This window comes from Hermetia illucens, chromosome 6, assembly GCF_905115235.1.
Source record: "Hermetia illucens chromosome 6, iHerIll2.2.curated.20191125, whole genome shotgun sequence".
In the NCBI taxonomy this organism is placed as follows: domain Eukaryota; kingdom Metazoa; phylum Arthropoda; class Insecta; order Diptera; family Stratiomyidae; genus Hermetia; species Hermetia illucens.
The window spans coordinates 61,500,875-61,572,963 of NC_051854.1; positions in this window are offsets into that span (position 1 = coordinate 61,500,875).

Sequence of the window (72,089 nt, forward strand, 5' to 3'; positions counted from 1 at the left end):
AGAGCCCTTCGGAAAAGTTGTTTCATATCTGCGCTCCACTAGAAACCCGATAGTCTGGTAACAAAAGCTGCGATATATGATAGAATGCGAACTAAGTACAAATCGCTATAAACTTCTTTATTTTATTAGCCCATACACTTGATGCAGTCTTTGCAATGCCATCTTTGATGGTTTCCGTAATGCCATTAAACAAGTCGAACAATTCGATGACTGGCTGATGAAGCTCACCTTTATATCAGCTATTAACTTTTTCACCGCGTACGTGCCATAGGTTCAATGGCTGTCTGATCTTATGAGAATACAGTCGATTTGCGTTTTCTATTCCCGATATAAAATGTAAGATTACAGTGGAAAAATAAAAACGCAAATCGACTATATTCTCATAACACACCGACCTTTTACCACAGACACTGAATGCAAAGCCGTTTCCATATGAAACAATCATCATCATCCTCAACGGTGCAAAAACCGGTATCCGGTCTAGGCCTGCCTTAATAAGGAACTCCAGACATCCCGGTTTGGCGCCGAGATCCACCAATTCGATATCCCTAATAGCTGTCTGGCATCCTGAACTACGCCATCACTCTATCTCAGGCAGGGTCTGCCTCGTCTTCTTTTCTACCATAGATATTGCCCTTATAGACTTTCCGGGCTGGATCATCCTCATCCATACGAATTAGGTGACCCGCCCACCGTAACCTATTGAGCCCGATGTTATCCACAACCTGACGGTCATGGTATCGCTAATAGATTTCGTCGTTATGTAAGCTACGGAATCATCTATCCTCATGTAGGGGGCCAACAATTCTTTGGAGGATTCTTCTCTCAAACGCGGCCAAGAGTTCGAAATTTTTCTTGCTAAAACCCCACTTTCCGAGGAATACATCATAGTAACCGTTATCGGTTGTGATTTTCGACCCTAAATAGGAGCAATTATCAACGGTCTCAAAGTTGTAGTCTTCTATCTTTATTCTTCCCGTTTGACCAGTGCGGTTCGATGTTGTTGATTGGTTGATTTTTTGAGCTGATGTTGCTACCATTTACTTTATCTTGCCTTTATTCATGTGCAGCCCAAGATCTCGCGCCGCCTGCTCGATCTGGATGAAGGTAGTTTGTACGTTTCGGGTCATTTTTCCCATGACGTCGATATCATCAGCATAGGCCAGTAGTTGGGTGGACTCAAAGAAGATCGTACCTCTTGCATTTATCTCAGCATCACGGATCACTTTTTCAAGGCCCAGCTTGAAGAGGACGCATGATGGCGCATCCCCTTGTCGTAGACCGTTGTTGATGTTGAATGGTCTTGATTCTGTTGCTTTTATCTGGCTTCGCACATTGTTCAGGGCCAGCCTAGTCAGTCTTATCAATTTCGTCGCGATACCGAATTCTCTCATGGCCGTGTACAGTTTTACCCTGGCTATGCTATCATAGGCGGCTTTAAAGTCGATGAATAGATGGTCCAACTGACGTCCATATTTCAACAGTCTTTCCACCACTTGCCGCACAGAGAAAATCTGATCTGTTGTTGATTTGCCTGGAGTGAAACATCTTTGGTATGGGCCAATGATGTCCTGGGCGTATGGGGCTATCCGGCCTCGCAAGATAGCGGAAAATATGTTATAAATGGTACTCAGCAACGTGATTCCTCTATAATTGCTGGACTGTGTGATATCTCCCTGTTTATGTATGAGACAGATAATGTGTCGTTACCAACCATCAGGCATTCTGACTGTCCCACACCTTGAGCACAAGTTGATGAACCACTTGGTGTACTTTGTCGCCTCCATATGTAACCAATTCGGTTGTAATTCCATTGGCTCCTGGTGACTTATGATTTTTATGCAGATGAATTCCACGGACTGTATTTTCTATACTTGGTGGCGGCAGTATTTGTCCTCGTTTTCAGTTGGCGGGACCTCCAATTCGCCCATGTTCTAGTTGTTCAGTAGTTCATCAAAGTACTCAACCCATAGCTCTGTCGGAAATCAGATTTCCCTCTTTGTCTCGGCAGGATAAACATCAAGATGTGTAAGGCTTCATCCTGCTGACTTGTTGGTAAAACTTGCGTGCCTGGTACGGTTGCTCTTTGTACTTTTCGAGTTCACAGAGCTGCTGGTTTTCCCAGGCTTCCTTTTTCTGGCTGTGATGTCGCTTCTCCGTTCGCCAGAGTTCGTGATAAGTATCCGCGCGTGCCCGCGTTCTTTGAGAATGCAACACAACTCGGTATGCAGCATTCTTCCGTTCCGTTGCTAGCTTACATTCATCGACAAACCAGCCGTTCTGACTCTTTTTGCGGCTGAGGCCAAGTATTTTTGTGGTCGTATTTATGATAACGTTCCTCACGTGATTGTGAAGATCATTTGTTGAAACTTCATTTCCAGGATTTCTGTTGACTGCAGTTATTGCGGGATCCATTTCCCTCTTATAGGTTTTGTGGAGTGCTATGTTGTGGATGGCTTCAGTGTTAACTCTAACTTGATTGAGAGGGGATTCTGGGTGATGTTGTCATTCGAGCTCGGAGCAGCATGCAACGAGATAGTGATCCGAGTCTATATTGGTCCCTCCATATGTCCTGACATTCATCAAGGCTGAGAGGTGGCGGCGTTCAATCAGCACGTGGTCAGTCTGGTTGAAAGTGGTCCGGTCTGGAGAGGCCCATGTATATTTATGGATCGCTTTCCGCGCAAACCAGGTACTTTCAACAACCATTTCGTGTGATACTGCTAATTGAATAATCCGCAGTCCGTTATCATCATCATCGTCTGAATACGGGCTCCTTCCCTACTTAGCAGTTAAAATCCCCAAATATAATTTTGGTATGATATGTGGGACAGCCTTCGAGGGTTCGTTCTACTGCCTCGTAGACGGTATCCTTCCCCGACTCTGTAGTCTCCTCTGTAGGGAGCATGAACGTTAATGAGGCTTATATTTCTAAACTTGCCTGACAAGGGCAGAGTGCATAACCGGTCGCTTATGTTTTCCAAATGATAACAGCAGGTTTCATTTTCTGGCTGACTAAGAATTCTACTCCGAGCACATGGTTTACTGGATGGCCACTATAATATATGGTGTAGCGACACTTCTCCAGGAAACCGGTCCCTGTCCAACACATTTCCTGTAACGCTGTTACATCAGGCTTATATTGGGATAGGGTATCGGCTAGCTGCTCATCAGCTTCATCTCTGTACAGGGAGGGCACGCTCCATGAGAAAATGCGCAAATCATTATTCCCTTGTCGTTGCCGGTTTCGTCGTTTTGTTACCCGTACAGTCCGAGGCTTCTGTTGTGGCTTCGTAACAAGTTGTTCCTCGTGTAAGGTTGTCATACCTACCCAACCCCCAACTTGGAGGACCAGTTCGTACAATTTGTCTCGTTTTTAAGCGCGGGAGACTCGCCTTCATCTTTCTCCGTCTGCAGCTTTTCGTTAAGAAAGACATTGTGTTTGGAAGTAGAGCTGTTGGTGTTGGTTCAGCAGGCGTTTCCCAGATATTATGCCCCATCGTGGGTGCCAATGCACATTTCGCCGTGGGACCTATACTACCCTTTGACCATCTTTAACCGTTATGATAAAGTCTTACATAGATTAAAATGGTTAGAACAGTAATGAATAGGAAACGATCGCATTTCAATATCAGCCGGCCGTTGAGGCGGAATGGATTGGCCTGCCGCGCAATAAATGGTGGCGATTCCATGAGAAGAAAGAAGAAATGATCTTATTTACGCGATTACCAACAATTACGGATGTGGAAGAATCGTGGAACCAAGTTCGACACACGGTCCATAAAGCTGCCTATGCAACCTTCGAAGTCGTGATGACAGGTGAGCGATTCATCCACTGATTGTCTTGGCTTTGAAATGAGTATCTCGACGATGAAACACTGGCCAATTAGCAAATTTTCAAGAATGCTAACCTGGAAGCGGTCCATTACGATGAATTGGCCACTCGGGATGGCGAGGGAGATCTATATTGATTTGACAAAAGACAACAGCGCAAACAGGATATTGAACACTTCCGCTGCGTTAATGACAAGAACGATACCTCGCTTACCGTCCGACGAGCCGCGATGGATGGATGGCTAGAATATTTCCAATAGATGAAGAATTGATTCATCCTCCACTTCCGCAAGCATTGTTGATGTTTGGAGTGATTACATCTATCAGCGGAACTGAAGTCAAGAAAGCAATAAAACGAACGTAATTAGGGAAAGTAACTCGCCCCGATGACATCCAATCTGAGCTCAGGAAAACGAAGAGCTGGGAAACAGCATTGTAGCTCAATGAATTCTTCAATCGGGTTATTGAGAAAGATAGGTCACCATCTGGCTGGCAAGGAAGTACTACAGCTGCAATATAGAAAAAGAAAGGTAGTCCAGCAAAAGGTTCATATTACCGTCTGCATCGATTGCTTTCCGATACCATGAAGATTTTTGAACTCATTCTTGACAACCATATTGTCGAAATCGTTCAAATAATCGCGAATCAAACAGGGTTTGTTGAGAACTACAGAATTACTGAGGCAATACATGCTGCGCGGTTACTCGTGGAGAAACACCGTGAGAAGCATCACCCTCTTTACATTGCATTTCTGGATTTGGCGCGTTTGACCGTGTTCCACACGAACTCATCTGGTTTGCTCTGCAGCAACAATTAGTACCAGAAGAACTCGTGCGCTGGGTTCAATTTCTCTACGAATGTGGCGGGTGTATTAAAACGTCAGCGTTTACAAGGGAGCGTCCCCATACCAGTCCTCTTTGTTTTTGTTGCCATTGTCACACGGGGCATCCAAAGTTCAGAGCCCTATACACTGCTTTATGCAGATGATGTTTTCCTAGCGGAGAACTGCGCTAATTGCTTCATGCATCAGCGCAACCTTAGATGGAGTGGCGTTTCACAACTGGTGGTTGAGATTGACGTAACAACGAACGTCTCAAATACATAATTTACCGGAGTGTCGTCTTCCAACACCCCCTTTCTGGTTCTGAGTGTTGGCAGACTATAAAACGCAATGAACGGCGTTTTACGGTAGCGGAGACTAAGGTGTTGCATTGGACTGGTGGCATAACCCGCCTAGATCCGAAATGAGGATATCCCCGTGATCAATATTGGGTTGCACTGATTGCGAGGGAGGCGTCTTCGATGGTACGGTATTGAACCAACTGCTGCTTGATAAGTTGGATGGTGATTTGAGAGTCCCGCGACATTATCCAGATCAGGCATTTGATTGAACAAAATGGCGAAACCGACCACGACGAGACGACCCCGCTTGTGAATGGGACAACGGTTAAAGAAAAAGAAGTCTATCGTTATTATGTATGAACGGGAAAACCTGCATCGAAAGAAAAACGCAAAAGTTTCATCATGAAACGTTCACTTGACTTGACTTGTCTCTACTGCTTCAGTGCTCTTGTGTTCACTTTACGCAACACTGTACGCAAATGCTGTATGATAACCTAGAAGCGACGAGACGAGCACCAACACTCACGATGGCTGGAATTCGAACCCGAGGCAATCAGATCAAGAAGTTGACGTTCAACGAAGCCTGCCATCATGTCATCGAAGTATCTGCATATTGGTTGTAAATTGGCACTCCCTCGTAGAATAGTAAAGTTTGTAAAACTCGTGCTAAAATGTAAATATACCAGAATTCCACCCTTACCCTTATTCATTAAGGAAGGTGAGCTTTTCGAATATTCGTCCAAAGGGAAAGTGCCAAAGTTGAATGGTGAGATATTGCCTGAAACCGAAAAACAATTTTTTTTTACTAATTCACTCCCATGATGAAATTAATTAAACAATCATTGGATAGTTATTCAGTACCATAATGTACAACCGCAGAAGATACAAAATAATGACTGGACGTCAGTGGAATAATACATCTGATACGTCCGCTGGGAAAATTGTGAGGTTTGACCAATGACAGGTTGGCGGCCATGGAAAAATTCCATCTATTGACGTCATTTTACTAAGATTATCCCTACACAGAATCCCAGAAGGTAAATTATTTGTGAGTACTGAAATGGAATACAATAATCAGGCAATTAAACTGGTTTTACCTTAAGTCTGATGACAAAAATCTATTTCACGACTGCACATTGCTACTCGTGCCTTTTGAAACTAGATGGAGAGAGAATGGATTAAACAGGAACATCTCTTCGAAAAATCCGATCATCATGATATTTCCTTCAAGTACCAATGTTCGTCTTTAAATTATAAAAATAAAAGTGGATTGTTACCAAGGCAGCATATGTAAAATCAGTGTTTGAAGGAAAGAAACATAGCAGTGCATGGTGCCTGAAGATATTTTCGGTATACGTTCAAAAGTCCCTTATTTGGCTGAAATGTGCAAGTTACTAAAAAAAGATATGAAGAATCAAGCTCTGACAGAATTTTCATCAGAAATTTTGAAAGAAATTCATGGAAAATGAAACAAGAGTTTGGGGGTATAACATTCTGTTCCACTTCTAAACGATCCCCATGAGAATTGAAAGAACATGTTCAGAATGCCAACTATTCATCAAAACAAGGAGCTTAAGTGAGTTGTAAGGAGAGACGTTTAATCCTAATCAGGCATCCTTTGATGGTTTCATTTTTCATGTTGATGACAGTCATTTGTTGCTGCAAGCTGTTGGGTATTAAATTTTCTGCTTTTACCCTTAATCCCTGGTAACGATTAAAGAAATATCAGTGGTAGTTATTTTTACATGTTAAGGAGGAAAATTCCAATTAAAAAGGTTTTAGGGGAGACTGGGACAAAAAGGTAAAATTTCAGCATTTGTTTTCGAGTATTAAATTGTCTCACAGATGTATATAATTATATTCATTTTTTAGGGTAATCTATTCTCTATGATTTTATTAATATTTTGTGATTACTTCTCGAAACAGTCATGTTATGGCCTTTTTCCGAAGTGTAATGTTTTTACCATTTTGCCCCACCGTTGGGTAAAATGGTAAATGGGTGAAGCAAAATGGTAAATCAAGTTTGTAATTCTCCAAAACAACTTTTCGAGCTCAAATAAGTATGGAAAAGTTAGAAGGTGCGTCAATGATGAAATCCATTACAAAAAACGTCGGTATTTATTTCAATATACTGCTAAAAGAAAACGATTACAGAGTCTGATTCTTGTGTGGTCGACCGCGTTTTTGGGAGTAGTGTTCGAGTTCTGCTTTTTCTTCCGCGCTGCAAGTTGCTCACTGGCCCACTATTCCATTGTCGCCTGATCACTCAAAATGGCCGTCGTGCGTCGTTTTCTCCCACTATTAGATGGTGCATGCGGTACCGCCTTTGGAGAAGGACGAATTGATTCAAGAGCCCTTTCAAAGTCAGTTTCTTTTTCAATGCTTGAATCGATTGAACCTGTGGAAATTCTCCGGCGTTCCTTCCACCTCGTTGTTGAAGCCCTTTTCTTCAAACAGCCATTGCTGGTTCCTCGAAGCCCCCTGTTCGTTCAACAGGATTAGGTCAGTTACTTCAGAAAGCACGAAATCAGTGTCGTCGAAAATATATTCATTCATGAGCCAAATCCCTTTTGATCTGAAGCAATTTCAGGAATGTCGTATATTGACATGGATAGTCCGTAATTAGCATTAATCCGCCCATAAAAAAAAAAAAATTGATAGCCTTCTTGAATGGAAAGAATACTGTTCGATCGAGCGGTTGTAGCCGATGGTTGCAATGAGATTCGGAGAGGAAGAAGAACAATGACATTGCCAATGCAAAATTTCAAATTGTCAGTGGAAACGTACGATTCGTGATTGTCGAGTATAAGAAGAACTGGGTTGTCTGCGGTTGATCCGCGATGTCCTTGAAAATGATTCACAAATTTCAAAAAGTGTTCCGCATTCATTTATCTTTAAATAATGTAAGTACTTGTAACTTCCAGCTATAATAACTTCTGCGCAGTCTCGCCGACCATCGTTCGAAAAATAAGGCTTGAATTGGACCCGTGGAAAAATGAACAAGTTGCGAAACCTGAATCTTCAGGGATGAAGGGTTTTGTTTGTTTCTTCTGTGAGTATATTTGAGTGCAAACTATCCCATCTATACGTAGTCCGTTATGTGTATGCATTTGTCATATCAGACTACTCACTTTAGTATGGTAGTGGTGACAGTACATTTACACGTCGGTATATTTAAAAGTCAATTTTGAGCTGGTATAATTTTATTGTAAAGGTATGATTTTGATCAAACCTGGGGATAACATACTTCATACTAGAATCCATATTACTGCATACAATTCAAGGATAAACTTAAGGGGGTTTTTATTCAATTTTCTCAAAAATATAGTAGAGGAGAAGGTCTAAATTTGGCCCCTGCTGGTATTTTGGCCCCCTACGATTCTACGCGACACAAAACAGCCACAGATAAAAACGCCACTGTGCAACAACCACAATCTTAACAGCTGTTTTTTCATGTATCCATATGTCATTTAAATGACAAATGGTAGAGACAAATTCTAGTTTCTGTTCTTTGTGTTCTTCTAACTTTCTTCCAAGAAGATATTTGTTGTCGGTATTCCTGTAAATGTGGCATGTTTAAATGGTGTTTTGTGCTAAAAAGTTTTTACAGGTTCAGCAGTATTACATATCAAGGTAATGCTGAAGCACGGCTTACATTTCGTTTTATTTTTTGCTTTTTTTTTCGGTGATTGCATAAGTCTAATATGGCCCCCCGTTCGGTTTCGATTATGGCCTCCGGGGGCCATAATCGATGTTTGAAACACAAAAGTATTAAAGATTGCTGTATTGTTTCCTATAGATGCCCCGGAACAGCATTATGTTAACCGTAGCCAAAAAGAGGAAAACATGGGACCCGGAACAAATGAAAAAAACTATAGATGCAGTCAGGAGTAAGACGATGGGTTACAAAAAAGCCGTAAAAATGTTTGGCGTACCGAGGACTACATTAAGAAGGTTGGTGCACGATCTAGGAGAGTCTGAAAAAATTGTTGAAAAACCGCTAGGCAGGAAAACTGTACTTCCACCTAATATAGAAAAGAAACTCGTGGAGTATATTCTTCTAATGGAAGCGAAATACTATGGTCTAACACGAATAGATGTTCGGCGAATGGCCTATCAGTTAGCTTTGAAAAATAACATACCCAACAATTTTACAAAGGAAATAGCAGGGCGTTCGTGGTTAGACCTTTTTCTACGAAGACACAAACACGAACTTTCTTTAAGGAAACCATTAGGAACATCTTTTGCCCGTGTTCAAGGCTTTAACCGTGAGGCAGTAAAGGATTTTTTTGAGATTTTGAAGGCGGAAATGGAAAAAATTCGATACCCTCCAGATCGCATTTTCAACGTTGACGAGACCGGGCTGACAATCGTTCAATCTAAAGTTCTCCAAATAATTGGGAAGAAAGGCAAAAAACAAATAGGTGCTTTAACTGCTGCGGAACGAGGATCATTGATGACCGTGGTTTGCTGTATGAATGTTTCCGGGTTTTTTATACCACCCATGATGATTTTCCCCAGAAAAAATTATTCCGATATACTTATGAAAGGAGCTCCGCATGGTGCTATCGGCAAAGTCCACCCATCCGGCTGGATTCAAACGAATTTATTCACCGATTGGTTTCGTCATTTTCTTTCTAAAACAAATCCAACTAAGGAGTCGCCTGTACTGTTAATACTCGACGGGCATTACAGCCACAATCGTAACATTGAACTTCTGGAGTTAGCTCATGAGAACTATGTAACAATAGTTACTCTTCCACCTCACACCACGCATAAATTGCAGCCCCTGGATAAAACCTTTATGGGGGCACTAAAAACCTATTATAGTGAAGAAATCCGAAATTTCTTGTTGCATTCCGATCGGTTGCTTAAACCCTACGATATCGCCGAATTGTTTGGTCGAGCCTATCTACGAAGCTCAACAGGAGAAATCGCTGCAAATGGATTTCGCGTCACCGGAATCTACCCCTTTAATCCGCAGATTTTTTCTGACGCAGATTTTTTAGCAGAAGCTCAAGTTTATAACGATGAAAACACTTCCGAAAACCGCCCAGGGAGCAACACACAGGAAAATTTGACTGCATCGCAAAGAGATGAGTTGTTGCATCATCAGTTAAACATCATAGTTTCACCAGAAATTATTCAACCAATACCAAAACCTAAAAATAAAACTTCGAATCGAGGGCGAAAACGTACCACACCAAAAGTACTCACTTCTTCTGCATATAGAACACACCTGGCAGGTACATCAAGTGCTTCAGATGGAAATCAGAATCCTGACAATATCCAAAGTCGTAGCCGTGGAGGGAAAACCACTGTCTCAGATGAAAATCATTTAGACACACAATCCGACAGCTTCGACGAAGGACCTTCAAATGATAAAATCCCAAAGAGCTTAGATGCAGAATGCTTATTTTGTGATCCAAGGTATTCAAATGACCAACAAGGGGAGGAGTGGATTCAATGCCAGGGATGCAATTTATGGGCTCATTGCGTTTGTGCGGGAAACGAAGGAGATTATTATATTTGCGATTTTTGCCGATAACTTTATTTTATATGTATTTTATCTTGATTTCGTTTTTATTATGTTCATTATTATTTTTTTATTAATGGATTTACTTAATTTTAAGAAAAGAAGGTAATTTATTGTTTATTTTTTACTTAATTGTTAAGTTTTGGAGAATATTTTTTAAAGAATTTTTGATACTTCCAATATGGCCCCCTGGGTGCCATATTACCCACACTTTACATCAAAACCAAAATTTTGGATACGTCGAAATATACGATTTTGTTAAAAATATATGGAATTTTATCATGTTTTTTCCTTACGAATCAATGACCAGGAGAATATTGAAATGCATAGCACATGAAACTTGACATGCCGATCTTCATTTTTCTTTTCATGCTCGAAAAACAAAAGGGGGGGCCACATTTAGACCTTCTCCTCTAATAATAGAGACAGCTTCATAATTTTTTAGATTTTTCGATTGGGTAGTTTCTGAGAATGGGTCAGTTAAAGAAATCATCAATTTCGAGCTCTCCCACTCCTGCCGTTTCCAACAAATGTCAAAAATAAAACCGGCATCAAAAAGTACTCATCAAGACCTTTCATTTTATAACCAACATGACTATATTGTACACCCCTCTTTTGCATGAATGGGAACCCCCCCCCCCCCCCCCCCCCCTTAATCTCAATGTCGAAAGATGTCACTCACTACATGTCTGGGCGTTCATAATTTCCACCTTCTAACTAAATATCGTGTCAATTGATGTAGTCGTTTCTGAGAAAAGTGCGTGTGACAGACAGACAGACAGATAGACAAGCAGGCAGACATTGAACTGATTTTAAAAAGGTTTTGTTTCGCAAATAAAACCTTAAAATGGGTGGTGCTGTAATTCCCATTGCACTTACCCCATGCTTACACACTCTCCAAAAATAAAACCAAAACAAGTCGGAATACCGGAAGCTCGTACTTCGGTTATAAAGGTTTTGTGTTCATCTTATCTAAGAAATTTCAACGCACATTTTTCTACCCGTATATATAATAGCTACAAAACTACGAGACATAGGTACATATTACAGCCGTAGATGTTACGCTCACCCTAAACAAACAAACTGCCTATTTTCGAATACTGTACACATATAGGCACGTATATAAATTGATCGTACCCATATTTCCGATTTACCTCTTATATCTATCTGAATTAGGCTCTACCCGCAAAGTTCATTAGCACGCATATACTATATACCTACATACACACATGTCTCATTGGAATAATTGATATTCATATACAAATGATTAAAAAACTAAAACAAAATAATTCTTTTCCACCCAATTCATACGAACCTACTTCGTGTGGTATTGACAAATTGATATGTGATGATGACGTCATGCAGGTTGTAGAGTGCACGAAATTCACAAAAAATTGTAAAGTTTTACCCCCTATAACTTTGTTAATAATAGTTGGATTTTCTTTAAACTTGACCAAATTGTGCACTATGTTCTTCATTATACGCATGCCCAATTTTGTACTTCTGGGATGAACATAAGGGTGGTGCCGGGTAAATTTCTAAAATGTGGAAATATGCTATTATTAACTTTATTTGTGCAGATATCAGAACCGGATATATTTTGAGGCCTAGATTTCGTAGAGATGCACTACTGAGATTTTTTTCAGATTTTTCGGTTGAATAGGTTCTGAGAACGAGACCTGTTACACTTTTTGGGGGTCATATTTTGAGCCCTCACTCCCCTATGTTTGACTTAATATCAAATATTGAACCAGTTTCGAAAAGTACTAATGGAGACCTTTCATTTAATATCCCACATGGCCACATTTTATGAAAAAAAATGTTGCACCCTCCTTTCACATGTATGGGGAGCCCCCCCTTAAACTTAAGACAAAATGGTGTCAGTTGCTGCGTGTAAAGGAAACGCCAGATTACATACTCCTACCAATTTTCGTGACAATCGGTTTAGTCGTTTCCGAATAAATCAGCTGTGACAGACAGACAGACAGACAGACAGACAGACAGACGGACAGACAGATATCGAATCGATTCTAATAAGGTTTTGTTTCACACAAAACCTTAAAAATATCCAAAATCTACACATTCCCACTAATCAAAATTTCTTGAAAACCCAAGCCTACAAATAGCTCAAAATACAAAAACACCATATAAGCCCCACGGAATGTAAAATAAACGAAGAAAACTTCACAATCAAATAAAATCTTAATAAAATCGATTCACTGTCTGTCTGTCTGTCACACGCACTTTTCTCCTAAACGGCCAAACCGATCCCAACGAGATCCCCATGCATACAGCGAGTGGCATAAATTTAGGTGGAGTTTAAAGGGGGACTCCCCATATACGCAAAGGAAGGATTCAAACATTTTTTTCATCGAATATAGTCGTGTAGGGTATCGAATGGAAGGTCTCCATTAGTACATTCCGCAACTGATATTAGTTTAGTCGTAAATTGTGAGTGAGAGACAGGACTCATTTTCGGAAACTACCCAACCTAAAAATCCGACATCAGGGTGCTGCACTTAGGTGAAATCTACGCCTCAAAATATGTCCCATTCCGATATCTACTCAAAAAACTTTCTAATAGTATATTACCAAATTTTAGAAATTTACTGAAAAACCCCCCTTAAATTCATCCTAGGACTTCCGCATTTTGTAAAGGCATAGAGGACAATATTTCATATATACGTGCTGAATTTCATGGAAATCTTGCTATTAACGCCAAGGTTATAGCAGTTCAGACTTAGCGATTTCGCATGAATTAACTCCTTCCCAAACCATGCAAATAAAATGCATACGTCATAATTAACGGGAATAATTGACATTCGTGTGAAATATTAAAGTCGCATTTATAAAAAATCTACTTATCTGCAGCCCTTTTTAAGGTTTTGTGTGAAACACTTATGTGAAATCTAATCTTCGTGTGATGTCCCTTTCCGGTATCTGCTAAAATCAATTTACAACTTTTAAAAATTGACTAAAAAAATCGCCTTAAGTTCATCCTACGTATACTAGACGACATAGAGAACAGCCTCGTGCATACACATGCCAAGTTTCATGGAAATCCAACTATTAGTGTCAAAGTTATGGCAGTTCAAACTTATCAATTTCGTGCAAATTAACAACATCCTAAGCCATACAAATAAGATGCTGAAGTCATAAATAACGAGAAGAATTGACATTCGAGTGAAATATTAAAATTGGTTTCAAGAAGAATATAATTCTCCCCAACCCTTTTTAAGGTTTTGTGTGAAACAAAATGATCAAATGATTTATTTAAATGGCTTTCTAAAAAATAGAGGGCAATGGAATTTTTAGCTATGTGACACGGAGCTGTCGTGCATTCGTCGCTCCTCATATCTTCTTCTTTTTCTTTAGCCCCTGTCCCGTTCACAAGCGGGATCGGTTCATCGTGATCGGTTTCGCCATTTTATTTTATCAAATGCCTGCTCAGGATGTAATCGAGAGGCCTTTAAATCCCAATCCAACGTATCAAGCCACCGTTGTTTCGGCCGGCCCTTTGATCGCTTACCATTGACTTCGATGTTCAGACCAATATTGGTAAGTGAATTCTTGTTAGTGTGAATTACGTGACCACAGCATCGAAAACGCCTCACTCGTAGTTTTTCCACGATCGGTGCAACCCCATATCGATCGCCGATATTCTCATTTCAGACGTCAGTCCTGAGGGTTTAACGTACCAGACATGGAGACTTAATCCAACGGTGTTCTTAAGACATGTATTGATTTTCTGACCACAATCAAAGCCCCGCCGAAGCAAACTACGACGGTACCAGTCTATACCAAGTGCTTGGCATTCATACTGGTGGATGCAATACCCACCTAAATCTCTACCGAACTAAGTAGTACGGCACCCGTGTTGAAACGCAACACCACGCCGAGGCCCGAAGGTCTCTGTTCGCTTGAACATAACCACAACCCCCATGAAGCTCCCACCGCAAACAAGCGAGCTGTACTCACATATAACACGATCATCACAAAGAATACCAATTGTGGAATGCCACTTCATCCAGCTGGCGTTAATTAGTAAAGCAATTTCATTACGCAGTTCTCCATTGGCTGATGGCATCGATTCGAGATATTTAGATCGCTGAGTTCTGGCAATGGCTGTAACATGCCTCTCAAGATATTTAAATCGCTCAGTTCTGGCAATGGCAGTAACGTGCCCGATTTTAATATCTCGGGTCAATGCTATCAACCAATGAACAACTACGTTATGCTCCTCACATGGGGAAACACAAAACCTTTTATACCTGAAGCATCAAGTTTCCGGTTTCCCGGCTTGTTATTCTAATTCGAAAATAAACATTTACCAATTTGCCCCACCAACTTTTTACCAATTTGCCCTAAGGCATTTTTTTTTGGCTACGATGGCAAATACATATACAGGGTGCGGCAGCATAACTTCCTTTTTTCAAAACTCAATAAAAACTATTGTATGCATCGGAAAATATTTATTTATTTTTTATAATGTAGGTACATATCTAAAGTTTTTATTTACATTGTTTTGAAGATCAAATCTGTTAGGTGACGTCCCCATTCTCCATATATTGCGTAAACCGATTTCTGGCGTTTGTCATGACTCTTGTTAGCATAGCAGGTGTTATGTTGGCAATTTCTTCTTGGATGTTGGTCTTCAAATCTTGTAGGCTTCTTGGACGGTTCACATAAACACGGGATTTGAAAAAACCCCATAGAAAAAAATCACAAGGGGACAGATCGTGAGAGCGTGCCGGCCATTCCCAATCGCCTCTAATTGAGATAAGGTGCTCTGGAAAGTGTTCCCTCAAAACAGCCATCGATGCTCTTGAAGTGTGTGCTGTTGCATTGTCTTGTTGGAACCAAGTGTCCCCCAAATCCAAATTTTCTAGCCGTGGGAAAAAAAAAATTCTGTAGCATGTTTACATACCGGTCCGAATTCACTGTCACTGTAACCTCATTTTCCTCAAAAAATCAGGGATCAATAATTCCAGCTGAGGAAATTGCACACCACACTATGACTTTGGGTGAATGCAAAGGCTTTTGATGCAATTCTCGAGGGTTGGTGTCAGCCCAGTAGCGCATGTTTTGTTTGTTAACCGACCCACACAAATGAAAATGGGCTTCATCGCTAAAAAAACAATAGCACCCTCGGGAACGACATCAAGAAGAAGCTCACACGCGTTCATCCGAGAATTTAAGTCACGTTCTGAAAGTTCTTGCTCTAGCGTTATCTTATAGGGATGAAAATGAAGATCATCACGAAGAATTCTTCTCACAAAACGATCGAATAGTCCAAGGGCAGATGCGTGTTTGCGCGCAGAACGCCGTGGCGATCGCAACATTGACGCTCTCACTGCTTCAATGTTCTCAGGTGATCTAACGGGCCGAGGGACTCCAGTTCTTCCTTTTGTCGCACTTGCAGTTTGGCTGAATGTAGTGACCCATATAACAATTGATTTGCGGTCTGGGACGGGAGCCAACGGGGCTAAAGCGATTCCGAAATGCACGCTATGTTGCAATAACCGAACATCCGCTTGAAAAGTAAACCTCTTGATCGAGACCACTAGCGCTCCGCTATGACATCAACTAACTGAGTAGCGCGCATTTTAGAAAAGGAAGTTATGCTGCCGCACCCTGTATATAGGAAATTCCATTATATTGCGTTTCATCATCATCATCATCAACGGCGCAACAACAGGTAATCGGACTAGGTCTGCCTTAATAGAGAACTCCAGATACGCCAGTTTTGCGTCGAGGACCACCAATTTGACATCCCTAGAAGGTGTCTCTTCGAAGGATTCCTCTCTCGAACGCGGCCAAGAGTTGGCATTTTTTCTCGCTAAGAACTCAAGCCTCCGAGGAATACATAAGGACTGCCAAGGTCATTGTCTCATTTCGAGCGGAACAGTTTGTGCTGAAATTGGCTCTGTTGGCTGCCAGGAATCGTACGCGGCAACTGTTATCGATCAAGAGATAATGCAGATTATTGATTTCGACAGTTTACTATTTTGCACTAGTCTCCCCTAAAGCTTCTTATTTAGTGATTGCAAATCGCTGCTAGTATATCTATGGAAAATACCCTGTAATAGATATAAAGAAAAAATTAAACTCTATAACTCCTGATCCATTACTACTAAAGTTCATTTAAATACGAAGTTGAATACAAAACTTGCAGCACATAATTCACAACACAATATTAAATTGCAAAGCGCATGCATAGGTCTTTCATGGAATATCAACGAACCTTATTATGACAGAACAGGCTTCAGTTTCTCTTTGATGGAATTAGGATCAGACTCCATTCCACCCCTTTACATTCAAATATTTAATTTACACAAAGCTTTGCATTCATATCCACAGAACCTTTCAATGTCATCGGAGCATGGAAAATGTATAACAAAAATATTAGCACTAGAGAGCACGATGTACACGATAGGCTGAATATGCTCCTGTAGGCTGGTTGAATAGTGGAACCAGTTTTCCCACGGTGCTACTCTTCCTTTCTGTGCTGGTTAAAGTTAGCTGAGCAAACACTTGTTCTAAAGAATTCATTCAGAAAGACTTTTTATACTTAGAAACACATTTCCCAGTGTCCTGCGTTTGAAAAAATTCAACTATGTTCAGATTAGAACATTTAATAGTTAACTAACTTCATTTAAATGAAAGCTTAAAGGTTTAGCCTCGCTAAGTATACATATTCCATTTATGGAGAACTAGCTGAACCCGACAGACGATGTTCTGCCTGGGTATATTAGCAAAAACTGCGGATTTTCTTCAGGTGTTGGAAAAAGTGAACCAATCTAATGATAAACTTTTCTCTGCAGTTTGAATATGGATGTTAAAATACTATATTTTATAATATTCATCGCTTCAAACGATATCATCTGAAAGGATGCGTTGGATTTCCGAATATGCTATAAAAAGTATTGAATTCTTGAATAGCCTCAGCAATATGAGTTAAAAGTAGCTCTGGCGGCTCATTCAGCGGTGGCAAATTGACATTATCACAGCACGTATCAGGCGTTTCTTACTGAAAAATGTGTTATATTTTTTTTGTTCCTGATTCTTTGACCTCTTCACCAAATCGTTACATTCTGTTATGGCTTGCTTATTTGTATTTAATTGCAATGTCGGTTCACCTTATTCCGCGCCTGGGTAAATCATCATTTATTTCACTCATTTCTTATAAATGTTAACAGACAACCTATCGTTCTCTCGGTGTTTTAATTCTTTGACCATCTGCCACTTATTCGGTTCTACAAGCCGCTTTTCACTTGACGCCGGGCCTCCTTGCTACTGGCGTACTCCTGAACTAGGAAGAGTGCCTGCCTTTCCAGTCGCCTCATAAACTTCCATCCTCAAAAAGAAGCCTTACCAAGTAGCATAACTGACGGCGCGGGGATGGCAACTCAAACACCCTGTAGTGTCCCTGTTCCGAAAAAAGCCCAGTCACAATCGCTAGTCCTGAGCAGGTGGATTCAGAGACGAACCGAATACAAGTGCAGTCGACCGTCCTAGCTAAAGCTGAAGAAGGGAAATGCACGACAGTTGTGAAGCGTATGCGGTCGGCAAAGTTACTCCAGAGGAACGTCAGCAAAGGTCTTAAAAAAGGACTGGTGGAACTGGAGGAACTACTGGACTGCATCTCCGACCGGAACTACTGAACTCTACAGACGAACGTGGAGAGCAGAGGAAGATGCTTGGAAAGCAGAAACAGTCGCACTTCTCGTTGAGAACACTGCTAGTGCTGTGCCTAAAAAAGACTTTATCCAAGTAGATTCCAAGAAATAAGCAATAACTACGCCACCAGAGACTTATCTGTCTAAAGACAAGGCGGCTCAATTCCGCAAAATGGAAAGATATTCTAGGCACATTAGAAAACTCATTTTACGTGCCAAGCTATCTCTTGTCGATATTAAAGGATTATCTGAAATACATCTCTCTGCTCTATGAGAGACTTGAGGGCCAGAGAAAGATGGAGATCACGTTGGGAGTAGCACAGGGATCCATCTTAGGGTCTGGAATGCTTCCTACGATAGCCTGCTGAAGCTTAACATATCCGAAGAGTCGCGCCTGGTCGGTTATGCTGACCACGTTGCGGCACTTGTTGCCGGACGCACTGACTGGAAGGAGAACCCCGACCCTGCGTCCCATATCGATTGGCTTGGTTTAATGCAGCTGCAGCTGGAGTCTCGCCCTTGAGCCGGCTAATGGCGAATGTGGGGGGGGGGCCTATATCTACTAGGAGACGTCTTTTTATGGAAGCAACGCAGTCTGTTCTGATCTGTGGTGCGAAGGTATGGGCTGATGCCTTTGATAAGGAGATGCATCGTAAGCGCCTTATTCAAGTGCAGAAATGGGGAGCTTCGCGGCTGGCGTTTGCCTATCGCGCTGTCTCAGAACCGACCGTGATGATGATCGCGGGAAAGATCCCGTTGCCAAAGAGCGCAAAGCTATCTGCAGCCACAAGTGCGAAAATTAAGAGAAGTGGTTTGCCGTGAAAAACGTCAATTCACCCTTACCAAGCGAAACTCTCTTGGCAAAGTGATCCAATAGGCAGATGGACTGCGCGGCTCATCGACAATTTAGATCCACGGCTGAACCGAACGCACGGTGAGATGGATTACTTCTTTATCCAACTTCTAAGTGGGCATGGAGGTTTTCAGTTTTATCTGCACGAGATTGGAAAGGCGCGATCTCCTGATTGTGTGTTCTGCTACTGCTCTGGATTTTCAAATCGATCATCTCGCTTCTGTGATGTTTCAGCAGCTCTTTAAGTAGGAGTTTTGATCCGTCCATATTTTTGGTGTGGACTAAAACCACCTCTAACTACCCCCGTGGTCCGTGAAACCACAATAAGGTATTACATCATATCACATGGTTTCGTTTCGTCTTTTCGCGGCATACATAACCGCGGTTTTCTTGTCTCCTCTACCTTTCGTAATTTGCTCTGGATAAATCCCACTCTGTCTGACATGCTACCATTCTTCTGATCAAATTTGCTGGTACCAACACCTCTCCTAGAGACCCCTCTAAGTTCTTGAACAATGGGAGAATGGCGTAGTGGGGGTCCTCTGGAACAGTTGAAACCTATAGAGGTATAGGCGATATCTTCCATGCCTCGTGAGAAACTGGGTGAGGTTATAATTAATCTCACCATGCTGACTCTCCAACCGCTTCTTTATGGCAAGAATAAGTCTGTTTTCCGAGCGTTCCTAGTGCTCTTGACATCTATTTATAGATCTCTTCCTTTTGTTGTTCTTCGTCTGTCATAAAGAAGGGGGGCGGGATGGACCTGATGTTGTATATGCTCGAAATCTAATCTACCAGGACATCATCATTTGAGACAGTCCTGAATGCAGAGCATACCCTTAAGGCTGTTCTTCCGTAGACTGCACTCAGTTTTTTAGCGTTAAATATGACCTGCGATGCCTGTCCTCAAAGTGGGACTGCAGAGAGCAAAATCGAACGTACTACCCCAGCTATAAGCAACCTAGAAGCATACTGTGGCCTGCCTTCATGCTCAGCATCGACCTGCTGCTGTAGGCTTGGAAGTGATGATATGATTCCTAAAATAGCTATTGACAGTAGTTACGAGATAGGCAAGAATACTCATTTTCGTCTGAGATTCTGTATTAGGTTCCAGTTGGCCGAATTAAATGCATTTCTTCTGGTTCTCAACAGCCGAGAGTAATCTATTATAGATTACTCGCTCTAGCATTTCCCTTATAGTGCCCGAAAGACATATACGCCTGTAAGAGAGCTCACCTGGAGATGTACCAGTCTCGCAGGAAATATCACCTTGATCTGGATTTCACGACAAGCTTAAGAGTCCTATTCCATACCAGGCGGTTTGGTCTACGATTGAGCCAGATCCTCCTTTCTAAAAGGAGTTTATATTACTTACGTTGACCAAAATTATATCCAACTGCACAAAAATTTCTAATAGACTGCCCCCTTGCATTTCCTTCTCCGCTACACCGGCAATCACCCCTGGACTATGCCCCTTGCTTCAAGAACAAGATTTTCAAGCATTTTCTCGAATAAGAACAGTATCAGACTTGGTGGTGCGTAACAGTTGTACACATATACCCCGTTTATTTTCGCTCAGACAAACCCGTTGGCTGCCTGAGTCGCAGTACATTGTATGGCCTGTCGACCGCATGCAAATATCGCCGCTCTACCAGTCGAACTTATAACCCATACACGAGGGAGACGGCTTCCGTGGGGTACGTTAATGATGGGAATTTCTGCCTCGGATTTGTAAGTGGTCTACTCGGGTATATCCTGAGCGACTCTGCGTGGATTGATGTTTATTCGAATAAACTTCATTTTCCCATTGAAGTCAGCGTCTTTCTAAATTCGGGATATTTACTACTTCTGACAGTATGTCGGTTATATCGTGCCTCCTTTCCTTCGCACAATATGCATTTTGGGTCACTATTGCATGTCAATATGGTCTTTCTCCCTACACCTTTTGATCAATGCCGCTGGTGCATGCCTTCCCAAAATGGCCAAACATGACGTACTTGAAGCATCTTTTTAATGAAATGTGTTCTCTCAGAGAGCAAATAACCCATCCGATTCGAATTTTTTGAGGTCATCCTTCCCGTTTGATTCGAATCTTACTGATATTTCCGCCTAGATCTTTTAGGTCGGAATCAGCTTTAACCTCTTTCATTATCTTCACGTAGGACAAATCGCCCTTGATGCAGATCACAATTGCATCCAGCTGAATTCACATTTTTGTTCTCTTCATCCCCTTTCTCTTATCTACCTTGGTTCACCCACCGTTTTTGTTCCTTTTAGTTTTAGCCGAGCTGACTGCCGGAGCTCGCACCTTGCGTGCTTGATTTTTTCCTTTCGTACTTTTAGTTCCGCTTTTCGGTAATATTAATTGCCTTTTTTGTTCTTAGGCACCTGCTGATTTCTCAGAGGATTCACATCTTTTTCCTGCACTTTCTTATTTGGTCGCAGACTGATGGCAATATGATTAGGGGGACGCTTATGACACTGTTGCGGCAGCAGCTTTCGACTTGTCCTTGGGATTTCGTTCTTACTGGGATTTGTTAAAGAGCAATCTTATAGCTCTGATCATATATTTTATTGCTTGGTGCAAATTGTGCACGTCCTTGATAAACTCGGACAGCTCAACTATTTTTGATCTAAGCTGTGTGAAGGATCATTCCTCCGGATCATACATGGCATTCATTGAACTTCCCTCTGCTTTGTCCTTTATGATCTTTGGCACTGGCCGAGATTTCAGAAATGACGAACTCCTCTTGAACGGGCCCTTTTCTTGGTCTTGGTCTTCGTCTTGAACACATACGGTCGGTGTTATTCCGTTTCTATCGCTCAGCAATCTGCTTTTGATTTTACTCCTGGTGTTCCCAGTAAAGCAATACTTCGCTTAAATACTTCCTTCTCCACATTTAAAACATTTAAAGTATTAGATCTCGCGGTCGCCAAGTTGTCAACCATCGAGGCAATGCGGTGGAATGCTATCGACCCACTCCTTCACTGTCAAAAGCCGCCGGTCCTTGGGCTTCGAGCCCTTAAACCGTAAGTTTCCTCCTTCCCACGGTTTTTATTGTGGGCATATCCTTCTCATGGCCACTTTGGTCCAGGCACCAGAGATGAACAAACACTAACCCATGCACAGTCAGAAAGGAAGAGTACTGAATACAATTTACACATCAATAGGTAGCCCCTTTCCACCACAAAAGAGGTCGCGCTTAATGGGAGATCTCGCAATGCCTCACAGGCTGTCTGTCACGCAGGAGTATTAGCCAACAACAGAACCGGCTTACAAAAACTGTTACCTTCCGAACACCTCCCTATAGAGTCAAATCTCTTACAGTACAAGGCAATGATCTACCCAGTCCTCGTAGACTTGAGTTCTTTGGAAGAAAAATCGCGAACTCTTAGCCACGTCCGAGAGAAAAATTCTTTGAAGACTTTTTGATTCTCGACAAGTGGATGGATAAGCTCGTTTCCTATATAACGACGAATGGGCGGCGTCTGATTGTGGATGTAATCCGGCTCAATAGGTTGCGATAGTCGAATCACTTCATTCGTATGGGTAAGGATGATCAAGCCCGAAAAACCTATAAGTGCAATATCTACAATAGAAGAAGAAGAAGACGAGGTAAATCCTACGTCAGATGAGGTGATGGCGTAGGTCAAAACCCCAGACATGGAAACAACGAATTAGTGGATTTCGGCAGAATAACAAGATGGGAAGTTCCTCATTAAGGCAGGTCTAGGCCGGATACCGGCTCTTTGTTCTTGTGACGGACGCTGTCACACGGGATATCCAACGTCCAGCACTCTATACAATGCTTTATGCAGATGATGTTTTGGTGATGATGGTCTCAGGTTGAATCTTAATAAAAATGAATTTCTGACGATCGAGTCTCATGAAACAGGCACAATCACTGTCAATAGCAGTGATCCGCACAGAACGAAGCGGTTTAGATATCTCGGCATCTGCGGTAATTGAGACGAAGATGTTGCGTTAGACTTGTGGCGTGACACATTTTGATCACATCCGAAATGAAGATATCTGTGATCGACATGGGGTTCTACCGATTGTGGAAAAATTGCGAGAGAAGCGTTTTCAATGGTATGATCATTAAGGAGAATTCACTTACGAAGGGGGTCTGAACATCGAAGTCGACGGTAAACGACAAAAAGGCCGGTTGAAAAAATTGGTGGCTTGAGACGCAGGATGGGGATTTGAAAGCCTCACGATTACATGCAGATCATGATGAAAAACCCACCCCGGTAGTAATCGGGACAAAGGCTAAAGCAAAAAAACAATGAGAACCGAGATGGCCGGATATTCTCCAAGGAAATCCCTACGGTATTTTGGCCCAAAACAGTAAAATATGAAGAACGTAGGGGTCAGATACTATTAGACGTGCTGAAGAGAATGGCGACAACTCCATTGAGGATAATGCCACGCAATGGAACCCACTATCTGTGGTTGGTTGACAAGTGGGTAATCCCAAATATACAGGGCGCAGATGGTGGTGAGATGGGCGAGTTTGAGGTGGAGTATAGTAACTAGCACCGATGGGTCATAGCGGTGCCGAACGTGATTCTGTGAAGCGAAGAACTTCAACCAGCCAGTGTTGGGCATATTTGTATTACTAAATACGAACGCGAATAAATTCGTATGTTGATTTTCTATGAATACGAACACGTACTCGAAAAAGTTAATATATGGGCATTTACACAAGTGAATTCGAACACGAATCTATTCTCACGTAGGAAAGTGAATACAAACCATTTACCTGACAAAAGCACAGAAGAAGAAGAATATGTTATGTCTCGTTGTGCCTCCACAAGTTAAACTCGAGTTTAATTTATGGAGGCTGTATTTGTTGAGGCACGTCACTGTTCCTGCTGCATTCTCGCTCCACTTAAGCATCTACCTAAAGCTCTGGAAACCAAAAAAGACTCGTTTAGCGTGCACGATGAAAGGTATTTTAGCGAAACGACAGAGCGCTTTCGGTTGTCGCCACGACCGTATTCTTGCTTACAGATGTTCTTTTTGCAAATCCACACTTCTAGCACAGCCATCTGTGGGGTGCTTGTATTGGAGAACCCCTTCTGTTCCATAAAGTTCTACAGGCTTCCTTTTGAGAAAGTCGACGTATATTGAGAGGCGATATAGCTCATACCACCCCGCCGTGTACGCTGCGATTAACCTGTTTTACCATTTCATTGAAGGATATTGCTTCACGGTCTACAAGCCCGGCTTTATCCCTACCACACGTCTGAGATTCGTCTGCGAAGGTATGAGTAAGGACATCATGCGATGGCTGTAGTAGCACCAGATGGCCGACAACGATCACAGTACCCAACCAGCAATCTTGATGGGCTGAGACTCTATCCAGAACTCGGAAGTGAGGGCAATTTCACTGATTTCACCAAACTCCTGAGTGTTAATCGGGTGCAATCGAATGCCATGGTGAAGAGGTTCCATCGCACGTTAAAATTGGCTCTTATTTAGAATGTAGACGTATCATGGCCAACACTTTTGGCAATAGGGCTCATCAGCTTTCGAACCACCTACCAAGTCAAAATGATCTTCGGTGCTACGCTGAGAGAAGCGAGCAAATTCTTTGCGACTTGCAGTCATCCCTCGTCAACCCATCATTTTTTGGCGGCCTGAGACATCCCGTTTTATCCATGAACGCTGTTGCTTCGCGATTGAGCAATATCACATTTCCTTCACTGTTCCAATTCACAGTTCCGCAAAAAAGCGATATCGTTCAGATACGGTAGCGTTTATTAGTATAAGTAAAGATATTTCAAAGTGATTCCAAAAGTTCACATACAGCCATTATATTGCATAATGATTTCTTGACAACTAATATATCTCCAATGTTAGTTAGTTAGTTTAGTTTATTGGGGGGAGCCCCAGCTCCGAGCACTCAAGCCATTGTTAGGCCCATTGTACTATCCTCGTAAATAGCCTATTCAATAGCTTCCCGCCTACGGTGTTCGTAGGCTTTAGCGAATCTGAGAACATTCTCCAGAGGCAGAGAGTGTGCAGATTCTTCATTGAAGAAAACCTTGCCAAAGTGTCTTCGTCTGAGATCTGAGGATGCCGGGCAGCTGCATAAAAAGTGCAGAGAGCCATTTCCACCTCACATTGGCTGCACATAGCCGAAACCACTACCCCAATATTTTTCAAATGGTAGTTTAAGGAGCAGTGTTCCGTTAAAAGCCCTACTAGGGTTTTCATGTCCCACTTCTTAAGGGACATCAAAAATGCCGGTCTAGTGGCCCTAGGCTCTTTCACAAGGACTTTCGCCTGCCGGCGATCCAAATTTCTCCACTGGGTTGTGTGAATCCTTGCAATTTCATCCTTCAGAGTAGACTTGACAGTAGATGGTCCGATTCCAAGAGCACTATTGTGGATCCAGACTCTTGGTGAGCCAGCGATGTTAGAGTGCCACGGCCACAACATTAGGAATATTTCTAACTGGCTTGATATGTCATTGCCATTTAATGCTCATAATGCCGCCCGACTGTCGGAACAGATTCAAATGGTGCGACCCCTCCACTTTTGTCGCAGATATTCTTCTGCTGCCAATGAAATAGCATATATCTCTGCTTGGAATATGATCGTCATTTTTCCAAGGGTCGGGCCAGTTCTATAATCAGATTCAACGGGAACACCCCTGCGTCCGATCAACCCTCCATGACTGACCCGTCGGTGAAGATTATTAAATCTGTAAATTGAAAAGATTCATGGCCATTTGTCGATAATTCTTCTCTTTCTTTTCAAACAACTGTAATTCTTATGAAAATAGATTTTATTAATCGAAATTAGCACCCAGAGATTCGACGCACTTTTCCCAGCGAGATACAAGAGCATTTTTGCCAGTTCGTAGAAGTCCAACTTTCTGTGAAGAAATTTCTCGAAGGCAATTTTGATAGCTGCTTCATTGCTAAATTGTTTTTCCGCCAAAAAGTGAAAGTGAATGTTTAAAAAAGTAGTAGTCGGTTGGAGAGAGAGGTCGGGTCTATATGGTGGATGAGGCTGGGTCTCATACTGTAATTCTTTTATTTTGTAGGCTGTATTCTGGATACACTAGGTCGTTTTGAAGCAGTATCACTTTGTTTCTGTTGAGTAATCTAGGCTGTTACATGTGACTATTCTGAGCAGAAAGGGATCCTTTTTGTTACGGGAGAGCAGAGAGCTTCAAATTTCCATTTGAATCGGCATGTTTTGCTTTGAAAGTTCATGCGGAATCTTTATTAAACCTTTCCAAGCTGTTCCAAATGCCGGGCAACTGTCGAATAGTGCATGCACAATTTCTCTGCAATGTCTCTGACAGATGCATGTGTGTTAGATGCCACCACAAAGCGCAACTGTCGATCGATGGTCCTGGATGTCCTTGTGGCTCAATTTGACGTCTCACGTCGCCCGGCCAACATTTTTTGAACCACCGCTGTATGGTTTGTTCGTTTACTGTATCAGATCCAGCTGTCCGGCATATGTTTCTGGTTGACTTCGCTGCGTTGTGGCCAAGTTTAAAATCATAAAGAAAAAGGAGGCGTTTTTCACTTGCTTCCATGTTTTTTTTCTTTTTTATTCCTCTACAAGCACAATGACTTTTAAAACTGAAATGACACTTTTACCAAATGTATATAGTGTTTCCTGTTCACTTCTTCCTGTTCACTTCTTGGGGAATCCACACAGTTGGATTGTGCTTCAATTTCACTATCATCACGCTTAATGCTGTGCAAGTGATAAGCTCACAGCAACGAGACAAACACAAGGCTAAAACAGACATCAAAGGTGACTGGGATTCGAACCCAGAGTAGCGAAATTCGGAGGCTGACGCTTTACCCCCTCAATCATTGCGCCGTACATAGGACTATTTATTTATTTACCTTATTATTCAATACCACAAGCCCACCTGGCGGCAGTTTGACACATCAAAATCGCAGCTAACTTTCCGCTGGTAACTGGAATGATGCTCTTGTGTCGGTACGCTTGACTTGAAACTTACATTGCGGCTGCCAATCTTGTATCAGATCAGCTGTAGTTTGTTTATAACCTTGACTTGCGTGCGCGACCTCCCAGTCCTGTGAATTATACTCTTTGGGGTGGCGCATCACCCCTGTTACTATTGACGTTTGCCTGATTTCTTTTGTTTACAATGTGTTCTATCAACGTGGACGACCCGGAATTCCCAGATTATGTGAGAAGTTGTTTTGATGATGATGAAAATGAATGAAATTCGTCAAGTTATGAAGAGGATATAGTGATGACAGATAGTGAAACTTCAGACGAAGTCTTCTGATGATGAGGATGAAATGGAGTATGCTTTGAATATTGTAAAAGTTAAAGTCTTTGATTACGACAGTGTATGTCTTTCCAAAGACCAATCTGGAAACCATATAATCGATCGGCATCAGGGCTACCGGATGTTTTTCAAGGAATTTCCAGATAGACGCATGACCATGTGATTGGCCCAATCGCCCCAATTGTATCGAGCCTATATGCGTCGTTGGTTGCTTTCCGTTTCACCTCCAAGTGAATGGGGGGTAAATTTAGGATAGCTTCAAGTGCCGCAGTCGGCGTAGTACTCATTCCTCCAGTAATACTTAGGCAACCAAGTCTCTGAATCTGCGTTAGCAACTTCCTGCTGCTCGCAAAGTTCAGTCTTGGCCAAGCAGGCATACATCAAAATGGGTTTTATTATGGATGTATACATCCATCCGTTTATCCGTTTTGGTGAAAGTCCCCAGGTCTTACCTATCGCGTTCCTACACCACCAGAGCAATCTGCAGGATTTCTGATATTGTTCTTGGATATGATGCTTTCACATTAGCTTGGAGTCGAAATGTACTCGTAAGTACTTGACTGTTTGTGCCAGCTGGATTTCCGCCCCTGCTAAAGTGGGTAACGTATAGCTGCCCCACTTGACGTTCCAAGTGAACGTAACTAATCCAGTCTTCCTAGCGTTCACCGTGAGTCCATTGCGGAGGCAACAGCTGTCGATTTCATGCAGAGTTGCATTCATCGATCACATACTGCGTCCGCAAACTTGCCGGTAATCATTACGGTCATCCGCAAATGCTTGCGCGAAGTTTTCTTTGTCCTCCAGGAGCCATAGCAAGGTATCCATTACCAAAAGCCATAACAGCGGAGAGAGAACCCCTCCCTGTGGGCAGCCCCTGAGACATGCTGCTTCAATAGACTTCTGGCCGATCGATGTGTGGATTTTTCTCCACTCTAGCATGTGAAGGATCCAACTGATTAGCAGCGGTTCGATTCCATGCTGTCTTGCCGATATATATATATTCCAAATGTGTAGACTCAGGGCATCCATTCCCTTTATTACTAGCGCAGGGATGATGCCATGCAGACCTGCAGACTTGTGTAGTATCTCCAGTGATACTACTTTACATGCCAGATTTCAGTCTCTCGGTTGAGGGATGTATGCACCTGTTGGCCCCGAGATTAGATTTTGGAAGCTGCCTGGAAAGTGCACTTCAAACAAATGGTTTGCCGTTTCTTCATCGCTTTCTGTGTACTTCCCATTCTGTAAACGTAAATAACCCAGTTTCTGGCTACGTTCTTTGACCAGAATCCGCTTCAGCTTTGAGGTTGCCTCAAGAGAGTTAGTCCCCATGATAACCGTTTAGTCGATCTTATGCTCTTCTTTAGAGCTTTCTGTGGCTCTTTATAGCGATTCCAGCTAGTGACCGATTCACCCTTCAGAGCACGATTGAGGAGCCTTGTCGTTCTCCTCTGTTTTGCCAAATCCGAGTTCCACCATGGTGTTTTAACCTTCTTTGGCATCTTGAGTGGACAGCTCTCTTCGAAAGCTTCTCTCATGCTGGTTGTGATCATCTGGGTTGTCTTCTCAATTCCAGCAATGGATTTGATGCGCTTCCCAGGGATCGTGACTCGAGAGCTCAATTCTATTTTATACATCACCCAGTCTGTCTTCCGCGGATTCCGAAATGGAGTACGTGGAGGTGGATACATACCCATTACGAAATCAATGCGTCTGTCATCCGAGAATGTGATATCGTTTGATACTCTCCACTCTCCGATCAGAGCCACGATGTCAGGAGATGCCACCGTAATATCGATGACTTCTCATCTGACCAAGGTGAAGAAAGTGGGTTCATTACCCAAATTAAGGATCTGCAAATCGGTTCCTACTAGATCTCCAGTAGTCTCGATCCTCTTGCATTGATGTTCGAATTTTCCCAGCATATGTGGTGAGCGTTGACAACACATCCTGCTATTACCCCCATGCCTCTACTTTTGGCATATTGGATAGCTCTGATGAATGTTCCGCTGGGAACGTCTTCTGCGTCATAGGGAAAATATGAAGAGCACCATAGTATCTCTTTATCTCCCTGTTGACTTTATATGGTTAGCTTGGCCGATGTGGTGTCGCCTCGAAAGTCTTTTGAGACTACCATGCAGGAGCAGAGTCGATCTGACTTCGCTGACTACCCCACTAACAACCCACGGTTCTTGTATGAGGTATATAAATGTCTTGCAGCTATTGATCAGACGACTGATAAGTGCAGTCGCCGCTTTACAATGCTGCAAATTTATTTGGGAAATGTGGCACCTACCATCTACCATTAAATGTACGTTTCAGATGAAGATGCCGAGGGCTACACGTCCCCTTCAATGGTCTTAGAAGCCGACACTTGTAACTTGACTGTCCCTAGCCCATAGTAGAGCCGCAGCCCAATTTTTCCCGACCCTTCTTAACATCGGGTTCGGGAACGCCGATACTGAGGAAAGCTCCCGGCCTATCCGCTCTCTCTCCTGTTTTGCTGCCTAACAGCAACCAGGTGGAAGTCTTGAAGCTGGTCTGCACATCAAGTTGTTCCAGAACCTCAGCACCATTCCGCTCTTCTTCTGGAAGCCAGAGGAAGCACTTTTTGATCGATGGAAGCTCAGAGACCCTTTTCAAGGTTAATCGCCCACCCTCGAATACGTCGTTAAGGGAGGAACAGTACTGCCTGAGCCACTCGTTCGTGTCTTCGTCGGCAAAGTTCAGCCATAACATTTTATGGTATACACCTACCGACTCAAAGCAAAGCTTAATGCTTTGCGCGGATGCAGCCTTTACAGTTAGGAGGAGTTTCCTCCTAAGCTCTTCGCGCTGCTCAGTATCGTAACCGGATGGATTAGAGTCATCATGCAGGACCCATCCATTGGCTTCGATAGCCTTGGCTGTAAATGAAGGCCTACCCGTTGCCGAGCCCTGTTTGCTGCCTTTTGTGTCGAAGAGTTAGGATCGTCCGGGGACCGTTGCCGCTTCGGTTTCCCCTTAACCGCAGGTGCTCCGAACGCTCCTTTCCCCTCAACCTTGGCACAGCTCTTGGGTTGCGCGTTGCCCGAAGGCGGTTTGCCCGGAGGCGGTTTGCCCGAAGGCAGTTTACTCACCGTGGACAGGTGCTTACCCATGGGCAAGACTTTGGCTTTAACAGGTGGCGCCGATTGGAGCCTTGGGTCAGGAGTGCTGACAGAAGGGGCCTGCTGAGTAAGTGGAGAATCTGAGTCTAGACGCAGGTTCTCCATCCATTAGCTTAGGGTTGCCCCTTCACTCGAGGTTGGATCGTCACGATCGAGGTATAATTGTGTTTGCTTAACAGGTTTATGTTTTAGTTTTTTTTTTTTGTTTTTTCATAATTGGCTGCCATGGCCTCAGTTTTATCGGGGAAAGTAAGTCGATCTCGGCAGAGCCCCTTTTTGCCGAGACAAGGCTAGTTGAAACTGGTGGTCGCCTGGCACTCAGAGTTCACCTCCCGTTTCCTCGAGGATCTTCCTTACTGAGCTCCCTCATCACGACAAGGTAGGTAATCGTCGAGGGAGTCCAATGTTGGTTAATCATAGATCAGACAGATACAACTAGAAATCCATCAGCCCCAGTTCACACTTCATAAAATCAATTGAATCGCCATAAAATGTCACTTATATAAAATTTCCATAGCGAACTCATCCAGAAGACATCGAATTCAGAAAATTTGCAAACTTAATTTTTGCCTTAAACCCTAAATACTATATTCGACATTTAAATTATACCAGATTATTTACTATCTGTATTACCAAACAACAGACTAACTTGCCAGTTGTGAAGATATGCATGAAAGACAATTAGCTCGACATCAATCCGTTTCATCCCTCCAAATATGTGTTCATGTATTCGTTCGTAATAACCGTACCAAATTATTCGAATGTCGAACTTCGGTAACCACTTACTGCAGGCATTGGACCAATGTAATTGGGGGTTTCTATCGACAGCCATTCGAGTCAGATACTTCTATCAGCCAAGCGCTCTAATTGTTGGTGGATTCCCTGAATCTTCCCAAAGAGTGTCTACATACGTAGAGCAATAATTGCAAACGTTTATACCGCAATGAATGGAACGTAAAGGAGATGTATCTCCGCACCATGCAAGATAATAGTCCTGGAAAAAGATGGGGCGATGGCCAACGAGAATCCTCTTAATATTCTAGACGACAAATCGAACATAAACAGGTATCGGATACGTGATATCAGGTGGTAACAGCCTTATTACGACATCATGGGATCGAATATGTGTTTCTATGGGCAACTGATAGTATGGTGCAGATGTGAATTCTATCGAGGATATTCCCTCGACAGATTTTATCTGTTATCTGGAGGTAAGTTTAGGTTTAATTACCTGGAAATGTGATCTTATAGCAACAGATGTGCCTGATAAAATATTATTTGGGATATTTAGTCTTCAAAAATGAAAGCACGAGGGCTTTCCTATTAAAAGTTAGAGCGAGATGGGGTCGTGCGTAGACATACAGTTTATAGAAACCCATTGTCAAAGATTAATCTTCTCAATTTTTTAATTCGCTTATCTTAAACCGTTTCAATGAAACATACCCGGCTTCATTGTAAACCCATCGTTCCGTGAAAATATATTGCCAGGACTTTATTATGAGCAGTTGGTAGCTCAGAATTTTATTGCAGCCCGTTAATAGCACATCACCCGACCGCCATTCATTTTGATTTTATCAAGTAGCGACGTTCGTATTCATTTTTTCACATCAATGACATCGTGCGAATTACAATACCCCTACACTCATATCTGAATGGTAGGGTTGGAGCATATTTCATGCTTTGTGCGGAAATACGTCCCGACAACGTTGTTCATGGATTTTTTGTTAACCTCCCCCGTCATTCCCGGAGTTCTACCGGCAGAAATAAAACAATCTGCAGACAAGTCATTTGCCAGGTGTAAAACCACCTAAGGCAATAAATTTTCAGCTTGGCGAAACTAAATTTCATGCAGCATATGGAATTATGGCACTGAGGCAACCTACATGGATTCATACGACTGACTAGGAGGGTTGGGGGCTGAATGTGTTTGCAAAACTGTTATGTGTACACATATATAAGGGTTGGAATGAAATCCACGATTTTATTGTGAAAAATGCTTGCGACATCAGTTATATCAGGTTCCTTTCATTATTTGAGGACGTCATGAAATATACAAGAGTTTAATATATCTTCGGATATGATTTCCTTCTTCAGTTGAGACTATTGCAATACGTATGTCGTGAACAAACCCACTTAACGGTGCGTACCGCAAAGGTGGATTTAACATCCTAAAAAAATCAGGGAAGTTGAAGAGGAAAAATTTTGTTCAGGAGTGGAACTTTTAAATTGGTTGACTCATTATTTATTTATTTAATCTACAATACTGGGAGAATACCCCAATTACTAAACAAGAATAAATTGCAACCCGTCAATAATTCTATTTTTGTGAATGGCTAGGAATGGAGCACAGAAGCACAGAAGATTGTTCGGAACATCCCCAATTCCCAGTAGCACATTTATTATAGCTATTCAATATGTGAAGGGAGGAGTCCACTCAACTGCGAATGAATGCCTGAGTCAAATTAGGGTAATACTCACAGACGAATGCAATGCTGACCACATTGCCTCATACAGGGTACTGTAATCCTGTACTGCACCATTACGGTCTCGAATGAAGTGCTCTAGCACATTTCAAGGCCCTGATCCAATTGGATTATCGCGCCAATGATTATTAGTAGTAGAGTAAAGGAAGCTCTAACATCAATACGAGAAGATCGAGGCTATCAGAATATCTGTTAGAAACCGATCTACAGATCCCGAACTTCTTGGCTAATATACCCGCTTTCAGCAATGCGGTCTGGCGAAAAGTCGTCGACATGGCAGGTTTTATCGGAGAGGGGTGAATATCAAATTATATTACGCTCTCGGATCATAGACACATTGATTTTTAAGTGGGCATGGATTCACCCTCACCGGTTCCATTTGGCAATCCGCGGAAGACAGATTGGACGGCTTACATAACAAAGCTGAGCGCCCGAGCTACGATGCCTGGGAGGCACACTGGAATTGAGAAAACAACACAGACGATTGCAAGTCGTATGAGAAAAACTCAAAAAGAGCTATCCACTTAATACGCCCAATAAGGATAAAACACCAACAGCGGCAAGAGTACTCCTCAACCGAGCTTTGAAGTCTAATTCAGTTCTAATTCAATCGATACAAAGAAGATCATAAAGCCGTTGGGAAAAGCATAAGGTTGGCTTATCCTTGTCAAAGAACATATCCAGTAACTAAGTAGCCTATAGTACATTTAAAGAGCAGGCAGTCCACAAAACGCGATAAAGAAATAGAATTCCATTTGTTCGAAATGCATTTTCCAGGCAGCATCTAAAAAGTCAGCTCAGCGCCGACAACACAACCCTCAATGGTAGGAGGGAGATAGTATCAGCCAGTAAGCTGCATTTAACTCGTTTTATAGATACGTTATGGATACCTGTGTTTGTCTTCTACTGTGAGCTTATCACTTACACAGAATTACATATGATAATACTGAAACTGAAACACATATCATTGAAGTTGGAGTGAATAGAAAACACTACTAACTCTACTCTAGTAATAAGGCAATGGATGCGCTGCGTCGAAATATTCGGAATATATATATACCCTGAATGTCCATTCGTTTATATTCCCATTACCAGGAGCGATATGCAGGAGTTATTTTATTTATTTACTTATTTAATTTACGGACAACACATAGAGAATATTCCAATTAATGATTGTCCTCAGGAGGAGGAGAAACCAAAAAACACATCCTACGTTTAAAACTACTTAAAGTAGGGAAGTTAAAAGGACCAAGCTGTTTCGTATTATAATTTCGGCAAAGTCTGGGAATCGGGGAATGATAGTAGACTTCGAGCTCTGCGAAGGGCACGTTGAAAATGTCTGCACTAAGTGTGTTATAAGACGCAGGACGGCAGGTGATCTCGTCAGCGGCGGAGACCCGAGGAAAGTTTAAAGAATGTGCATAGATCCAGATAGGATCTACGCTGTTGTAGGAAGGGAAGGTTCAGAAAGCGGAGGCGGGAGGAGTAATCCACACGAGGGAAGCTTTTCTTAAAGAAGAGTGAACGGGTGAATGTACGTTGCACATTCCTTCGCAAACCAGGAAACCACTTACATGGACGCACAAAATTTCTCACCGATCGGTCTTATTTCCATTCTATGATATTATACTAAAAAAGATAAATCCACGGGGGAATGCCATTAATGGACATCGAAGGTGCCTTCAATTATGCCTCATTCGTGGCACTGTATGGTGCAGCAAGACGCAATGGCATCCAATCGGTGTTAATCAATAGAGGAATGAAGACCGCTACGGTTCCGTACCAGGGCAGCAGCAGCACGTTAGACTCCACTTCATCTCTGCCCTGGGAGCAGGGTGACCGAAAAGGCTCGCAGTTGCTATACGCTCCCTTTTATAATTCGCAAAGCACAACAAGGGTGCGAATTATGTTCAACGTAAATTCGCCCGCAGTTCGGACAAAAGCTTGGCTGGAGCTAGACGATTTTTGTTTAGAGATCTAGGAGTCTTAAGTCCGCATCCACTTGATGTCGAACGGGACCAAATGGAGAGCAACCTGCTCCTCCTCTTTTTGGATTTAACACCCAAAGTTCAAAAATTAAAAGAGGGACGAAGACGCCTACGAACTGTGGGTCAATTTATGTTGGGTATAATTCGCACCCTTGTTGGGTTTTGCGAATTATAATACGCCATCTGCAACCCGCTTCGGTCATGCTGCTCCCAGGGCAGAGGTAAGGCAGCGTCTGTAGAATTGCCTTTCTTCTGGTACGAAACCGTAATTGCCTTCCTCCCCCTTTTAATTTTTGAGTTTGGGAGTTAAATCCAAAAAGAGGAGTCCATGGACCATAAAGGATGGGAATAAATTACTTCTCATTTGGTCCGGTCCGACATCAAGTGGAAGTAGACTTACCACAAAAAAATCGCTGTTAATCAGTTGGAAATGCTGGAATGGAGAAAAACCACATATTGGTCAGACGGAAGTCTATTGAGCCAGGATGTCTAAGGGGCTGCTTACAGGGAAGGATTCTCATTCCTCAGTTATGTTACATGGGCACGTGCGGGCCTAGTAATTATCAATTTGCAAATTTGCTGACACAGTATGTGACCGACTTAACGCAACTCTGCTGGTACCTCTATAAAGAAATCACAGTGAACGGTAATAAGACTAGACTAGTTATGTTCATTAGATACTTTATGTGGGGCACTTACATACTATGCATCTTATCGGCGGTGGCATTCCAGCTGGTACTGATAGTCAAGTATTTAGAAGTACGTCTGGACTCCAAGCTAACGTGAAAACATCATATCCAGACAAATTATCAGAAATCCTACAGGGCTGCTAGAAGCAAGACATAGGGAACTTTACTACAATGAATTTATCGGATATATTATATATACATTTATCCCATTTACATCTAGCCCATTTTGATGGATCGGGACTGAACTTTGCAATTAAAAGGAAGCTGCTGGCGTAGATTCAAAGGTTTGGTTGCTTAAGTATGAGTACTAACCGGCCACGCTATTGGAAGCTTTACTGAATCTTCCCGTCATTTCTTTTTTTTATTGAAGTGCAAAGCACCTAACGTCGCATTTAAGGCACCATACCATTAGGGTGTGTGAAGGCGATTAATCATACGGCCACGTATTTATCTTAAAATCCCTTGGCAATCATCAACTCAGATGCCGACAAATCATAAGGCTTCTAGATTTGTGCTTCAGCAGACCCTCGGAATCACTAAGAGGGAAGAGTCTTTTGGCATTAAAGACCTAATAATCTTCACCGTTGGTTCAGTCACAGAAGACGGGTTGGGTTTAAGGGTGTTCTGGGAAAATCCGACCATCGAACTAGCCCGATATAATGACGGCCATATTGTAGTCGGAGGTATATGCATCTTATTGGCGGCAGAAGATTGTTTGCAACAAAAATCTATTGGGCATATGGGACTATCCGGCCTAGCAAGATAGCGGAGAATATCTTAGAGATGGTACTCAGCAACGTTATACCTCTATAATTACTGCACTACTTAATATCTCCCTTTTTATGATGGGTCAGATAATGCCTCGTTGCCAATATTCAGGCATTGATTCTCTGTCCCACATTAGGAGCTTAAGTGGGTGTAGTTCGTCATCTCCATATTTAACCAGTTCGGTTGGCCATCGACATCTAGCGAATTATGATTGTTAAGCCGGTGGATTGCGTCTTTACCTCTCCGATATTCTGGTTGTTGAGCAATCCATCGCTCCAGTATACCCACTTTGTTGGAAATCAGATTTCCCTCTTTGTCTCGGCAGGTGGAGCATCGAAGTGTATAACGCTTCATCCTTCTGATTTGTTGGTGAAACTTCCGCGCCTGATGTTGATGTTCCTCGCTCTTCAAGCAGTTGTTAAAATCGTTTGTTGCTACTTCATCTCCAAGACCTCTTCAGCTGCGGTTATTGCAGCATCCATTTCCCCCTTCCCCACGCATGTTTGTGGACCGCTTTTCGTGCCAACCAGCTTACTTTCAACAACCGTTTCGGGCATCTCTGATTGTTGTCATTGGTAGCTTTGTTTAAACTATCGCAATCAATGTATGGCCTGTATACAAGCTCCGACACCACTTGGTTCTTAAAATCTCGCACTCTTTTTTCCCTTCAGCCTTTTCCGGTTCACAAGTAAGGTCGGCTCGTCGTGATCGGTTTCGCCATTTGGTTCTATTAAGTGAATCTGGATGCAAACTCGAGGTTTTTAAATCCCAATCCAGCGTACCAAGCCTGCCTTTCGGTCGTTTACCATCGACTTCGATGTTCAGACCAATCGTGCAGCGTGTATTGTGTTAGTAGTTCTGCAGTTTTTCACAAATCCGGCTTGATTCACGGTCATTTCATTAATATTGCGAATACGGTTGAAATCTGCTCGAAGTATTCTCGCCATCTATCCGTAGCGGCTCGACTGTTGGTATGCAAAGTACCTTCTTGTTATTAACGCAACAGAAGAGTTCGATATCCGTGCGTTCGTTACGGCTTTTAGCAAGTCGATACAGATCTCTCTCGCCATCCCAAGTGTCCAGTTTGTCGTAAAGATTTTTGTTATGGGACGTTCGGGTAATAGCGATCGCTTTGTTTGCTTCCTGGTTCTTATAAATTTGCCAATTGGCAAGCGTTTTATAGTTGAGAAATTAGTGGTAGAGGCGTTTCTTTTCACGGACCTTCTTCGTCATTCCAAAGCCAAGTATCTAGGTATGTTACCCGGTCTGGTGACCCCAAGAGTTGCTGAGGCCGCTTTGTGGATCGTGTCTTTCATTTGGTTCCACGATTCTTCCACATTCCTAATGGTTGGTAATCGCGTAAGTGAGATCGTTTCTTCTTCCTTTTCACCAAATCGCCACCATTTAATGGGTGGCGGGCCACGCTGTTTTATCGGTGGTATAATTCGCAGAACGGCAATCAATGGCCGATGGTCTCATAGGCAACGGCTTTGCAATTAGTGACATTGCAATTAGTTGTCTGGAAAATCAATTATACGCAAGGCTACCCTCATTGCGCGCTCCGAACACCTTTCCCCCAGGGCACCTGTTTCTGTCTGCCTCTTCACCCACATGGCCACTAAGGTCGCCTGCAATGATGGTATAGTCGCCAGCAGGTACATGACAAATCTTTTCATCGAGAAGTTGCCAGAAGGCATCTTTCTCGGCATCAGGTCGACATGTCTGTGGTGCGTACGCGATGAAGAAATGAATAGTGCGATCAGCTGATATAATGGTGAACTTCATGAGATAATCGTCAAATCGTTCGAATTCTTAGTGGCATCACGGGAACACTCTAAGGTGGCAATGCCAAGACCACATTGATTGTAGGGGCTACCAAAATAGGGGATTTTTTTAGCCAGTGTTACCACATTCGCTTTCAGTGTCGCAACTTCTGCACCACATTTATTAATTGGGTTCATCTTTACTCAGAATTTGCGGGGTATACTTCAACCTTCGTTTCAACGAGTAGATGGGGTCAATCACAATCAGGCATTATGCGGTATTGTACTATTGTACACTGATCTGCCGAAAGTAAACCTGAATCCGATGTCGAATTTATGTTCATTGACCTTGCTCGGACATGAATTGAATTGGGAAACGCCGTTTTGGAAAACTTAATGAAAACGGTTAGCGGTTTCCGGGATTTATTCATCATCACCGCGGTACATTTCTTGAGCTCAGAGTCTAATATAAGGCCCGTTGAATATCAGTTGACCGGCAACATATGTATATCTAATCAAATCGTCCACATCATGACCAGTAGTAGATCTAGGAGTTGCATTTTGGATATGCGAAACAAAAGGAGGACTGATATTGACCTCAAGCGTGATCATCAGTTCTTGGTTGCTTGCCTTTGTTTGCATAATGCATCTTCACATCTCTTGGAATTGTTCTTTGCAGATCCTGAATTTTCTAAAAGGCTACTACTAGCACTCACTACGAATCCCGAAGGAACGGGAGAATTGGAGGATTCCCAAAATCCTGAAGAAAGATCTCCCGTCATGAGCTGGAAAATTGGAGTGGCATTTACGTGGTACCGGCAATTGCAAAGGTAAAAGCCGAAGTTATCCTGAAATGCAAAAAAGAACACCTCCAAAGCTTGATCGGCAGAGAGTAGGCTACAGCGACTTACCAAAAGACGACACCAATGAGCCACGGGATATGGAACAGTCTTATTGTATTAATCACAAGAACAGTACTTCGCTCCCCGATCGACGTGCTGCGCATGGAAAGTCTGTTTCGACGAGGACCTGACTCTCCTCAATATTTGTATGGCTCTCGTCATTGGCATACTCTGGCCCGATATAATTGCGAATAAAGAACTTTCCTACGGTACTGGACAGCTATCTGTGGACATGTTGAACATCAGAAGACAGCAGAAGAAGTAGTGGGTTTATAAAGCAATCGATCTGGTCTTCCAGGTTCCGGGCTCAGAACGATGGGCATACAACCTGTCAACCACCAAGAAACCAAACAACATCTACAGAGACAGAATGAGCAGCCTCAGGTAGAATCAGTTCTACGGAACGATCGAGCAAACGAATGAAAGACTACGCTCTTGCATCCTAGATTGTTAGATCACTGAACAAATCTCGTGCTGCCAAAGATCCACTCCAAGTGCAAATCTAGGGTTCTAACAGTCCAGGAAACGAATTGAAATGTTTGAACTTTCAAAAGCGGGAACCTATCAAGGAGACGTGACTTTGAAGCCGCTTTTGCCATGGATGGGGACTTTATAGCAAATGGTATTGACTTTAAATCCACATACGAAAGATTGCGTGCCTTTCGCATCAAAGCCAAGTTTTTTAAAATATGGCTTATTAGCATACATGCCCCAACTGAAGAAAGCATGGAAAAATCATGTAATTCACGGCTTGTGGCCAATCACACGTAACCATGAGTTGTATCAAATATGGAAGTTGCAGTGAGCTTGTCACGTTCAACGTATGAACGACACACGGGCACTAAAAAGAGTATTCGAAGGGAGAACAAAAGGACACTGGAGGAAAAAGGGGTGTAGAGCCTCAGAGACACGAACCGTTCGACGGTTCGAAGCCCATGAAGCTAAAAAAGTGGAAAGTATGTATGTTCACAATTGGTTCGAAAAGCGTTTCTTTAATTCAAAACACTGGAACAAGGAACACTGGGAGACAGCAGTATAAATGTAAGATGTAGTTGAAATTGGTGGACGCAACGCTGAAACCTTGTAATCCGCGGTGTTGAGCGTCAGGTACTCTTAACGACGGTTTGGATTCATCATTCGTCCTTCTAGCAGTGCCTGTTAGCTGCGGGAGAAAGCTTCTGGTAGTTGACGTAACCTTTTGTGTTGTTGATACACGAGGAAATACGCTTTTTTCAGATTGATTGTTTGTTAATAGCAGCAGCAGAAAGCCAGTGTTGTAACTGCCATATTACTTCGTCCCTTTCTTGAAGTAACTAATTTTAACCAATTTCTTTGTACTCCTGGAAAGTTTTTAGGTTATGCTGTATAGAAACTACACGCTTCATTAGCGAAGGCTACAGATCATGGTTAGATTGAATACTTCATCAGTTTTACTTTTCCGTGAAGCTATGAAAAAAAAATTTTCGCAAAGTGAAACATTAAGGTTTATGGATGCCTTTTCAGCGTGTTCAGTGATGTATTTACAAAATATTGATTTATTCAAGGCCGTGCTAAAAATCCTGTCTTCGTTTACTAAATAGGAAATATCACGTGCCACATCTACACTTGTACTTCACGGGAAAACTAACTTTATGAACTTTGTTTAATAGCAATTTTTTGAGTCAATGTTACTGCATAGTTTAGTCCCGAACTCCGGCAACATCACTAATAAAGCGGCAAAAACCAATTCATTATTCCTCGTTCGAACTCCATAGTTCGTAGTTTACAAACTATTTCAATATTCAAGATTCCACCCCCATTCGCCCATCTCTCTCCCGTAGCCTACTTGACGCTAATACATACTTTCTCTCTAATGGAAATCATTTACTTTTGACACACCCTCGTAACCCGTGAGGAGAACGTTTTTTTCCTTTTTGCACATTTTCACCTGGCATCCTTGCCAGTAATTGAAAGAGCACACCTTTGTTTGAGAAATTTGTGGTAATTTGTAATGCTCGCGAGCTGAGTTTGTACTCTATTTGGTTGAGTTTTAGGGCCACGAGAAGTAGCGGCTATGCATCGTTACATTTCTACCCCCAAAACTTTAAATTTCTCCGTGTAAGACAAATCAGTTCCGGTATTTGCGTTAGCGGTGCTTAGAAGCAATACCGGTGAAAGGATGTCAACTGAAGCCGAAGGTGGTAATGAAAACGGAAGGATATGAGAAAGATATCCGTGAAAATTTAAGGTGTGACACCATTGTGAGTCATGATTAATATTTTTCTTGGAAATTGGACGGAAGCTCACTCTGAATATTATTGGGAAATTGTCACGCACGACTGCTTTGAAACATTTCTTTGGGATCGTAAAACGAAAGGCGACGGATAATCCCTGAAGACTGATTTTGGTTGGACGACATAGCTTCAACATTATCTTCTCATTCTGGTCATTGGTTTCAACTCATCTCTTTGAAAAAGATACCGCTTCAGGAGTAAACGTCTCATGCAATTCAAAGTAGCATTCAGGACTAATTGCGAAATGATTAAGGATCAGCAAAGTATTTTCGGCGGGTTATGAAATAAATATTAAAACGCTAATTCCGGAAAGAGGAGTCACTCAGAAATCTATCAGTGCACACCAGCCACTGGAAATTGGAACAACAAAGGATTATTGCGATACCTTATGAGGTAACCATAGTAATCTTACTGGATAGCTATAACAGTGCAGTGCACACGTATGGCAAAGCTGGTAGATAGTAGATTGTCGACGAAAATTTCAACTATAAGTCTGTACGCTACAAAATGTTGACGTAAGCTCAACCTTTGTATCGACTTTGATAACACCACACTAAACAAATCTAAAACTGGAACGTGAAATGTATGATATTAAGGTTTTGTGTAAAACAAAACCTTATTCAAATCGGTTTACTGTCTGTCAGTCTTTTCTTTTTGTTTTGTTTTGGCCTGGGGAAATCCATCATGGATACGCATCTGGAATATAGTACACGCATGCCGGACTCTTACCGACTAAAACCTCCCATATTTTCTCCACACTCTCCCCGCGGGAACACCGTTCTGGTGTTACTTTGCTGGGCTGTAAGGTACTTAGCTGTCAACTCTAAACGAGCTGTTACCGCTTCGCGTGGCGTTAATTGCTGTTAATTAGCTGCTGGTGGGTTCGTTTCACCATTGCAACTACCGCGTCCCATGCTGGATTTGATTGCACCATGTACCTTATCAGATTTTCCACCGTTAAACGGGTATTTAGTTCTGTTTCAAGTTTTCCCTTTAAGCTTTTAAATCTTGGGCAGGCGAAGAAGGCGTGCTCTGCATTTTCGCCTGCACCTTCATGCGTAGGACAATCGGGCGATTCATCTAGACCAAACTTCTAGAGATAATTCCTGTATCCATCGTGTCCGGTTAACAACTGAGTCAGATCTAACTCGTCTCACCGTGGTTACGCATAGTCAACATACTTATGGCTGGGATAAGCCTATGTGTCCACCGGCCATTCTCCGTCTGGTCCTATGCTGTTTGCCATGCAGCCAATGACTGCATACGCTCACCTTGCGCTTCCTGATCCTCATACAGACAACTTGCCTCATCTGTCAGAATATCCACCGTCAGATACCAATCGACTCCATACCGAAGCCAACGTCCGGGAAAGATGGAAAATAAGTAAGCTCTAATTAATACGAACGCATACAGTGGGAATACGAAGCAGAGGAATGTCTCAATTAATTATCGTTCATCGTGCTCAGAGGAAAAATGATAGAGTTGCCTGAATTCATAAAAAAAAACTAATCCAATATGGACCAAGCCATCCGTAACACGGTTCCGTACAATGTACGACTACGTACAAGGACAAAGATACAGAAAATGCCTCCAAGAAAGCAAACATCGCTCAAGCAAAGCCAGTGACAGTCCTCAAAACCCAAAAGGCGTTGCACTCGAAAAAAAGTGTAGAAGGAGACCGAACGATTCTGTTGGGTCCTAGCAGGACGCTAAAAAACTTTTCACTGGAAAAAGGAAAGTTCAACTAAAGAACTAAAATTGTGGAAATAGCTTCGTCGGCTTCAATGAATTCAAGGGAGGAAAAGCCTGGAAATGGAACTGATGAAGCGTGGATCTAGGTTGGCGATAAGAAAAACGCTTCAGATTGCGGAACGAGTTGATAATCTTCTTTAAAAAAGATGACATGACATAAGCCAACATCTTCAGGAATATCAAATTCGATCCAAAACTGATGACCTCGGAGAAAGAGTCAAACATTCCCAAATAGGGAATTTGCTGAAGCTGAAGAAATCTCCGGGCAAGGCGACTGAAAATTTCCCCGGCATGGTAAAAAGGATCCTTAGGAAAGGAGGCGCAGGAGCAGGACATTGTTATATAATGAAAATACATTTATTTAGTTAAAATCAAGGAGGATATCAGCGAGGTAGTAGCGAAGCAGTCCAGATAATTCAGATAAGTCCGCAATGGGGGGACTCTGGAAGGTGTATGCATGCACTAAAATAACAACTATCAGCTTACTAGTGGAAAGACCGTTCAAACTGCTGGCAATTGGTAAAGTGAAAGAAGGCTGGGTCATTGGCGATTCACAGAGTAGGTATCCCTTAAGCACTGTTTTGGATATCTGGAACTGGACGATATGCGCCTACAACTGTGACAAATCAAAGAGGAACAGAAACAATGGAGGAGAACACGAGGTTATATATTCAAGAAATTGAATTCTGATATTGAATATGCCTTTAGCAAGGAACAAGGGCGTCTACTGTACTACCGTCCTAGGCATCAGCAGATGCGCAGTATTTCGGAGAGGCTTGGACCCAATGAAGAAGTACGGGTGATACAAATCAAATTGAGGTAAGCTTAAGTGCAAACAAGCGAGAATACGTTCAAGAACTTTGACCAAAGATATGGAGAGAAGGGCGAATGCTACAACTGACCTGCTCGCATATTCTTTTCGATATAGTGGTGGAACCCCTCTCCCCTTTATAAAGGAAAACGCAAAAAGTATAAAAAGCATTGGACGTCTTCATGGATCTATGCAGTAATTTACAGAGATTCGCCGGGGACTCGGTGATAATAAAGCTCCCAGTTTGGATGCTGCTTCCAATAGAGCCTTTAAACTCCTTGTTAAGACGAGACCCGAATAATTTATCAGCACGTTTGAGGCATGCATGGAGGGAAAACTTTTTCCCTCCTCTAGGAAGAAGAGGAAAAGGCAAGTTTTGCTCCCGACCTTTCAAATAAGTAACCGGAGCATGCACCAGCATATTGCCCGTTTTACCTTAAAGACACGGTAAGAAAGACGCTCGAAAATATCATAATAGACTTCTCTCAATCATAGAATATAAGTACTGCCGTTCATCAAGCAACTCAACGATCGGCACTGTAGAGGTTTTGAAGTTGGCTCGGCACGCGATGTATTTCGGTGTCAGAAATGCGTTCAATTCAGCCAATTAGAAATTGATACAAAGCTCATTGGCTAACTTAGATATTTGAAAGTTACCTTTCACAGTACATTCCCACAGTAGGAGTACTACAGAGCCCATTATAGTTATTCTGTGGAACGTGATGTAGAAAGGGTCCTTGTCCTTTGCGTGCCGAAGCGAGATACGATAATTGCTTTTCGCAAGTGATCTAGGCAAGCTTGTCGTCGCGAAATAACCCGAGAATTTGTTTAAAATAATTCGACGGTTTTTGCTTTTTCCATAGTATTTTTATTTTATTTGCATATGCATATATATTTCGGGAACCATTTTGTAGTGTCCATGGATTTGAAATATGTTCAGTGTTTTATTCGTCTTTTCCAAGGACAACATTATAAATGACATCCTACAATCTATAATAATATCGTGAGCATGTCAAAGGGGCGGGAACCCCAAAGCCACTTCTCATTGTACATCTGATGCAGGAGAAATATTGATTGAGGATGCGATTCAGTGTTAATCCTCCCTCTCGATGGCAGCACGCAGGTCCAGTTTTGATTTCCCGATTTACCTTGTGTGTTTATCTTTCATTAGGCTCGTGCGATGTGCCATGTCTGCATGATTTTCAGCTTCCGATGAGGACCAAGGCATCGGTAAAAGAGAACGTGAAGTTTTGTGAAATTACACGTGAGGGACTGAAGTATCGAAGGGAACTGAATGATTTTCTCTGCTGGTCTATAGGAAAACTGTTGGAATATCGCTATGATAATATAGCTATTCATGACCATAAGAGCATTCGTTTTACTGAGTAAGGTTGACTCGATTGACACTGACCAAAGTGCAAGGCCACATAAAGGCTATAGGATCACTCGCGAAACCTTTCACCTTCAAGTCCACCCAACTACTGGTCTATGCTGAAGATATTGAGATAATAGAAAGAACAACTAGACAAACTGCCTTAATCCAGATCAAGTAGGGGGCGATTGGCACGAGATCTTTGGGAAACACGTTGACTAAGGCAAGACGAAATTAATAGCGACATCGTCAGCACTGAAAACGGAAAAAAATACAACATCGAATAGCACTGGCGAATCGCTAATAATTTCCCCCTATCTATTTCCAAAAATCACAACCGATAACGGCGCTTACAAAAGCAATTGTACTCGAAACTCCTCACTATAGGGTCAAGCTCTTACTGCCAGTCCTTATGTATTTCTCAGAGAATCGAGTTCTTAACAAAGGAAATTGTGAATTTTCAGAGAATTCAAGAAAGGAATCTTTCAATAGGTCGCGGTGGGCGGGTCACTGTATGGATGAAGATTATCCGGCCTGGAAAGTCGATAGGGGCAATATTGATGCTAGAAAAAGAAGATGTCACAAACCTTGCTTCAGAAGGAGGCGTTGGCGTAGCCTAGGACCAGACAGCTTTTAGGGATATCGCATTGGTGAACCCCGGTGCTAAACCGGGATGTTCGGAGTTCCTTACTAAGGTAGGCCTATAACTACCGGTCGTTGCTCTCTGGATGATTATAACGCGGATGAATGCGGAGGGTGCAAAAAAAAATCCCCATTTGATCGCGAGTAATGGTTTCTTGCTCCAGTTAAGTTAAGTAGTTCAAGTAGACATTTCCCTTGCTCTTAAATAATTTTCCTGACTTGACTAATAAACACTACACCCAAGTCTAATTGACGTGACATATACTGTTTCCAGGTTCCCAATCGAGTTTTCATAACGATTGCGAACAAAATCTCTCTCTTCTGTACCTGAAAAATGGATACTAGAAGTATTGGGATTAGTATGTAAATAATTTTTCAAAATATCTTTCAACTACAATCTAATATAAAATATTACCTGTAACAGAATAATCGGCGATTTGGCTTTTTATTTTCTATTAACCATGCTAAAATGATGTACGTACATATATAGGGTGCAAAGAGCCATCGATGCTCTTGAAGTGTGTGCTGTTGCACCGTCTGGTTGGAACCACAGCAGATCTACTATAGGCAGTACCCTTACAAAAATGACCCCACTTGCAAATGTCCTTGCAGAAGCTTATCTGTACACATCAGAGACACTAAACAAGGAAAAGGCATAATCTTCGTCAAATCGTATTGGTAAAAGAGAGATCGGTGAGCTTTTGCTATTCTGGTACTACGGCGTGCTCACCCATATAGCAAAAAGTTGTTTCACGTATTCACTTATACATAAGCAGAAACTTGCCAATCTCACCAATACATTGGCAAGTCCGGGCGGTATGTCAAACACAGCTGATCGGGTTTTCGGTACATCTCGCTCATGCTCAAGGGCAAAACAATTTGAAATCGTGTGTACTCGCACTGATTTCCCCCCTTGGGGGGCAAGGGGGAGTGAGGTAGCTGTCTAGTATCTAACTGTGGTTGGAACCAAGTGTCCCCCAAATCCAAATTTTCTAGCCGTGGGTCACTGTAACCTCACTTTCCTCAAAAAACCAGGGACCAATAATTCCAGCTGAGGAAATTGCACACCACACTGTGACTTTGGGTGAATGCAAAGGCTTTTGATGCAATTCTCGAGGGTTGGTGTCAGCCCAGTAGCGCATGTTTTGTTTGTTAACCGACCCACACAAATGAAAATGGGCTTCATCTCTAAAAAAACAATAGCACCCTCGGGAACGACATCAAGAAGAAACTCACACGCGTTCATCCGAGAATTGAAGTCACGTTCTTCTCACAGAACGATCGGATAGTCCAAGGGCAGATGCGTGTTTGCGCGCAGAACGCCGTGGCGATCGCAACATTGACGCTCTCACTTCTTCAATGTTCTCAGGTGATCTAACGGGCCGAGGGACTCCAGTTCTTCCTTTTGTCGCACTTGCAGTTTGTCTGAATGTAGTGACCCATGAAACAATTGATTTGCGGTCTGGGGCGGGAGCCAACGGGGCTAAATTAAAGCGATTCCGAAATGCACGCTGTGTTGCAATAACCGAACATCCGCTTGAAAAGTAAACCTCAACGGCAAAGGCATGCTCCTCACTATTCCAACGCATGATGGCGACTGAACCGTGTGGGGCCAAACTTTACAGTATCCCCTCTTGAACGAGACCACTAGCGCTCCGTTATGACATCAACTGAGTGGCGCGCATTTTAAAAAAGGAAGTTATGCTGCCGCACCCTGTATTTAAATTATGAATCGCTGCAAAGATTTTATCAGTATGAAGATTAGCTGCAATTAGTTTTACAGAAATTTACCTTGTGCTCTATAAAATATACATTAGCTAAGAATATCAATTTCATGTCATATAAGCCATAAAAATGGAAGAAACTTTTGGGAATGGGCCATATCTTACGTGTAAGCCTGTCTTTTGCAAATGTTTTCCTACAGGGAGTTTTCCAGTGTCTTAGAACCACTAAGACAATGTAATTCAAATAATGATATAAATTTCACTTAATGGGAGAAGGATGCGAGATGTGATCTCTCGTCAACAAACATGATATGTTTATCTTGTCAGTCGGGAAAGTCGCCGTTTCGCTTTTTGGTAATTTTCCGACCTTAATTAAAAACGTTGTAGACTGACATGGCGTATCTTATCGCAGCACAGTAAACCTATTTAGACTTGCCTGCGATATGAGAATTTCAGTCATTCTTGTTCCAGAAAGGGCGCTCAAATGGGATTTCACATTCAGTTCAAGAAATGTGTATGCTCGTATATGCATGGTGAATCTTCAAGGATTTAAAGTGTTCCTTTTAGTGAAGTTTTGTTGTCAAAATAACTAATGAAAGCGTTTTAATTTTTTTTGTCCCGATGGCTAAGTGGTTAAAGCGCTAGGACATTGTCTAATAGTATCAATATATATTATTAGCACAAAATGTTCGCCTACAGCGCACTCTAGATGCATTCCAAATGCTGTAAATTTTACTGAAGCATGTAATTTTCCGATAAAAAGTTGATTTTAGATGATTTTGTATAAGCTTTATTTAGTAAAGAAAGTAAAAAAAAATAACTAGAAGAAATGAAAGAAAATATCCTGAACTGGTACCCAATCTAAGTGCTGGCCACTCCTAGTAACGCTTAACTTGGAAGATTATACGAGGACCACTTTTTCAGCTACCCTTTATGAAAACTGCTAATGCCAAATTGGACCAATATGGAAACATTTGCATCACAGTGCTATTCTTTACAACTTTTCGTTTGCTCGCTCTAAAAACAAGACTGCACATTTTGTGTGCTAATCGATTTCGAAAGTTGAACCAGATTCGAAAAGCATTTAGGCACATGTTACTCGTTTTAAAGTAAACTACGTGTGATAAATGGAAGAACCGGGAGACATTTGGTCAATTTTGGTAATATGATGAAAGAAAACCCGAGGATTAGTGCTAAGAAGGTCGATAGAATGGCATAGCCCACTTTTATTGAACGATGACACATGTTCGCCATGGGAAATAGGGAAAGATAACATTATTTTGGTCCAAATATATCGATTTAGAATAACAAATAAAAGGCCTTGGTTAGTCCTTTAGAAGGCAACTGCTTAAGGGGACTCTTGTAACAAATCAAGGAAGACATGGATTCGTTGGCGAGATACAGGGAGGTGGAATGGGATTACAATGGCCAGCATTAAGACAGCCCAGGTAAACCTCCACCATACAAAAGCTCCATGACTAACTACAAGTACGATGCCCAAAGACAGCGTTAGAACCGTGCTGGTCGAAGAACCGTTAGTGTATCCGGGACACATTCGTGATTCGGAGAGAGAATTATGTATGTAAATCTTTTGGGAAAACCAGGAACCTATATCATTATTTAACCCATCGTAAAATATATATATATGCTTGACCTCTTGGCTGTACAAAATTTATTGAATTTCGGGAAGCAGACGTGACAGCGGGTTATTTTTCAGGGTATAACACCCCCATTATACTATATATATATTCTTGGAATGATGAAGTTCGGCGAGAAAAAGACGCTATCACTTACCCTCGACTGTGATGTTGAGGCAAATAATGAAATCTGGGTAAGCAGCTACACCAATCGAAGTAGTGAGTACCTCCTTGAATTTATCCTTAGCAATAGACTAGAAATATATAATACAAGGGACACGCCGACTGCCGTAACCAACCCCGAGTAATAAGTACTAGACATAAGTTTGCGGAATTTGCTTATAAATGGGCTGGTCAAGAATTGGAGGGTGTCGGTGACTCGACAATGAGGGCAACCTTGAAGTAGAAAGGATAATAAGGAATCCCAGAAGAACAGATGGGGACTCGTATATAAGTTACCTGGGAAATAACATGGTGAACAGAAACATAGCTAGAATGAGAACAAAGTCCCGCAAATTTTTCAACTAACCGAAAAAAAAGCCATGGACCAGCCGAAGTATAAAAATTCACTGGCGACGTATAATAACTCGATCAGTGAAGAAAAGCGAAGCGGGTTCGGGAAGTTCAGTGGAAGATGGGGCATTTACCTAGAATGACGAGGACAGGGCATATCTACTTATGAAAACTTATTTCTCGGGGTCCGATCAATAAGATAAGTTCTATTCTTTTCTTCCTAAACAGATCATTTATGTCTGACATCGCTTCTACAGAAAATAGAGGAGAAGGTATTTGCCAACTACATTAGAAGTAACATTCTAAGCGGTAACCCTTTACATCAATATGTCAATATGATGCCGATTACGACGGACTGCCCTGCATCAAGTGAATGTATTACACGATGCGGTAGAACCTAAAGAAATAGCATTCTCTGCATTTTTGGACATCAAAGCAGGGTTTGATAACATATCGCATACAGAGATACGCAGAGTCGCAAACACCCTGGCTTGATAGACGAGAAGAAGAGCCGACAGGCAACCCAAGTGTGGGGCTCTATCACCGCTAACGAGGCGTATACTAGTTCATGAACTTCTAGTAGAACCAACAAATATTGGAAAATTTGTCCATCGTTACGCTGACGATATGACCATTGGTTATAAAATATTAAGAGTTACTGGTATCGGGTACAGAAGGGTGAAGTTGCACATCAATCCAACTAAAACCCCCTTTGTACCAGCCCAGCACCTAGAAAGCGCAAGCTTAATCACCTGACAACCACTAAATTAGATCGCATTGAGGTTAAAACTAATGACTAACTACGAATTATTGATATCAAAGGATAGCATAACAGTGAGGTTTCATTTCGACAAGAAATTTAAAACACGATGGAGCAACAGGGCAAACTGAGAGAGCTTGGCAATGACATATGGCTTAAATCACGTTATTATGCTGAATGAAGAGGAACGGCTAAGGGAGATTTAGTGGGTGAACTTTCCAGGAGTGAAACAATTTAGACTGATGGTGGAGGTAGAAGGGTTACGAACCCTAGCACTCAAAGGATTCTCCAAACCGCATCAAGCTTTAGGATCATAACATGGGTATTCGCTAGTCATCGCAGGCTAAATTATCACCTAGGAAAGACGTTTTTACATTCCTAGCCCAAGCACTAAATTTCAAAAAGTTATCTTCTGAAGGAGCTTTGGTGATAGTGGCCTGGCTTGTGGGTCAACTGGAAAATCCGTCTAGAACCCGCCGAAACAGCAAGCACGTTTTGGAATGGTGTATTTCTGCATGGTCTGAACCAAAATATATGAGAGTCCCAGCAAATTAAGGGAAGCCATAAGGGATTTAGGTACAATACCTGCAGCTGGCAATATTACGGGAAATGCAACCTACCTCTTGAAATGCCAACCTTCTTTGATTTCCCAAGCAAATGGGCAATAGTTTACCTTCTTCTCTAAGTATTTCTCCTGAATGTTATTATTAAGGAGGACAGCAACTGCTATACTATGGGCGGAGCAACCCGTCAGTTGAAATTTTCCGATTCCATTAATGCAGTAAGCGGGGGAGAGATTCATATCGATAAGCCGGATATGTTCCCATGATCAGCCCAAACTTGTATACACGGTCATCATAATGCAACAAGAAATTGATCACAATGCAACCAGCAATCGGGTTGTCCATACACTTTCACAGGAAGGGACCTGAGGTCTATGGTAGATCTGACATACATGAGTCAGAAGAGATAGGTTGTTGTGTTAGTTCGAGGGGGACACGTTCTCTGCAGCAGTTGAGCCTGATATAATTATTACGGCCATAGAAAAAGGCATCACGCCAAGAAGGTGACTGTTCCCCACCAGGAAGGCCAACTACTGGTGGAATGACAAAATAGCAAGTTTGCGGGCCACATGTTTCGGAGCAAGAAAGCTTTTCCACAGGCTCTACGGAAAACCCAGTAGCGACGGTCGTGAGGAGTGCACACAGAGAACTGTGAGGTCGCTTAAAGGAGGCGATATGCAAAAATTTGTGAGAGTAAAAGGAACAACTTCAAACAGTTGTACGAAAATGTTGATATAAACCTTTCGGTTGGGGCCTACAGCGTAGAAATGAAAAGGCTGCGAAGATAGCCCCATGTGACCTGGCCGCACCTGCTGAAATAAATTGTTAACACTCTGTTTCCTCGCCACCAACACAGCGGAAGAAATCGGTGGTCCACGTCAACGAAAAATGTGGTAGGATCGATAATGACGTAGAAGCGGCAATGGCCTGTTAGAGCGCCAGTATGAATTTCGACGTGCCCACTTTACGATGTATGCAATAAACATGATGGTAAGCCCGGTAACAGATACACTGAATGCTAGTGGTTGCTGTCGATTTCAAAAACGCATTCTCTTGTTGTGGAATATTACACATAATGGAGTACTTATGCTTCCCATTCCTAAGAGGCTACGATAGGAAGCTTTGTCGATGACCTGGCTATAATTGTTGCAGCTAAATACCTAGAGGATTTGAAGGCTTACGCGATGGAGGCGGTGAGAACGGTAAAGAGGTGACAAGAAAAGGATGAATTGACCCTAGCGGATGAGAAAACGGGAGCGATCTTAATAACGAATCACAGAAAACGTCAAAGTCAGTGTGTATATGGTCGTCTCTAAGGCGGCAGCTAGAGTATGAATTTCAAAAGGTAGCTAGCTCTACCACGGGACTTGAATGGATGTTGCCGAAATACTGTAGAAGACCACGTTCAGCCAGAGTGGTGCGATCAATACTGTTCTACACGTCTACTTTACCTGTGTGTGGGAAGGCCCTTGCAAACTTTCAAAGACGGAAGCTGCCAAGTTCTGTTTACTAGCTGATAGCTTTGAAGGTTTGCAGTACTTTTAAAACTACATCAGATGAGACACTACTTGCAGTGGTGGCATGATCCCAGTGGACATTCCGGTGAAAGAAATGAGTTTGTCGTACCATGCAAAATGTATGGACAGGCACAAAGAACGCAGAAATGCTGCAAGGTTAGAGTCGCATGAACTGTGGTGACGTAGATGTGACGAGTCTTCGAAGGACCGGTGGCACAGGCTCATTCCCAATAATTAAGATATGGGTTGGACGGAAGCACGGAGAAACTAACTATCACGTTACCCACTTCCTCTCGAGACACGGTGGTTGCTATATGCAGTATCTACACCGCTTTGAGGTGGATGATGTCCCGAATTATCCAGCATGCAGTGGCACACTGGAGGATGTGGAGCATATGATGTTTCACTGTCAAAGGTCTGCGATGGAAAGAAAGAACCGGAACCAAGCGCTGGCAAGGAACATGAGCCCGGAGAGTATAGTTGGCAACATGCTGAAGTCAAAGAAAACTCTCTTAAGGTATTCGCCTCAATGGTCAACATAAATGAGTTGGTGAAGGAAGGAATTAAGAGAAAATTGACGATAATCTTGAGTGCCTAAAGCAAGCCCGCCCCACGAGGTAATACCTAAATGTTGGTCCCCGGGACTGAGGCTGGAGTTTAAGGGGGTGTGAATTTCCCGCTGGACTGAGCTGGTTTTCAGTGGGTTGCTCTAGCGGGCCGTGTGGAATTCACACCGGATACGAACAAAAAAAAGGGACTTGTAGAAGTCTGTCTCAGGCATAGCTTCGGTGTGGAGATCTTCATTATTGCGATGTCCGGCATGCAATTCGTCATGACCTTTGATAACTTGCAGTCGGGACTTGTGTAGACCAAACCATGCTCTCTAGTACCATTCAGTAACCATGAAGGAGGCTCAATTCCATGCAAAACTAAAGACCAGTCAATTCGACTCTTTGGAAAATGCCTGTTCATATGCTGAAGTGTCGGTATCTTCAATGGAACGTACTGATGATTTCGTATCCTAACCTTCCATGACTGTCACCAAAAATTAGTTTTGGATCAGTGCCAAGCAAACACTTATACTAGTAAACAGGTAATTGGGACGGGGTAGTGAATCTCCACAGTGAGGAAGGGTGGGAACTCCTCCGGCCAACAATTAACCTGCTTTATGTACCAGAAATTTTGCACTAGATCGAGACATAAGCATCTCCAGTTCTTCGATGTATTTGTGGCTTGTCAGAATTCCTCTTGGGAGCATGCAAAGCATTCTGTAAGAGTAACCCCTAAAGTCCACGCCAATATTCTTGTACTTTGGGAAAACTACACTGGGATTCGTGGAGTGATCGAAAAAAACATATTCAGGTCCCTCGCGTATGTTGCATTCTGAACATGTTTCGAGTGACTTTCGTCCTATTGGGAAAATCGCCTGCATACCACAGAAGACAGCCTAGCAATGTCCTGTCTATTAAAGAGTAGCAGTAAAGCGCTGATTCAAATAAAAATCCGAAATTGTTTCCTTTTGGTTCACTAAAATTTTCAATTCTTTGTAGATTTTGTCGACTCCTATGCTCCCAAAGCAAGAGGAAGCGGTTTCGGACTTTTGACCAGTGAAGTTTCTTGCTTTGTAAACAAGATAAATGCCTGGAGTTCTTACGATACCTTTTGACGCTGGTTGTCATTTAATAAAACACAGTATGGCTTAGTGAACTAATCTTAAGGCTGCTGCACGTTTTTAAGGTTTTGTGTAAAACAAAACCTTTTTTAAATAGATTCACTGTCTGCCTGTCTATCTGCCTGTAACACGCACTTTTCTCCAAAACGGCTACACCAATCCGAGCGAAATTTGGTGGATAGATGGGAACTATGAAATCCTACGCACACAGTGAGTGACGTAAATTTTGGTGAAGTTTAAAGGGGGGCTCCATACATGGAAAGGGGGGATTTAAAAAAAATTCTCCGGATATAATCGTGTAAGGTATCAAATGAAAGGTCTTGATTGGCACTTTCCGAAACTGACATTAGTTTTGGCGTGAATTGCAAAGTGGCCAAGTAAGGAGTGAACATGTACAAAAGTAAAGTGAGACAGGACTCATTTTCGGAAACAACTCAGCCCAAAAATCCGAAAAAAATCAGGATGGTGCGATTAGATGAAATCTAGGCCTCAAAATTACCATATCTGCTCAAATGAACTTACTAATAGTATATTGCTAACTTTTAGAAATTTACTGAAAAAACCCTCTTAAGTTGATCCTAGGACGACCAAATTTCGAACATCAGTTGAGGAATGCCACTTCATCCCGGTCACATTAACGCGTGAATCAATTCCATTACGCAGTTCTCTATTGGCAAATAGCATTGATCCGAGATATTTAATTCGCTCAGTTCCACTGAGGAATTAAAGTAAAGTATCTCGAGTCAACGCTATCAGCCAATGGAGAACTGCGGTACGTTCCTTACAAAAGGAAACCAGCTTCCGGTTTCCCGACTTGTTTCGTCTTTTTCTGGTTTGACTGAAGCTAGAGCTTATCGACTGGGGCTCAGAAACTTCGATAACGATAGTGGTTTCGACCACGCGCTCTCGGTCACTTTTAATTCTTGTGTGAGCTTCCCGAACAATTTGTTCTACATTATTTCCTGACTTGCCGACAAACGATTATCCTTAACAATTACTTTCGAATTGTGTCCTGTGCCAACCTTGCTGCCCAACCAACCACTTCGGCTTGTTTTACTCTCATGTTTCTCACATTTGCTTTGCGCTGGGTTACCACAGTAATGCGGATAATCTTCATTGCATGCACTGTTGAATTAACTTGATGAATGCATCAGTTAAATAAATCGACAACTTTTTGGAGGAGAATTTGGATATATTGCAGGTCACGATTACCCATGGCCTAATTGTAGCTTGCTTAAAATCTTACACTGTGGACATAATCGATAACTAATACATATTATGTACACACAATTATATATTGTTTCGTACCGCTGTTGATTCTACCAATCTGAATAGTTAACAAAATCGGAACATCTCCGAATAAATCACTTGAGACATTTCCCTTTTCGAAAAGGATAAAATTCTAAACATTTCCACTTTACTGTGCCGGCAAACAATTGCGTTTCAATGCCCAAGAAAACCAATAGTTTGCAGAAAAAAATCAATTCCAGTGGCACAACCCTTTTACGATCGTAAAGATTTCCATTGAACCCCGTACGTTTTCCAAGATATACGCAATAAAACTTTTCAATATACATAGTGGCTCTCATTCGACAGAATACGATGCTAAACTTCTGTCTCTATGTCATTTTCAATAATAAAGCAACGCGTCAATGATATAAAAAATAGAAAATCGAAAAATTGGAAACAAGAGAAAATTCAATAAATTCTTCGTATTTCCTACGATATATTTGCCCGGGATGAAAGCAAGGAGCATTTCCCATTGTATTCTCTCAAGCCTGAGTAATATTGTAGGACACACGACGACTAAGCACTATGGCCGAAAAAAAATTTCACAATTTTCTCACATCCTCCCCAGAGACTATTTAGGAAAATTGACGGGGTCTTGGCATGGATATCGAAAATGAGGAGGACGTCCTTGAAAAGAGACAGATAATCATTGAACGTAGACAGAATACTTATCCGCCCCAGGATTCTGCCATAGGCTTCTGACCATCTTTAGTCATACACCCCATCTGCATGGGACAGCATTTTGGCTCACGACAATTTCTGGTAACTTTCTGTTCGTAGACCCAACAGCCAAGTTCACTCCGGGATACAAGGATATAGTAGAAGCACTTATGAGAGAAGTGAAATAAAATAAATTACAGACTTCGTGCCCGAGTTATTTAGATTGAGATACAACACTTTCTTATGGTAATTTTATTATAATCTGGAGCAAATTTTGTCTGAAATGAGATAAACACTTTTTCATTCAGTTCAGTTGTGATATCTGCAGTTACGAATGAATCTTTAACTTTTCGCAATTTTCTGAAGGGATAGAATGTGACATATTGTAGGAGCTTTGCTCAATCGTAGTGCAAATAATCCACAGTAAATATTCTAGGAAAAGTATCAATGAACACAGAACCAACGACGATGTGGGAAGCTGTCAGAAAGCAAATCAAGGTCCTTGTTATGTGTAGGTTTGCTTCCTACACAACTCAGTCTTCTTTTTCTTCAGCCTTGGTCCCATTCACAAGCGGGGTCGGCTCGTCGTGATCGGCTTCGCCATTTGGCTCTATCGAATGCCTGATCTGGGTGCAATCTCGAGGCTTTCAAATCCCCATCCAGCGTATCAAGCCACCGTTCCTTAGGTCTGCCTTTTGGTCGTTTACCATCGACTTCGATTTTCAGACCAATCTTTGCAAGTGAATTCTCGTTTGCACGAATTGCGTGACCATACCATCGAAGACGCCTCTCTCGCAACTTTTCCACGATCGGTGCAACCCCATAACGATCGCGGATATCCTCATTTCGGATGTGATCTAAACGTGTGACGCCACTAGTCCAACGTAGCATCTTCGTCTCCATTACCGCGAGACGCCGTTCATTGTCTTTTATGGTCGGCCAACACTCAGAACCATAGAGAGCGACTGGACGGACGACATTGCGGTAAATTTTAGATTTGAGACGTTCGTTGATACGTCGATCACAAAGGACAATAGTTGTGGAACGCCACTTCATCCAGGTTGCGTTAATGCGTGAAGCAATTTCATAACGCAGCTCTCCATTGGCTGATAGCGTTGACCCGAGGTATTTAAATCGGTCAGTTCTGGGCAGATCACTGCCGCTGACAGTGATTGTGCCTGTTTCATGGGGATCGGTCGTCAAAAATTCAGTTTTGTTTAAATTCAATCTGAGACCGTGTTGCATGAGGCGATCATTCCATTTTTGAACAAGTTGTTCGAGATCATTTTTGCTATCAGATGCTAGGAAAACATCATCTGCATAAAGCAGTGTGTAGGGCGCTGGACGTTGGATATCCCGTGTGACGGTGTCCATAACAAGGACAAAGAGGAGTGATGAGAGGGCACTTCCTTGATGAACTCCAACAGAGACACGAAGCGGTTTTGATACACCCGCCATACTTGGAACTTTACTTTTCGGATTGTGGTAGAGCAATTGAACCCAGCGCACGAGTTCTTCTGGCACCAAGTGTTGTCGTAAAGCATACCAGATGAGTTCGTGTGGTACACGGTCAAATGCTTTCTCTAGATCCAGAAAGGCAATGTAAAGAGGGCGATGCTTCTCACGGTGTTTCTCCATGAGTAACCGCGCAGCGTGTATTCCGTCAGCAGTTCCACAGTTCTTGACAAATCCGGCTTGATTCACGGTTATTTCAACGATTTCGCGGATACGGTTGTGAAGAATGCGTTCAAAAATCTTCATGGTATGAGAAAGTAACCGGATCGGACGGTAATTTGAACATTCTGCTGGGCTACCTTTCTTTTTCCATATTGGAACAGTGGTACTTTCTTGCCAGTCAGATGGTGTTCTTCCTTCCTGAATAACCCGGTTAAAGAATTCACTGAGCCACAGTGTTGGGTCCCAGCTGTTCGCTTTCCAGAGCTCAGATGCGATGTCGTCAGGTCCTGTTGCTTTCCCCGATTTCATTTGTTTTATTGCCTCCTCGACTTCAGTTGCGCTGACTGGTGGAACTGCTCCAAATGTCGGCAATGATTGTGGAAGTGGAGGATGAGCAAATTCTTCAGTTGAAATCTGCTCGAAGTATTCTCGCCATCTATCCGTTGCGGCTCGACGGTTGGTAAGCAAAGTACCGTTCTTGTCATTAACACAACAGAAGTGTTCGATATCCTGTCTGCGTTCATCACGGCTTTTAGCAAGTCGATACAGATCTCTCTCGCCATCCCGAGTGTCCAGTTTATCGTAAAGATTTTTGAAATGATTCGCTCGGGTGACAGCGACCGCTTTCTTTGCTTCCCGGTTGGCATTCTTATAAAGTTGCCAATTAGCAGGCGTTTTATCGTCGAGAAATTTGTGGTAGAGGCGTTTCTTTTCACGGACCTTCATTTCAACATCATCATTCCAAAGCCAAGTATCTCGGTTGATGTACCGCTTACCCGGCTTGGTGACCCCGAGGGTTGCAGAGGCCGCTTTGTGGATCGTGTCTTTCATTTGGTTCCATGATTCTTCCACATTCGTAATGGTTGGCAATCGTATGAGTGAGACCGTTTCTTCATTTTTCTCACCAAATCGCCACCATTTAATGCGCGGCGGACCAGTGCGTTCCTCACGCCGTTTTATCGGTGGCTTAATTCGCAGGACAGCAATCAATGGCCGATGCTGAGGTGCGATGGTCTCATAGGGAACGACTTTGCAATCAGTGACAGTGGTAAAATGTTGACGTCTTATGAGAATATAGTCGATTTGCGTTTTATTGTTCCCACTATAAAATGTGGGAAGATGAGACAATCGTTTGATGAACCATGTATTCATAAGTACAAGGTCATGGGGGTCCGCAAAATCGATTATACGCTCGCCACCTTCATTGCGCGCTCCGAACTCCTTTCGCCCATGGCACCTGTTACCGTCTGCCTTTTCACCCACATGGCCATTAAGGTCGCCGGCAATGATGATGTAATCGTCAGCAGGCACGTGACAAGTCTTTTCATCGAGAAGTTGCCAGAAGGCATCTTTGTCGGCATCAGGTCGACCTGTTTGGGGTGCATACGCGGTGAAGAAGTGAATAGTGAGATCAGCTGATATAATGGTGAGCTTCATCAGCCGATCATCAAATCGTTCGACTTCTTTAATGGCATCACAGAAACCCTCTGAGATGGCAATGCCAACACCATATTGAGTGTGTGGGTTACCAAAATAGAGAAGTTTGTAGCCATTTTTACCGCGTTCGCGTTCAATGTCGCAGCTTTTGGAACCAGACCATCGGGTTTCTTGCAGAGCGCAGATGCCAATGCACCTTCTCCGAAGGGCTCTTGCGAGTTCTTCGGTCTTTCCAGTTAGGGTACCAACATTTAGCGTGCAGACACGTATTTGTTTTGTTCATTGTGTGCGGACTAACTTGCTTACGTCCTGACGCCGTCCATGCGTCAAGAACCCTTGCCCATTTCTCGACAGGACCGGGGCCCGTCCTGCCGCGTCGACTGAGGTGGACGCCCTAGCATTTCTCCGAGGCCTGTGACTTAATCCGATCATCATGTTTGTAACGACATTCTATGCATTTTCTTGGTCGACCTGTCGCGGGACCTGTCACCAAGAGAGATCAGGTAGGATTTAGCATAGTAGAATAACTCCAACTATACTCTATTTATCTCTTTCCCTGATCTCAGCATTTACTAATATTTGGTTTGCCATTTAATACAGCTGAAATACGACGAATTATTTTTAGAACGCTCCATTTAGCTTGTAAGAAGAAGGAAAGTAAAAAAGTGAAGCCACCCATCCAGAGATCTATATATTAAGGAACAAAACATTTTAAAGAATTGTCACAATTGCGTATATTGTAAGAATTGAGGAAGGGAAATATTCCCACTTTCAATCAATCATAGTTGTTGAGAACTTTCGCTTGTGCGAAATTTCAGTCTAGCTTTGTGGTTTGTTTTACAGGAGTATCTATTAACTATGCCATATTGTATTTTATATGCTTTGAAAGTAGATTTCTAAAGGAATCTATTTTGAAAATGGCCAAAATTTAATATCAGAATAACATCCCCAATCGAGAAATTTCAACATTTATAATGAAAGACCTGCATTATGTCCTCTGGACCTGGAGATTTATATGGGGAGAAGCTATTTATAGCCCAGCCGATCTTATCCTAGGTAATTACCGATTTGATAGTCTCGCATGGCTGGAGTGCCTGTAAACCCTCCATGCAAGCGTCTGACTCACAGTCCTCCTCGCTGGGGGGAAAGTGCGTCCGAACGAGCAACTCTAAAGTTTCACCAGGAAATTCCGTCCAGAAGCCCGACATTTTAAGAAAGGATGGGCTCCTATTTTCCTTACGCAAAATCTTACTGAGTCTTGCGAATTCGCTGGTGTTTTCAATGCTCCGACAATAGTCCAATCAAGATCGCCTCTTGTCGGTGTTGATTGCCAACTTGTACTTCTTCAGGCAGTCCTTGCATGGCTACCAATTTTTATGCCTTTAAGAGATCTCTCTGGTCAGCTTCATGAGGCTGGACAGATCCACCACGGTAGCATTATCTTCTGACTTTCTTTAGTAGGGCACGAGACTTTGAAGGCACTTGATTCCAGTTCGTCTGTTGTGCCAATCTTGTCAATTTTCGTATGAGAGAGTTTTTTCTTGACAATATAAGGAAACTTCCTCCAGTCGATCCTCCTCGGGTGCCTGGAAGGTTTGGAGACTCCAGCGACGAAATCTAAACTAGAAAGTATCCAACCATGATCGGAGAAATATATCTGGTCAGACACTCTCCACTTTTCTACCCTAAGAACCCCATTGCCGGTTAGTTGGATGGCATGAAGGACTGCGTCCCAACCGTCATAGTTGTCCAAGCTAGGAACATGGAAGGTTGGCGTACTGCCCCTGCTACACACCGATAGATTTTTATTAATAATAAATACAAAGAAATCTTCGCCTCTCTCGTTGATTTGCGAACTTCCTCAAAGTGTTTGCTTTGCTTTGCCATCGCATCCTATCAACAGGTTGACTTTCTTTGTTGCGATGGTGGTCGTCATATGTTGCAGTTCTTCCGGAGGCCATGTAAGCTGAGGAAATATACACACTCTCTGCCCCTGGCTGCTCCAGTTTGACCACGACTAGGTCGCTAGAACAGGACAAAGGAAACGTACAGACTTTTCCTCCTGAGCATACATGCTCAAGATCTGTCTTCATCAGCGTCTGTGGAATAAATTATAATATTTGCTTTGAAGTCCTTGTCGATGTCGATGTCTTCCTCTAGGCGGACCTTAAGCAGATTAGCTGAGACGCACTTCGAGTGCTGCAGATTTATTTGCGTTATCCTCAGCATGCTCTGCTTGCGTGGGGGAATTCGTCAGTCCCCGTCATACTGTCGATCCTCATGTCCATCAACAGCTCATTAGCAGTCTCCACTGCCGTCTGGTTTTGCTGAGCGGAGCACTTTAACCTTCACGTTCCTGACTCTGAACCGTGCTTTATAACCTACCTTTTCTAGTGCCTTCAGTCACTCTCCGTTTATATGGAGGTTGGCTGTTTGCCTATGGTTCCTCCTCCTTCATAATTATCCAGTCACCCATGGGATTCCTGGGCCTTTGAAGAAGCAGGGATTGGACGAGATTGAATTTATCCATGTGGTCCTTCGGCTACCAGATGCGAGCGACCGGTCTTCTGGGAATCACGTCATAGGGGATGATTTTTCCCAAGCTTCACTGATCTTAAAGACGTATGAACCGAAAAAGTCTCTGGAGAATTGGTCCTCGCAAGTTATAACGTACAACCCACGTACCACCTGGGAGGAATCAAAACGGGGGATATATACCTTGTGTTCATCTTTGATGTCCAGGAACAGCTCAATGACCACCTCCAGCTTCAACGCTGGTCCATACTTCCGGCGCTTGTCTGCCGCTAGCGGAATTTTTATCCGCCAGAACCACATGTAAGTGTAGCGCGTCACTCCGGAAGGTTCCTGCAATTGGTTTCAGCGCAGCGGTACTTACGGCAGGCGTCGATTGTAGTGCTCTCGACAGCTACTGTAATTGTGCGCCTGGCATCACCACCTCTTCTTCTCCCGTCAATTTTTTACTTTGTTTTTCTTTAATTGATTCCATGTCTTGGTCCGACGAGTAGTCCCTGGGGAACGTTCCCCCTGACTAGCCCATCCACCATGGTAATTTGAAACTGATTATTTGAAACTGAAGGGCCCAAGGTATTCAAAGTTCGCATACTAATGACCAAGCTTCCCATTAGCCGCGCAGCCTTTGGCGTATGCTGTTCTGCCTTGGCTTGGGATCCTTTGAACAAATTCTCCAGTTAAGAGAGGATGATCCCCACGCTGTTGCTCCGGCTCATCCCCCACCAGATCCGCTTGCCTCTAACACATGACCAGCAGGCAAAGAAATCCTCGTCAACTAAATAGGTCTCCTCGCAGCCCGGCCATACACACTCTTGGCCCGTCCGAGGACGGTTTCCAGCGGCCATTACGAGTACTTCATGTGAGGATTTGCCGAACTATGCAACTTTCACCTGGAGGATAATCAGACCAGGCCGCCACAAACTACCGCACACAGAACTGAATTTAGTACCTCAAGAAAGACAAGAAATTATAATTTATTTTATTGGGCTATGCTGGAATTGCCAATAACATAAATATGCCCATATTGTAATGTAACACAGCATTAGGTTACATTATATGAAATACTATTAGCAATAAATGGCAAAAAATTGAAAGGAAAAAGCGGCTCTCGATACAGAGCGGGCGTTAAACGCTGTGCGGAGTAGTTAATATTACGAGCGGGAACCAAACGTTTATCTAGCACTTTAAACCATCGTTTAGCTTCAAAAGTAAACAATTTCCAATTTCCTTATAATAAATAAACCTTCAGTAGTAACCGGATATCTGCAGACAGTTGCTGCCTTCTTTCTTCTTTCTATAAGGCAGTTGGAATTTGTTTATCGTACTTTACACGTACACTTACAGTCAGAGCAAACAACCCAAGTGGAACACGCAACCGCAAAATAAGGGAAGTTCGTTGAAAATCTTATTACTATTTATAAAATTATATCAGATCAAAGTTATTTCTTCTGTTTGAAATTATTGCAATTCTAGATACCACAGAATGCCAATATCACATCCATTTATGTATATTAAATACATTCCTCCACTGTTCTTCACCTCCTCCACTGTTCCGTGCCACGTAGCCCAATATTCATTCATAAAACAGCGCGCTTATTTCCTTGCCCTGGAAGCCGTCCCGTGATCCTTTCACACGAAATAACGCTAGAAGGAAGAGAAATCTCTATGAATAGTTTAGTTATGGGTTTCTGTGATGAATCAAATAGTGCATTTCGGCGCTGAGGTTGAGAGAGCTGTAACAGGTGATAATTGTTGCTTTGTAGGTGGTTGTCTTCCAGAAGATTATAGTTTAGGAGCCTTTATGCTGAAAGGTATTGTCGTCCAAGTTTTTGAGGAGTGTCCTTTCCAATCTACCTATCCTTTTGTATAAGCATTCCAAAAATTCAGCGTAATTGACTTGGCGGATAACATCTATTTGCTCTCTCACTGGAACATGCACCTTGACCACTCTGGGTTTAGACAGAGAGGCAAGCAGAGTTAGGCTGAAGATAAACACCAACATAACCAAAGTTCTTAGTCTCACGGGTCATCGCACTCTCCCCATTCACATCAATGGCAGAGCATCGAAGACATGGATCAATTTATATATCTAAAAAAAAATGTGGCCCCAAACTGGATGTTACCGGACACATTAGCAGCGCTAGATCCACTTTCACTGCCTTGCCTAAAATCTAGAAATGTATTTTTCTCTACACTCAAATCAAGTTGAGACTGCTCTTTGCTAGTGCCGTTACTGAAAAGGTCCTGGCTTCGTCAACACCTATTTGCGGCATATAATCAGAGTACGTTGGCCTGATACTATTCCAAATGAAGAACTTGTTCAGCTCACAGGCCTGCAACGTGTGCGCGATGTGATTGGAATTGGATACGTAACACATTAAGAAAGGGCGACAATTGCATTATGGACTACCCCATGAAGTAGGATCTACTTTCCGCAGGTGGTCCACGACTGAATGCCCTCAAAAACAAAATGCGGAAAGTCATGGAGGAGTTGAAGTGCATTTCAGTAATCACAAACGATGATGCATACTTGTACTTCCCGTGGCAACCATATATATATTCCGAAAATTATTCTTCTTCGAGATGAAGGCGTCGTTGATTTCTAATGTTCTATGATGGGGAATAACTAATCATTATTGGAGCGTATGCAAGCTACTCTGGCCGTGTCAAGTGTCAAAATTTTAGGGTTGGAGTGGTTAAGTCCTTGTACGTTGAAGTTAAGAGGGATAAAAGAGTACTTATTAATGCACCAATTTCGCTGCAGATTAAAAACCCAAACTCGTTCTACCATGAAAGGGAGTTTGCTAGGTAAAGGCACTCATATATTGTTTCCCTAGTGGTTCTGGAAATTTGACCATTCCCACGTAGAAATCAACTAGCCGGATCTTAGGAACGCTCTCACGATCGTAATGCACTGGAGGGTTTGACAGGCTTAAACACTTTCTGTTGTTAAAACTGCTGGCAATTAGGGGCTATCGAGAGTACCTGAAGGGTAGACATATTTTTTTGTTATGGATGTGATTTTTCCAATATTTTCAATATTCAATATTTTCAAACCCCAATAAAGACAGTGCTCCAATCTAAATCGAGAGCTGGATATTTCTGAGCTATTTGGTAATCATATCCACAACATTGCTAGTGTGTTGATATTTTGTCCAAAACCAATGTCGGAAACGTTATTTGTAAAATTGAAATGTGCTCTAAACCCTTAGAGGATCGTGGTGGGTGACATGGTATACATTTTCATAATATTGTTTTTAGCCATAATTGGTACATTCTTTAAACTATGCTCCAATAAATAATTACACAATCTTCATTTAAAATATGAGTTTGCAGATTTATAACCAAGTAACCCTCGTCTAACGAAATATCCCGAATTCGTTTATGTATCGCAGAATTTCCGTAAGTGGATGTGATGCTACCTGGTGCAATTGCAACACATCGGCACTAAAGATCTGATATTTGATGCGCCCTTTGACGGGACATTCCCATAGAAAATGCTCCGTGGATTCCGCTTCTTCAATACAGAAGGGACATAAACCATCCTGAATGATTCTTATTCTGAACATACGCGCAGCTAGTGTATTATGGCCTATTAGAATGCTTATAATATTCATGGAAGTCGTCCTGCTTTTTGGCAGAATAAACTTTGCGGTATGCATGTTAGGTTCTGACAGCAAAAGTTTGATGTGTCTAGCAGCATTTAGGCTCTGCCGCCTGTCATTATGGGAAGTTTGTTCCCAGTTTATGAAGGCAGCCTTAGCCAATACTACTGATACTCCAATTGTTGGTTTCGGCCCGGCCATGGGGGAGATTGAATTTGCTAAAGCATCCGAAATTTTATTCCCCTCTATACCACAGTGATCAGGTACCCAAAGTAGTTCCATCGTATTAAATCTAGAGATAAAATTTAAACGGTTTCTGCATTCCTGAACGATTTGCGAGGTGATCAAAATACTAATCTACTAAATCGGCCTCAATGGAGCCTGGCTATCACTGCAAATTACCATGTTCCTACCCTTTAACTAATCGTCAATTACCCAGGTATCTGCCCTTACGATCGCATATACTTTAAATACTGTCCCCAAGGAAAAGTTCACTTACCGTTTCAATTCGAGTGGTAGACTCCGGCTCCAAAACCCTGTTCTGGTGCATAAGATGTCAATATATTCCTCCACGCATTCCTCTGGGGCTTCTCACCAGTTCTTTTTACATTCTAGGGCAAATTCATATCTTCTACCAAACAGATGTATGGAGACCCGAAAATCAGACTAGATTCAGTTCTGCTAATGCTCTGTGCCCTCCACGTCCGCTGTTTCCTCATAAATCTAAGCGAATTAGTCTTTGAGCTTGTAGTGGAACGAGCAACTTGTGTGTCAGATAAATGCAAGTGTTAATCGTCGGTCACGACATCGAGAAACAATTTTTGACATCCAAAATTGTTTTTCGGTGTCAGTTGGAGTTCGAACGAGAAGTCAAGTAGGAGAAAAGGGGTTACTCCTCTCAATTCAATTTAAATTAAGTTAAAAATTAATAAAATAAAACTAATTAATAAATAAAAGTGTTTAAATCATAAAAGGAGACCTGAGTCCGCTGTCGAGGCAAAGGTCCGTCTGCACAGCCCATAAGCTCTGAGAGCTCGTTTCAACTTTACCTCTAGATGTTTGTTCCAAAGAAGCTATTTATCTTGGGTGACTCCCAGGTATTTCACTTCTTCGGAGAGATGAAGGGGAAATAAAGTCCGTCCAGTTTTCTCCTTTTCCTAAATACTAAGAGCGTGGTTTTATTTGGATTAACTTAAAGTCCATACCTGAGGTTCAACTGCCAATCAAATCAACAGCACGTTTCTTCACACCGTTCCGAAGTACAGCCACGTCATCATCGTGTATGGGCAAATTTTGCAGTTCACACAATAGTGAATCGATCAGCATACTACACAGAAGTGGCGATAGTGACATTTCAGCTGCTGTTAACTAGTGATCGACACCCATTTCAGCACCCACCAATGTCTGCATTCGCATAGCATAACATAGATCGACTTAATTCAAGCATTATCAACCCCATGCGCTCGGGCAGCATCACAAAGCTTTTGGAAAGGCGCACAGTTAAACGCTCCTTCAATGACAGGTTATAGTGTTTAATTTAATAAACCCAGTGGGTACCGCGTACTTCGATTTTTTAACTAAACTCCAATTCGGCATCTAAAATAGTTTTCCTTGAAAAAATCACAAAAGTGACCTTTTTCTCCGACTTCTAGATGTATATCTCCCCTTAACTGAGTTGACAAAATTGATATCTTTTCATCGTTCCGAAAAAAAAGTTTATTCGAAGAGTCTTATTCCAATATTAATTCAAGCGAGGAAATTTGAGATTGCCACAGATGACGTGGAGACCTATCAACTGTTTGAGTTCAGCGGGTTGTAGGTTTGAAACATGGCCTTTTCTGTTGTACAGCATATAAATTAGTATAATATAATAAGTCTCAAATTCAAGAAATTCATCGACTTAAGGGGGTCATCCCATTTGTCGGATGCGAGGAATTGATTTTTTTTGGCATCAATTGTATCTAGATATAGTGTAGAATATATGGGCAAAGTGATTTTTTTTTTGGATTTGGAAATTACATTAAACAGGTAAAATGTCACATGCCAGGTTTATGTCGATCGCGGTAATAAAGCGTTTATTTATCGGTCCAAATGACATTCGAATGACTTCGCTAAAATCATAAGAGTTGAATCCAAGGCTTTACATGTGTTTCTTCAAGAAACCTAAGGTTTATGAACTAGGTATAGCAGATTAACGGTAAGTTAAGATTTTATGGTTGAAAATAGCATTCTATTTTTTAAATGCGTTTTTCTGGAAACTGCATATTGAAAATCTGCTGCCACCATAGCCCAAAATCTATCCAACGAAATTTTTTGAAATTTTCACGACTTATTCAGAACATATTTCAACGTCCGCAAACTAAGATAATTGCGATTCATTTGGTAGTTTTTTTATTCATTAAAGAAGCCAAAATACACACAAAAAAACATTTAACACGGCGCCAAAAATTTGAATTTTAAAATTTTTTAATAATCCTAGTTTGCGGACTGTAGTTAAGTTTGCACGTTAAAATGCCGTTTACTTGTTTTTTTAAAATTATCGCAGCGCCCTCTAGCGTAGTAGCAGGAAAACATCTTCTTTTGAATTTGGGTGTCTAAGTTGCTTTGTATTTCCATAACGAACGAAGCTATCATACTGAAAAAATTACTACGCATACTCAAGGCATTAGTAAATATATGGTAAAAAATTCATATTTGTACCTTCATCCAATTCTTGACAAAAAATTTCTAAAAAACGAAGAAAAAAAAACGTCCTTCATCCGGATGAAACCTTTAAATAGTGTAATGGAGTTTCGACTGATATATTTCCAAGATCAGCAGTCACTCCATCTTCAGGTGTACCTTCAGATGCAAAACGGTTTTCCATGCCCTCAGGTTTCCAACCCACGTCTAATACTTTTTTCTCTCTATTTCATTCACGTTTCTTGTTTTTTTCCACTTTTTAAAAATAATGGATTAGATGTGAGCTCACCCTCTTAATTATATTTGGTTGAACATATACCTTGGAGATGGTTGCTTTGGAACCCCGTTGCTGTGATCGTCCAGTAACTTGCGTTGGAAATAGGAAGCTTTGTTTGAACCTCTTCGATCGATTGAAATACGTCATCATATTGAGGCTCGGCTACTTCACTATTACTTTTTTATACTTTTTGTGGACTACTCTTATGTTGAAAGAAAAAGAACAACTTTACATTTTCGCAAGAACATTACAGACAAGTCGGGAAACCGGAAGCTGGACGCTTCAGTTACGAAAGGTTTTGTGTATTTCTTAGTACGTAGCACGTAATATATCTATATATTATGTGAGAGTATCCACTTTTGGGTGATATTAACATTCATAGTCTTCAATTTTCAAAGAAGCAACAAATTTGAGGTATTATAACGTTGTTAGTAATAGTGCAATTTCCACTAAACTTGGTAAGATCATGCTCTATATTATAGCCTATATCACTGCAAAATTTCATGGTACTAGGATGAACTTAAGGGGGGTTTCTAACAAATTACAAAAACATTGTAGTAATATACTATTATTAACTTTATTTAAACAGATATCGGCATGGAAGGTATTCCGGAACCCAGGCACCATATACTGGCAGCCTCCTGATTTTTTTCAGATTTTTCAGGAGAATGGCCCCTTAAAGAAGTGATCACTTTCAACCCCCGCGCTCCCCACCCTTCCAACGAATGTCAAAACTAAGATCGGCTTTGAAAAGTACTAATCGAGGTCTTTAATTTGATACCCCACATGACTATGTTTGATGAAAATAAATTTTACACCCCCCTTTTGCATGTATGGGGACCCCACCTTAAATTCGACGTTAAATGATGTAATTCACTGTATGCGTGAGCATTCACAGTTCCCACCTTTCTACCAAATTTGATGTCAATCGCTATAATCGTCTCCGAGAAAAATGCGTGTGACGGACAGACAGACAGACGGACGGACAGACAGACAGACAATAAACCGATTACACAAAACCTTAAAAATAGACTAATAACAACCACAAACCAGTTCCCTTCATCTTGATCGACTACCACATCATTTGCCATAAATGGGCAGGAAACACCTGTTGTTAAACCAATTATGGTAGCCAATGCTAGCACAAGATTAACGTAAAAATTCACAAAACATATTTCAAAAAATATTTCCAAATCTGAGTTGTATGCCTGCATATAGACTGAAAGGGTTAAAGTAGTATATTACATTAGCAGGATCTTAGGGAGAAAATTCAGGCCAAGGTGAGTAGCTGCCCAAATATATTACCAGAATATTTATGTAAAAGTTACCAATGTGTGCGGCATACCACATTCTAATTGTCGTAAAATCACCCTTCGGTTCTGAACACATCCTTTCCTCGTAGTTTTTTCGTTGTAATACCCTCCGCATTTCTCTTCCAATCGAAGTCCATTTCCATCGCCTATACGACGAGTTTTTCCATAAATTACCGGATGTCGTAATTGTGGGGCAGGTGCTTATAAAAACACAGAAGGGAAGAGAGATACTTAGCAGTGGTAGAAGCCGGGAACATCAAGTCAGGTGAGAAAAATTAAAGTCAAAACAAATAATGAAGGGAGGAGAGGGAAAACTCCTCCCTTCATTATTTATACACTTACTGACATCCAAGGATCTGAGAAGGAGTATCTGGTCAATGTTAAAGCCTCACTAACTTATGGAAGCGTCAAGCAATTTTGGCGCAAACGCCTCCCCTTTTCATCAAGTTTGCAGGCTCTTCTGCTGACTCGCTGCAATTAGCGTGTGAATTGCTATTAAATTACTTTTCGTCAATGTAAAATAAGCGATTATTTTTGTTATTTCCTACTGCGACTTAACAGCCTGGCCCGCATTTTCTGCCAAACCTGTCCTTAACCCTTCCTTAGATAAATGCCTAATCTTCTTTTTCTTCAGCCTTTGTCTCATTCACAAGCGGGATAAATGCCTAATCTGTATCGTTAACGTCAATTTTAGTCCCAGTCCTGGCAGCTTTCTAGCGTCATTGTGCTCAAAACGAAACAATTAATTTCCCTCCCTCTCTTTATAATTTTTAACCAAAGTTGCAAAGGTTGTCATTTTCCTAACCTGTGAAAAAATGCTCTTGTTATCCCGGTACATAAAAGCGGTAATTTTACACTCGCCGAGACCTACCGTTATATTTCCACCCTTTCTTTCTGTTCTAAGAGCCTTCAGTGATATATTAAAGACTGGCTAACTGCGCACTTGGGCCACTTTTTAAGGTTTTGTGTAAACACAAAACCTTATTAAAATCGGTTTGCTGAATGTCTGTCTGCCTGTCCGTCACAAGCATTTTTCTCGGAGACCGTTGCAGCGATTGACACCAAATTTGGTGTAAAGGTGGAAACTGTGAACGCTCACGCATTTAATGGGTTACATCCTTCTACGTCGAATTTAAGGGGGCGGGGGGTTGTTTTTATCAAATATAGTCATGTGGGGTATCAAATTAAAGGTCTCAGTTAGTGCTCTTCGAAGCCGGTTTTAACATTTGTTGGAAAGGTGGGGAGTGTGAAACTGATCATTTTTTTAACGGATCCATTCTCAGATACTACTTAACCGAAAATCTGATAAAAGTCAAGAGGCTGCCACTGTGTGGTGCCTAGGCCCCAAAATACCCTTCGTACCGATACCTGTTCAAATAAAATTAATAATAGTACATTACTATAATTTTTAGCTATTGGCTGCAAAACGCCCCTTAAGTTCCTCCTAGGATCACGAGATTGCAGAAATATAGGCTCCAGCATAGAGCATAATCCTACCAAATTTGGTGAAAATCGCACTATTACTAACAAAGTTATAATAGGTTAAAGCTGTTGCTTCTGTGCAAATTCAAGACTTTGAATGTCACCTGAAAGTGGATACTCTCGTGCTACATACTAATGGAGCAAATGCACATTCAAATCTCTTTATAAAGGAAATACACAAAACCTTTCATACTTGAAGCGTCTAGCTTCCAGTTTCCCGACTTGTTTGTATTTGTTGTGGGTTAAATTCTTCGCATTTGCTAATAATATTAAACTCAGAGTGTCTAGCGTATGAGGTGGACTATTATCAATACAGGGCTTTCCATCAAACGATTTCTTTAAATTGCCTTCTAAAAACTAGAGGGCAATGAAATTTTTAACTATGTCATACGTTACTCGTCGCTCCTCACATTTTCTTCTTTTTCTTCAGATATCCTCATTTCTGATGTGATCAAAACATGTCATCAGTTCAATGCAACATCTTCGTCACCATTACCGGAAGACGCCGTTCATTGTCTTTTATAGTCGGCCAACACTCAGAACTATAGAGAGCGGCAGGAAGAACGACATTGCTGTTAATTTTAAAAAGAACGACATTGCTGTTAATTTTAGAAAGAACACCAGTTGTGGAATACCACTTCACCCAGGTTGCTTTAATGCGTGAAGTAATTTCATTACGCAATTCTCTATTGGCTGATAGCATTAACCCGATATATTTAAATCGCTCAATTCTGGGCAGGTTACTTCCGTTGACAGAACTGAGCGATTTAAATATCTCGAATCAATGCTATCAGCCAATGGGGAACTGCGTTATGCTCCTCACATAACAAAA